The 72,089-nt window shown below is 35.3% G+C and overlaps 2 long non-coding RNA genes across 3 annotated transcripts; one reads left to right on the forward strand and one right to left on the reverse strand.

Annotated features, from left to right (window-relative positions):
* The first annotated feature begins 9,298 nt into the window (after positions 1-9,298).
* LOC135149382 (uncharacterized) lies at positions 9,299-13,913 on the forward strand. Its single transcript, XR_010287841.1, has 3 exons — positions 9,299-9,781; positions 12,827-13,574; positions 13,793-13,913. It is a non-coding gene; the product is annotated as an uncharacterized LOC135149382 (long non-coding RNA).
* Positions 13,914-52,503: 38,590 nt separating this feature from the next.
* Positions 52,504-54,911, reverse strand: LOC108202180 (uncharacterized). Of its 2 annotated transcripts, XR_010287321.1 has the most exons (5): positions 54,649-54,911; positions 54,230-54,526; positions 53,559-53,679; positions 52,920-53,096; positions 52,504-52,839 (listed from the first exon to the last, which is right to left on the reverse strand). It is a non-coding gene; the product is annotated as an uncharacterized LOC108202180 (long non-coding RNA). The 2 variants fall into 2 exon arrangements; XR_010287320.1 differs by lacking the exon at positions 53,559-53,679 and having other exon boundaries at positions 54,649-54,910.
* Positions 54,912-72,089: the final 17,178 nt, after the last annotated feature.

A 72,089-nucleotide genomic window follows, 5' to 3' on the forward strand; every position in this document is an offset into this window, starting at 1 on the left:
GAATAAATCTCATTTTAGGAAGTAGCACTTCTTACCGATTTTTCTTATAAAATCAATATATGTTAATATCCGTATGGTTGGATCATTGATAAAATTATTTGACAAAAATTATTTTATTAATTAGGAATGAATGGCATTTTAAGGAGTAGTCAAATTTTGCAAGGATAAATTTGACTGCCAGCGGTCAAATTTATAAATTTGACCGAAATTAGTCAATTATTATTCGAAATTTTTCCACCCCTTCAAGCGGGAAATTTTGCCGCCCAAAGTTAAATTTGACCGACTTCAGTTTTGACCCAAGGCAGTAAAAAATAATGACGTCAGCCCTAATTTTTTTTGGAGGGAACTTCCCCTCCTATTTTTTGAGGGACCCACATACTAAATATGACCGAATAAATTTGACCGGTGCTAAATTTGACCGGTTTTGGTCAAATATGAAAGCGGCCAAAAATAGTCGGTCAATTTTAACCTTGACTTGATATCATACGAATTTGACTGCTAGCGGTCTAAAATAAGCCGGTCAAAAATAATCGGTCAAAAATACCCGGATATTCTTGTAGTGTATATGCTGCATATAAATTTGTGTTAATTATGTTTTATTTTTATCAGTATGTTATGTATCAAGATAATTCCCTCAAATATATTTTCAAATTGTAAATTGCGTGTTTTTATCCGAGGTCTGATTTATTCACAAATAAGTTACCAATAACAACATGACATCTAATGATTTGAGAAGGTTTTTTTTTTGAATTTCTAGCATTTCTCTGATTTTAATTAAAGTCCATTAGTAAGAGTGGAGCATACTCGTCTCGAGAATGCATTCTAGGTCCTCCGCCAAAAGATACAAAAGTGAGTGGAGCAATCCCATTTCCTCCAAATCTCAACGGACCAAAAGAGAATATTGCGGGTAATATCATACTAACCAGGACCTGACTAGTTTGTTCTCATTCGGTGGCCTTCCTCTCCCCGGGGAAAACTTTACATTCTAGCATTTATTCTTTGGTTTCGCAGAATAAGAAGATTGAAAATGAGTGATATGGGAAGAATTAGTAATGGGGAAGTGTACAATTCTTGATGATCTCTGTTGCATTCATATCTGGATACATAATTTTCTTGATTTATCAACTGAAACATGCACTGGGATTCAGCTAAGCAAATGGCGACATAAAAGCTGATCCAACTAGCCACTAAATGAGTTGAACACAAATGTAAAGGTGTTTTATTACATACTGTACAGTAATAAATTTTACGCAAATGGTGATATAAAAGCTGATCCAACTAGCCACTAAATGAGGTGAACACAAATGTAAAGGTGTTTTATTACATACTGTATAGTAATAAATTTTACAGAGATCAGAACTCAATCTGCATGAGCCCCTGGGTCGTAAAATAAATACAAATATCAAATCACAGGGAACCACTACATAATAAGTTTGTCGAAGTATAGGGCTAGTTATGTTTGGTGAGGAATGAGGCGAACCCGAAGACCTTCTGTTGGGACAGGGAAGGCATGGAAGACTATTTTTTTTTGGGGATTTAGTTTCTCCAATTTGAATCTGGTTACAACGTTGTACATAAACACTAGTATTTCAAGTCGAGCATACTCTTTCCCTCGACAAATTCTAGGTCCTCCCCCAAAAGGTACAAAAGTTATGGAGCAGGTCCGCTCCCTTGAAATCTTGAAGGATCAAATGTTTCTGGATCCGCAAAGTATTTTGGATTCTTGTGTGTTGTATGCGCCATCCAGAATGTCTACAAACAAGCCATAGTATTAGATTAAATCTGATTCACAAAATTTGGTAGTCAAGTTAGGAGTCTTTTATAAGTTCAGCTGTAATTATATACCTTCCATCCTTTGGGAATGGTAAAACCAGCAAAGGTAAAATCAGTGACTGCGTCTCTTAATGCACCTTGGTTTGAGAATATCATGCATGAAACTACGCTTGAGAGCTGAAACTTCCTTTAAAGAAGTACGTCTCGACAAACTCAGGGAAAAGCAAGGCCTCTTTCATGGACTGTGGCTGTTGACTATAATCTCTAATCTATTTGGTTTATCTCTTGGAAATTCAAATACATGAATGAAGCTGTTCATGCATCTTATTTAATAGCCTTGTATTTTGGGAGGTTCAGAAATCTGTTCAATTTCTATGTATTAATCTGCCTATATAAGCATATCTCTTTTACAAGTAATATATACATTATAATTCATGCCCATCTTCTTCTTATTTAGATCCTCTCAAAACATTCACAAACATATAAAATCACAACAAATTGGTATCAGAGCTTAGGTGAAGGAGAAGCATGGCTGGAGGTACATCACATACACAGACTCCCATCCCACAACTCACAAAGCTCAACTATGACACTTGGAGCATAAAAATGAAGACTTGGTTAAAGGCTGAAGAAACTTGGGAGATGGTCAGAGATGGTTTCACAGAACCTGAAAATCTGGGAGCTTTGTCACAAGCTCAACAAAATAAAGTAAAGGATGAAAGAAAGAGAGACAACCGAGCTCTAAGTGCTTTGCAGAATGCAGTAGAAGATTCAATTTTTGAGAAGATTGCAGGAGCTGAAACATCCAAGGAGGCTTGGGACATCTTGTTTAAGACATTCAAGGGGGCAGACAGGGTGAAGCAAGTGCGTTTACAAACACTCAGAGGTGAAATGGAATCTATGAAAATGAAGGAGACAGAAAGTGTTTCAGATTACATCACAAGGGTGGAAAAGGTAACAAATCAACTAAAGAGCAATGGAGAGGAGATGACTGAAGCAAGAATAGTAGAGAAGATCCTTAGATCTTTGACAGACAAATTTGAAAATATTGTCTGTGCAATTGAGGAGTCAAAAAATCTTTCAGAGATGAAGGTAGATGATTTAGTTGGAAGCCTTGAAGCTCATGAACAGCGGAAGAAGTTAAAGGAAAAGGAGCCAATTGCAGAAGCTTTGCAAGTGAAGGTCGAAGATAAAGAAAAGATGTTGTATACACAACAGTATAAAGGAAATCGAGGATGAGGCCGAGGAGGCAGAAATTTTAATAGCTATGGAAGGGGCAATGGACGCGGCATGTACAGACCAGAACATAAAGCACCAATGGTCCAAAATAATTATCGAGGCCAAGGTGGTCGTGGAAGAGGTAGATCAGGAAGAACAACTCAAGGAAAAGAGTGTTATACATGTGGCAAATTTGGGCACATCTCAAAGGAGTGCTGGCATAATAAGAAGAATGAAGAATGTAAAAATCTGGTGACAAAGCAAGAGGAAGAAATTTTGCTGTTGACCGCAAAGAAAGGAGTGACTCCAGATGACGAGTCAACATGGTACATGGATACAGGTGCAAGTAATCATATGAGTGGGCACCATCATTTGTTTCAAAGTCTAAAAGAAGTAGCATGTGGGAGTGTTTCATTTGGAGATGCATCAAAAGTTCAGGTGATGGGAAAAGGCAGAATAGGCTTTCTACAGAAGAATGGAAAAACTGGAGCAATAGAGGATGTATACTATGTTCCAGATATTAAAGTTAATATTTTAAGTGTTGGACAGTTGTTACAAAAGGGATACGAAATTCATACAAAGGGGCAGCAGATGCAATTAAGAAACAAAATTGGTAGGGTGATCTTAAGTTCTGAGATGGAAAGCAATAGAATGTTCAAGGTGAACATGGAATATTCACAAGAAAAGTGTTTACAAATTAAAGAAGGCGAGGCATCTTTGTGGCACAAGAGATTCGGACATCTTAACTATGGAACTTTGAATTTGATGGCAAAAAATCACATGATACATGGACTACCTGATATTGTATTTGATAGTGAGTTCTGCGAAAGCTGCACATATGGAAAACAAGGGAGAAACTCTTTCCAAAAGGGAACAACATACAGAACAAGAGAGCCACTCAATCTGGTACATTCAGACATATGTGGACCCATTACACCTGGATCCTTCAGTGGCAAAAGGTACTTTATCACTTTCATAGATGATTTCTCTCGACGTACTTGGGTATATTTTTTGAATAAAAAATCAGAAGCTTTTGAAGTATTTAGAAGATTTAAATTCATGGTAGAGAAAATGTCTGGATGTCATATTAAAGCTTTGAGATCAGATAATGGTGGCGAGTTCACTTCCAAAGAATTCAATTCATTTTGTGAGGAACATGGAATTAGAAGATTCTTGACGGCGCCATATTCTCCTCAGCAAAACGGAATTGCAGAGAGAAAAAATAGAACCATCATGGATATGGTTAGATCTATGTTGAAAAACAAGGAAATGCCAGTGGAGTTTTGGGCAGAGGCAGTGCAATGCGCTGTTTATATTCAAAATAGATGTATACATTCGAGGCTTGGAAATAAAACACCACAAGAAATGTGGAATGGAAGGAAACCAACCGCACAACACATGAAGGTGTTTGGCAGTATAGCTTATATGCATGTACCTGATCAGAAAAGAAGCAAACTTGACGATAAAAGTAAGAAATTGGTGTTCATCGGATATGATCAGAAGACAAAAGGATACAAGCTTTTTGATCCAGATCAAAATAAGGTTGTAGTCAGCAGGGACGTTCTTATAAATGAGGCAGACTTATGGGATTGGAAGAAGACAACAAACACTGCAGAAAATTTGAAATCAGAAAAGGCGTCTGCTTCATTCCAAAGAGGGTCAATCTCTTCCAATACAGAAACAGATGAGACAACAAATTCAGATGCAGTTAGAGAAGAGGATACATCATCTGATGAAGAAGAAGAGAATCAAAAAATGAGAAGTCTGCAAGATATCTATGATGAGACTAATGAAGTGCAGCTAATATGTTTTATGGCGGATGCAGAAAATTTAAGCTTTGAAGAAGCTGTACAAGAAGAAAGTTGGAAAAATGCTATGGATGAAGAGATTAAAGCAATAGAAAGGAACATGACTTGGGAGCTTGTTGATTTGCCAGAAGGTCACAAACCTTTAGATGTGAAGTGGGTTTATAAAAAGAAGAAGAATGGAGCAATAAAAAAACATAAGGCATGTTTAGTAGTGAAAGGCTACAAACAAAAGGCAGGGATAGATTATGACGAAGTATTTGCTCCCGTAGCAAGGATGGAAAGCATCAGACTACTTATTTCACAAGCTGCTCAATATAATTGGCCTATTTACCAGATGGACGTAAAATCGGCGTTTCTAAACGGAATTCTTGAAGAGCAGGTGTACGTCAAACAACCACCAGGTTATAAAAAAGCTGGAGAAGAAAGGAAAGTCCTAAAGTTAAAGAAAGCACTATACGGCTTAAAACAAGCGCCACGGACTTGGAATTTCAGAATAGATGGATACCTCAAGAGAAAGGGATTTAAACAATGTCCTTATGAGCATTCAGTTTATGTAAAGAAGGTTGAAGGTAAAATTTTAATTGTTGCTTTATACGTCGATGACTTGATTTTTATGGGTAATTGTCAAAAGCTTATTGATGAGTTCAAAAAGGATATGACACTTGAATTTGAGATGACAGACCTTGGTCTGTTAAAATATTTTTTGGGTTTGGAGATAAAACAGACTGCATCAGGCATATTTTTGTCTCAAGAAAGGTATGCAGATGATATTCTAAGGAAATTCAGGATGGAGAATTGTAAACCAGTTTCTACACCAATAAGTGGTCATATCTTGAGTTCCGGATATCAGATTTAGACGATCTTACAGGCCACTTGAAGCCCTTGAGATTAAGTGGTCCAAGAAGCAATGTCCAAATGGAAAAGCCCGAAAACAGAGGAGCAAATGCAGTTACGAATTTTGAGAGAGAATCCTTGTTGGTTTTGGAGTTCTATTTTGTATATTGATTTTAAATATTAGAAAGACTTTGATTGTAGAAATAGGATCAAATTTTATTATTAGAGGATTATTATTAATATAGAAGATTACCATTAGAATAGAGGGGAGATACTTACGCTACTTTTACAGAGGGTTACGTTTTTCTTCCTCATCTCTTCACACTTTGTTCTAGGCATTACTTTCTCCATTAATATAAGTTTGAGGTATTCCCTTTTCATCTCTTGTTTTACTTGTTAATGTTTTATATGGCTCTCTTTATTATTTTTGTTGCTTTTAATTCTGCTACTATGTGTGAGTAGTTTCATTCTAGGACAGAAGGGAAGCCATGTTTGCACTATTATAATGCTTTATTTTCATTAATGTTTTAATGGGTAATGTGTAATTTTAGTCTATATGTCTTGATGTATCTATGTTATTGGCCAATATCATAGATTGACTGCATGCAAATAGGAGTACAAGATCGAGAGATGTACTTACTAGAGGCACACATAAGATTAGCGGGACTGAAATTGAGTGCGAGGGTATCAATGGATTCCTCAGAGCGTTAATGATTGAGAGAAATTTAACAACCGCTCTAATTACATGACTCATTGAATTGTTATATGCAGATTTATAGTTTTGGTGTAAACATGCGGTGGACCTGAATTGTCCTAGACTTTAGTTAATTTATATAAATCAATTTTACATTTCATTCTTTAGTTAGTAAAAATCTTCAATATTCATTTGTCTTGTGGAACAATTTGTAATAATCAGATTAAGGTTCTTGAAACTTGTCTCCCTGTGGATTCGACCCGTACTTGCTAGTATCTGTTTACAACAGGCACCGTGCACTTGGGGTAGATATTATTTTACACATCAGTAATGCACATATAAAGGCTAAATTGAACTGTCTATACAAAGATGCGACTAAACCCAGATTTGAAACATACTTCAAATACACGTGAAACTCGGATATTCCCCGTTATTGGTCAACAACAACGTAAATACTAATTAATGGCTCAATTTTTCAACATTACCAGTTTCACAAGGCCACAATGTGGACATGGGACTCCATTGCCTCATATCACTCACCAGACATGTAGATTAAAAACAAAAATCATATGTCACAATCACCTAGGCAGTAACTTTTGCAAACCTTTCCCTCATTACTACAATTTTGTTAAAACAAACATTGATCACACAACAAAAGAAGGAACCTATGGACTGATGATGGAGGATGTTGCTATAAAACATAATGGTTAAGGATTGTGAATTAGAATAAAGATTGTCCCCGTAAGTTCAATATTCAATACATAAACAACTAGAGAAGTAGTAAAGGTCAGAGAAAAATAAACATTCTCAACGGAAGTGTGGAATTTTGCACACAAAAGATCAAGATTTATGCCATCATGTGCTAGCACGATATTATATAGCTTCATAATGTTGAGTGGATTCAAACCAAGTCCCACATTGGAAAGATAAAGAAGATTTTTCTTGAATATAAGCAGCCACAAAATCCATTAGTACGAGGCCTTTTGGGAGGAGCCCGAAAACAAATCCGTGCGGGTTTGGCCACAGCCCTAGTTGGTTCAAGCAATTATAATCCCGCACAAACTACATTATTTTCCCGAAAATTAGAGGATTATAATTCCATTCAATTATATTGCAATCTCTATTCAATACATTTCTATTGGTGTGCCATAAAAACGGCTTGTTTATATGCATTTAATAGTCTTCTCTATATTTATGTAAAGGATGTTCTTCAGAGGATGACGTGGCATTTCTCAAGCCTCCCCATCTAATTTTCCTATTATTCTAGCGCTTCCATATTTTATTCAGTTTTACATGTAACTAAAATTAAGTAACTCTTTATTTTTCAATCTTATTGATTGTGATCAGGTACAACTTTTTGCTTTCTAGGCCATAATATATATATATATATATATATATATATATATATATATATATATATATATATATATATATATATATATAGAGTTTTACTCCAATAGAAACCTCCTTATCCTAGAAACTAAAAACCAAACTGAAATATCACTAAATCCTAAAGCAAATACCACTGAATTTTTAAACAACCCCATCTCCACCTCCATCTTCATCAAACCCACCTCCATCTTCACCAACCCCACCTCCACTACCACCACCTCCGTCGTCGCCTCCTTCATAACCACTACCACCTCTATGCCGCCCACCCCCTCCATAACCACCACCTCCATCTCCATCTCCACCTCCACCTCCATTATTTCTTTAACAACACAACCTCCACACCTCCATCTTCACCAGGCCCATCTTAATCGCCGCTTCAACCTCCTTCAGATTCGTTCATACTTCTTTCTCCACCTCGACTCAACTTCAAAGGCGGAGCCGCCACTATTCCGGCAACGCTCCAACCCCCTACTTCAAGCCGCCCAAACCTCCGCTACAATCATCTTTCCTCCATCTCCACCTTCACCTCCACCATCTCCACCACTATCACCACCATCTGAATCGAAAACATGAACAGATCTGGAGATTCTAAGCTGGTTAATATCTGGAGATTGAGTTTTCACTAAATTCTGCAGCACAGATCACTAAATCCTAAAGAGATAATCACTAAATTGTACTGAGAATATCACTAACTTGTATTGGTTTCTAGTTTTTATTTTAAAATTGGTTTCTATTTGATCATGAGCCTATATATATATATATATATATATATATATATACTCCCTCCGTCCCTCCCATTTCTTATCGAATGGGTTGGGCACGGAGGTTAAGAAATATGAATAAAGTAGTGGAAAAGAGAAAGAAAAGTGGGTGAAGTGGTGGGACCCATTGATTTTTAATGTATAAAAAGAAAATAGTGGAGTAAAAGTAGTGTGAAAAGGAAAGAAAAGTGGAGAAGTGGTGGGACCCATTGACTATTTTTGGTAAGTTTTAAAATGTAAAGAATTGGATGGGACACCCAAAAAGGAAAGTGTAAAGAAATGGAAGGGACGGAGGGAGTATATATATATATATATATATAGACACACACACACACACACACTACAAACTTCTCTTAGAATAAAAACTAAAAACCAAAATAAAAAACTTATAAATCACATTGAAACATATCAAATATTGTACAGAAATTGAGTGTTGGGAGATGAAGCAAAATAGAGTGAAGTCGGATTTCAAAAAAAAAAAGTTAACCGATTGACGGGAAAAATCAAATTAAAAACGGTGGGATTCTGTGAAATCATGTGTGAGAGGGTACAGGTTTATGGAGTGTGGTGAATTATAGGGGGGCCATTAGATTATATTGATCTAATGGCTTATATTAGTTTGTAGTTTGTATTTTACTTTTGGTCTGTATTTGAACACTAGCTTGTATATCTATTTCAAGTATGAACCTTAATGAGGCTTGCGCTTTAGCGTGTTCGTGTGTACTTTTGACATGAATCCAACTGCATTCTCGAGTTTGTATCAATTAGATAAGGATGCACCACTTCTCTTTCCTGTTTTAATCTTCAAACTCATTACATAGACACTAGACTTGCTGCCTATGTCAATGTGCCCTTCTTATAGTATCAGACTTCTTTTATGCAGTCACAGTCATTCCATACGTCTTTTATCTGAACTTAATTGCATAAGTTCTGGAAATCTGTAGCTTTGTATTCTTGTAAATTTTTGAATCACGTATATTTTTGCATTAGGACAGGGACATTCTCAAGCCTTTTTAGCGCATCAGATCAAGCTTCGAAACTAGAATTTATGCAAAACAAAAATATAGAAGGAACAGTATTTCAAAGGTATGTGAATTCTTGTCTGCCAAGTAATATTTTTTTCTTTAAGTATTTTCATATTTGCAAGAGAATTGTCTGGCTGTATCTTATATGCATATAGTGTGATAAGTGGCTATGTACTGAAGCTATGAATCAATTGTTTGTTTACATGTGTTTGAAGATTTTCTCCAAATTCGCTCAGAAAGCCAAGGACTGATTGTTCAGCAATGCAAAACCAAAAGGTGAGTCATGCAAATTCGCAAGTGATTAAGTTATCTTATGATCATTTGGCTTTAACTTGGTGGGTTCCCCTATCCTCTTGTCAAGTAAGTGGTACTTCATTTTTTTAATCCTGTAATATGTATAGTTGCATCACCTCAGTTTATGTATGTATTATATAACCACCCATCTTAGCAACATTAAATTAGCCTATTAATGCTTTATGTGGGCTTATTCTCAACAGTTTTTGATTGAAAGAGTTAAGCTGCCTTGACTAAATGACAACGCTTTTTTATATATTCCGTATATGGATTCATGAGCGACGTTTGTAGCCATAGATAACTTTTTCTGTTAGTATAGTTTTTGTTTCGACATATTTGAATTTTATGACAATATATATGACTTATCTAACATCATACATTCTATTATAGTATGGCATATCACCAGAAAAGTTTCAAGGCAATGCAGATCTACATAGTTTCTTCGAGATACTCTCAACTAATGCTGATCAAAATATTTTTCTCTATATTTTTCTCAAGTAATTTAAATATGGGATTTTCTATGGTATGCCCAAGGGCACACAATAGTCCCTAACTCCAATAAAAATAGCCCCTTTCGATTGGTGGATGAATAATAAATGATAATGGGCCCCCTGCATTCACATCAACTCCACCAATCAGAATAAACCATTTTTATAGAATTCAATGATTATTGTGTGCCCTTGGGCACACATTAGAAAGACCGTTTAAATATTTGTTTATATTCAAGGCCACACAATAGCTTAATTAGGTGAATTTGAGATCCATGAAGATTTGTTTTTTTTATTCACCAACTAATTATGAGGTAGAATATATATGGCCATTACGAGTGCTTCTGTTAGGTATAAGATTATAGCTTTTCATAAAATTTAAAGTTCTTTATATACTGTGCAAATTAATGTGAATGAGATTTAATGATGTGGTACAAAGGTCGAAACCGTGATAAAACCTATCCACCCATAGGGAAGACACACAAATAAATCTCAACAAATATTTTATATTAGTCCAAGTATTGGGCTTCCAGAGCCTTCTATATTGCTTCTGAGTAGTTTCTTTGGGCTTCTTGGCATGCTAGCAGCTGTGGCCGAAAGGGGTTAGGGATGCTAGATCCCCCTCAACTCGAAAAAACAATATATTTTTTTTAGCCCCGCTGAATTATTGATGTCAATATACTCCCTCCGTCCCATAATAAACGTATCCTTTTTTAAGTTTTTTCACGCATTTCCAAACTTATATAAAACATACTTGTAGATATTATTTTTTCGTGTTTTTTTGTTTTGTATAAAAATAGGATGTTCAAATTTTAATACAAAATAAAAAATACGAGAAAATAATGTCTACAAGTATATATGCTTTTTATAAGATTGGAAATGCGTGAAAAAAATTTGAAAAAAAAAAGAGGACGTTTATTATGGGACGGAGGGTGTAATTTTTTTTAGCCCCCGCTTAATTATAAATATCATAGAGAGGAACTTACTTTCAAAATTTCAAGGTATGATATTTTAATTGATTCTTTGATAAATTGTTATTCTTTATTTTTTTTTTTAATCTGCTGTGATTTTGTATAAAGAGATTGTTAATTGGGGGTTCCGGATTTTTCAACAATTAGCTAGAGTTTGAACTTTGAACAATTGAGTGGTACATAATTGGATGAACCGCTATTTGATGTATATAATGTGGGGTTCCGCTCTTTGATGAACATAATTTGATGTTAGGGCTTGTGATGGTTAAACCGAGCACATTGGTTCATTATTCTTGAAGAAAACGAATACACCTTTAACTTAAGCGATATAAGAAAGGAAGATAACTTGACACTCTCTTGATTGAAATTGTTTTAGAAACGTAATTTATTAAAACATAATAAGAAAAGAAAGGAGTTGGGTAGATGATAAAGATGAAAGAATCGGATTCGCGAGGATTCGTACCCGATTCACGAGAACTATCGTATTATGTACCCGATCACATACCTCGTACCCGAACACTGGTGAACCATACAACACTATACCCCCTAAATTTTAGTACTGGTTCCGCCACTGGCTAGCAGTACTTTATCATGGCTTTAAACTAATCCAGAGGTACCTCCCTTCCACTGGCACACCGTTCACAATGTCGAAAGACTCATACCTGACATATAGTTTCACAAGAGTTTCCTTTGTTTGGTAAAAAGCAGGCAAAGACGGTGGAAGAACCCAATTTAGATGTACCCAACCTAAGAAACCTAATTCAAACAAAAACTTTATCACAAACTTAAATTTAACCTCCGAAGTTCCGGTGGCAATATGGTTGTAAAACCATTAAACCAATCCAAACAAAACCATGTGAATTTGGATCAATATGAAATCACATTTAGGGAAATGAATTTGGTTGGTTTCTAGTGTCACATTTCTCATAGAATATGGATCTAACTACATTTGTCTCTCTCTTTTAAGTTTCTTAATGAATCACTATTGTGTTTTTTTTCCTTCATCTTTTTGCTTATCGTTTTACTGAAATTATTATTTTATCAAATTTAAATTACGATTTTCTATATTTAAATTTTAGTTTCACTAAACATGTTATTGTTATATTTACTATTTATTTTATTGTCACTTTAGTGTATTCATTTTTATTCATTATATAATACTTATTTTTACTTTTTAAACTAGTTTACCCATAATTTAAACTAAAACCATAACCACATTTATTAACATATGGTTTGAAAATGATTTTGGTTCATTTATCCAAACCGGATCCATCTTATGAGAACCAAAACCAAACCAATTACACATTTTGCCACCTCTCTCTCTCTCTATATATATATAAGTTACATACCTTTTGTTTTCCAGACCATTATATATATCAGTTACATACATTTTGCTTTACCGGTCATAATATATATATATATATATATATAACACATTTCAAGTATGAAAAGCGCATTAGAATGCAAGTCCTCGTGAAAAAGTGAATGACTTCGTTATTATTGATATGGATGGATGATCATAGGCTCATCATATGTTCCTCAACTATTCTTGTGCTTGTCTTCATCAGGTGTTCGAGTACTTTGCATCGTAATTCGTACAGATCCCCTGATGGTAAAGTGTTTACGACACCAGCTGACCGTGAGAGTGGAAAGGGATTCAATGGTCGAAGATACTGTTTGAGCTAGGTTGGACATGATGATTTGGATTTACCTCAGACTTCAAAGTCCCGACTTGGAATCCAAAAGTGAAGATTGTGTGTTTATAGTTGTAACCAATTAGAAATTTACAAATTGATTTTTTCTTAACCTATCAATCATGGTTCACGTATGAAAAGGGGTTCGTCTCCTAATTAGAATTATTCATTAAGTATTTTTATTAAAATCATTTGAACCTACTTCTTTGATAACTATTTTCACATTTATGTGTTATCTTTCTAAACAAAAGTTCTTCATATGCAATTGTTGGATTAGAGTGCTTTGCAGTGGTTTTTGGTGCCATATGCAGAGCAATCCGATGTGCTATGATTCTCTATTTTAAGATGTTGTCGTCCGCAAAGGGAGGCATGGTCTTATATGCAAAATCTGTTATGCTGCAATAGTATGTGTTGTGTTAAAATGGATTTTGCTGGTATGTGTTTAGTGCCTCGGCTGGGATCACGTTCTGGTTTGCAGACGTGGCTGGAATTTGCTGTCAGATTTTCCGCGATCCTATGGTTACGTTATTATTTCTGGTGAACAGATCTGCTGTCTTTTGGATCTTTTTGTGATGCAAATGGTGCTTCAAAATTTTGATCAGGCCTGGGGGATGGCTGTGAGGTTAGTGCATATTTATGTATATTTATTTCCTTATTTTTAGAATTATACGAGATGTCGCTCTCATTTATTCAAAAAATAAGTCAATTAAATTAAACCATAGCTAAATGTTTATTCACTCTCATGCTGAGAAAGCAACCTGCTGGAAACATCTGCATCAGAGTCTTTGGACTTGATCATGAAATAGTTAGTGGAAGGTAATGGTTCATTGCATGATGCAGAATCTGAAATTGCTTCTCTTAAAGAAAAAGTGGGATTACTGGAAATGTCAATAGGATCACAGAGAGATGATCTTCAGATTTCATAGCGTAGTCTTAATATCGCCAAGGAACAAATTTGAGAGATGATCTCTCAACTGTGAGCGTGATACTTTGAAGTATGAAAAAATCCAAGCTTTAAACAATGAGATGTTTAAAGAGATTCATCTAATGGATTGCATTAATAAATCCGAAGAAGAATGCTCTTAATGACAAAAGAAGTTAGCAGGTTGGTTAATGCACTTAAAGAAGCCAAGGATGAAGTATTTGCTACAAAGGAAGAAGAAGCTCGGCTCAAGAATACCCTAGAGGAAGCTGAATCTGAGATGCACTACTTAAAGGAAGTTACTGGGGAAGCAAAAGCTGAAAGCATGAAACTGCAGGAAAGTTTAACAGACAAAGAAAACGAACTACGGAGTGTTATTCAGGAGAATAATGAGCTTCAGAATACAGAATCAGCATCTCTACTAAAGGTCAAGGAATTGTCAAAGTTGAATAGCTCATGGCTCTCCATCTAATTTTCCTATTTTTCTGGCGCTTCTATGTTTTATTGATTTTTTCTTGTGATTAAATTAATTAACTCTTTATTTTCCCAGCTTATGAATTGTTATCAGCTACCGACCTTTTGCTTTTCGTGCCATAATATATATATATATATATGTATATATATATATATATATATATATATATATATATGATGCCATATATTTATTTCAAGTATGAAAAGTGCATTAGGCTCATTTCGTTGGAGCCGGAGTCGAGACAGGCTTCCGAGAAGTTTTGTATGATCGTGGGTGAAAAAAGCTTCTTGGTTAGAATGAGTTTAATTGTCAAAGATTTAAGTTAGACATGTGTTTCTTTTAGTAAGTGCTGAAGATTAGAGTTTGAGAGGAAGCTATATTTTCTTATATTCTAAAAACAAATACAAAATAAAAGGATTCAGAAATTATAGATCATACAAATCTTTTAAAATATTTTATATTTTCTCACTCGTGCGTAGCGCGTTTTTTCGACTAGTTGAGTAATATTGAGAAAATGATGTTGGATTGTGCATCACTTACTATTGTTCTCATATTCTATATTCTCTCCTGAGCATGACCCTAACAACAATACAACAAATTCAATGCAAAAAATTCAAAATTTTAGAATACCAGCAAAACTTCTTCTGACTTTAAAAAGCTCAAGATATGGAAAACAATTAAATAATTATTTCCCAAATACATCTTTTGGAAAGCAGAATTAAATTCAAAGGGCAATTAAGCCAGCTGTCAGAATTCAAACGACAATTAAACCAGATGTTCATGCATACAATTAAATAAATAACCTTACGCTTGAAAATCTAGTTGGTGATCAAACGTCAAGAACTGTCAAATACAGAGCCAGAAAACACAGGTTCCTCGAAAAATCAATAGCCAACTGACAAAGGTAAGAAAAAAGTCTTAGATGCACCCGTCCATGAGACTTATGAAATTAAGGACCATACAGTAGATAGTCTCCAATGAAACCGCCAGCAAGATCAGTGGCCCTAGGTCCAAAAGCTTTCTCAATTTCTGCCATCTTCTTCCTGCGAAGACTCTGCAAATCTTGCAATTTTGTTTTGGAATAATCAACACGAGCCTGCAGATCTTGTACATTAATTTTGGCACCAGCCCGCAGATCTTGTATATTTATTTTGGCATCGTCAACATGTGCTTGCAGGTGTTGTACTTCAGTTTTGGCCCCTTCAATACAACAGTCAATTCCATGAAGCTCGGGAATCAAGGGCTGAGAAAAGCAGAGATGTTCAATATAGTTCAAGCAGTTCACCATCCAACTTATGTCGAATCCGTGATTCTGCAAGTAAGCACATATATCCCTGTACCCATCAATCATCTCACAATCAACCTCAGTCAGAGATACTTTAGTCAAGTTATCAAGGGAGGTGCACAATAGGTTCAGATTCATTGCACTCAACATCTTGTTTTTTGTAGTAAAGTGCTCAAAGGTTTCCGGATACGTATGCATTATGCGATCAAGCAGGCATACAAACTCCGGGTTTACCTCGTGGCCCCGCCATAACCCAGAATCTTTATCCCCCTGGGAAGAGCTTGCCTGATCTTTTTTCGTCCGTTCTCGTGGAGAATCACAGCGTCTAATCCTGTCAGAATCTATTACTGGGTCTTCCATAACATGCTCTTCAGTGTTAACACTCAGATTTTGATGCTCCACCTCATTGACTGGAGCTGCCAAATGATCTTGTAGCAGAACATTTTGTTCGGTCATGGAAATTGCTACTCTTTCACAAAGCATGTTCTGTAAACAACCAAAAGATCAATTTATCTCAAGGCTCTCAACTGAAATAGAGATGGTTATTATATGTACATTTAGTTTTAACTAAAACCCTATAACTAGAGATTAGTACATTAAACGTTATAGCCATTGCTGCTGTGCATGATATATGTGATGTGTTTACAGATATTAGTTTAAACTAAAAAAAGGTAAATCAACGTGTGACCTCAAATTTTTTGTCACCTTATTTTTGGGTCTTCTTCGTTTTTCTCAATTAGTTCATCGAACAATATCGACTTAGATCAAATCCAAAATGTTCTAAGAAGTGCTGTATAAATATATTAAAAAATAGTGTCCAATTGATTTAGGACATTATCTTGGTATATGATTGTGTTATATAATTAAAATAACAATATATTTGTAGTATTATTGGAGCAAAGGGTAAAGACGAGAGGAGAGAGATATGTTGAATGCAGGGAAACTGATGTTTTATTAATAAAAATTATTTAGGACATGCATATATAGTGGTGCCTTGAGAATAATGCACATGTTGTATGTCCCATATTTTAGGGAATCACAAGGCCATTAGTGGAGCACTGATTTGTTACAAATCCCTTAAATTTTGACTTGGTACATTATTTTCGAATATTGTTGAACTTGCTCTTAAACATATAAATGCCTACATTTAAGATCTAAATCATCAGATTTAGAATTATAATTCAGTCTTTCTTTTGATTTGGACAACACCATTGAGCAAGTTGACATGTCTCCAATAGTTGCTTTATAATAAATATACTAGTTGTTTTATAATATAGAAAAAGTAAACTAGCTTATACACTCAAATTTCTAGTTCCCATGTCTAATCTAGCAAATAATCCTTAACACCCGCCAAACCCAGCCCTTCAAGTAAGGACAACATTAGTTTGAGTTTTAATTTAAATTGCCCATACATTTAGTTTTAATCTAATTTAGTCAATTATGTATCAAAGTTCACACTAATATAAGATCTATTCAAAGAATTTAATGATTTTTTGGATCATGGGAATCAATCTCTGTTTATTAGAGTCTCATTCCCAATATCAATAACTGGGTTAAAATCCCATAATCGAGACAACACCTTGGTGTTTATTTGTGAAAATAGTAGAGTCTAACTTGACAATCGGCCAAAATACATTAAAAAAAAAGGATGTATATTTTTGGTTGCAAACTAACAAATGCTAGCCTCTAATATAATTCTAATCTATTGATCTAGATCTCGGATCCTTAACAACCCAAATAGACAAGTGTTCTTAGAAATCGAAGTTATGTAATTCATCTCCTAAACAACCAACTTTCACAAAATATATTTTGCAGGTAGCAGATTGATATGCACCCTGGGATACAAATTTTTCATATACGAATTTTTAGAAAAAATAAATATAATGAATTCTCAAATACTATGTATTTATCAAGTGTATAATATGCAAAGCACAAAAATAATCGATGTGTCCATATCGAGTTCTATAAAATGAGGGAGGTATTTCCACAGAAACTAAATGATATTCAACCGGTATTTTAAAGCAATATACAGTGGCATAAGATAAAGATAATGTCTGAATAAACCAAATATAAATAGATTTTCAACTACATTATATTAGTTTAGAAGCAAATAAATATTATTAGTTATGAAGAATTATGACATTCAATTGACTAACATTAGGAACTCAATTAAATATTCTATATTTCAATAAATGGGTTCTATAATTATATGTAGTAATCATCCTTTGGATGTTTAGATGTATTACCACGATTCTCAGCTTGATTTCTTTTGATTTAAAATAAATATAAACTTTGATGCAGATAATAAGAAATATTAAAAAGATAGTAATACTAACTTATGCAAATTGCTTATATCATTCAAATACTTTCACAATGTTGAGGGCATATGGCAGTGCATCCTCACGTTAACAAGTTGCTACCTCTTCAATTATTGATGTGTACAAATACAAAAAAGAAAGTAGACTAGATTCTCAACTCATATCTACCTTGTCTACCTTCACCTTCCCCTTCCCTTGCCGTGTTTAAAAATTTGTTTTAATTTCATATCCATTTGCATGTATTTATAATAGAAGAAACTTTATTTCTATATCCTCAAGTTGTTCCTATAGCACAAATGCTACTACTAAAAAGACACGAATAATGAAAATATATACACAAACAACGGTTCGAAGATAGGGAACAAGGAATTCTAAAAAAATCTAGTGAAAATGAGGCAAACAAGGCCTCAAAGACAAGGAATAAAATATTTTGCGAAATGAAATGCGTGGAAGGAAGGTATTTAATCTTTGTCTTTGCCAAACCAAAACAGAGAACACAACCATCTATGTTATGAAGAATATAAGTTAACATAGTTGACATGTAGTGATTACTGTAAATTCAGAGTGGTCGATCAGTCTATGAGGGCGCAAGCCCACAGTGATGGAATAGGCACAAAATGGCACCAAATAGCAAAGTGAATTCTTCACATGTAGTAATGTATCAATTTATGTTAAGATGTAAGTATGATATATGTACACTGATATCAGCATCATGATGACAACACTAGGGTTCACAATAGAATACTTGGGGACCAAGTAGCTAGGTTATTTCTCTATGAGATCGACGACAACGTCTTCCCTCTTTGTAAGACTACAAATATATCAAATACACATCTCCAATGCATATTACTACCGTGTTATTCTCTTATTTCTCATTTCTAAACATTATCCCTCATTTGATCATGCAGCAAGAGTGAAGATGTATTATCCTCACCTATTATATGTTGTCCTAATTTGTACTATCACACTTCTACATCTTCATGTAACATATAATGAGTTTGTAGTATTCCTTATATCGTGGTCCACACAGTAATGGGTAATATAGGTAATTTGATATGAGCAGTGGTAGTCTACTTTGCCTAAGAGTTAAAAGCAGAAGGTTGTTATTCTGAATTCCCAGATTTAGCTGCTTACCTCTCTATCAAAGTTTAATACAGCCTTAATTCCTCGTACCTTCTCTCCAGTATTGTTGCTTTATTTGCTTTTTATCATTTATTCTTCATGGTATCTGAGTTGCAGATACTGTGAGCTGACTGGAGAGTGTTGAGAACAATGGCTAAATCTCTAAGTTACTTTGTTTAAAATCTCTGATAGAGGTCGGAGTTAACTTTTTTATACCTTGAATTCTCAATTTCAATGGCCACTAGTAGTAAATTCACATTCACAAATCTGTAGAACACTTACTCTTACACCCTTCGTATGGCCCTCTCTTGATTTCAGTAATCAAACTCCAAGGTGCAGGAGACTACAGATCTTGGAATAATCATTTGAGATATAATTATCCTCCAAACAAAAATTGGGTTTGTTAGATGGATCAGTTGTTGAAAGCACAGAGCATCAGGCTAAAGAAGCTCAATGGGATACATACAACAATATAGTAATCTCGTGATCCACAACGTCTTAGAAAACACAATATAGTAATCTCGTGATCCACAACGTCTTAGAAAGCACAGATCATCACTACAAGGTTTTTCATAAACTCTTATAGTGAGAGATGGAAACAACTTGAAAAACATTTCTCTTTAACAAACATTTCAAGAAAATACAAACTTACAATAAAGCTATATGCTTTAACAATATATATATATATATATATATATATATATATATATATATATATATTATACACACACACACAATGAGTATCAATGACTATTTTACTTAATTAAGTGGTCTATCAGAAGAAGTCAATTCAAATGAGTAATTTACCTGTTCTGAAAAATGTTACACCTAAATTAACTACATTCTTGCAAGTGAAAGCTGTTACCAATCTCATATAAAAAATTTGACCTTTCCGATTCTTGAAAGGTCTGAACAAAGTTTATGGTCCATAACATAGTCAACTTTTAATGTTTAACCCACTACCATCTATAGAAGTGACGTTTTCTGCCTTCTAATAAGAGGAATCTCAACGAGATGTTCTGAATACCATGTTAACTAGTGAAAATGATTATTCAGCCACTTATAATCGAGGGCCTCATCAACACAATGACAAACATGTGGTCCTATATATGGAGGCTAGAATCATCCCTGTGATGAGTGTTCGTTAGTTGTGGGATTCTCGAAATGGGATCAGTGGTACATGCCACCTGCCCAAAGAAAGCAAACACCAGCAGCAAAGTGGAATGACACCAAGATTAAATCTGGAGAGATGGCAAATGTAATTCAGATTATGAAGCTGAAGTAATGGTGACCTCACAAATTTTTAGCTACTCAAACAATACCTTAACCTTCCATAGATGATGATTTAGATTACAGTTAATCTGGAATGGTGCTTAGTGGTATATCTCGCAGCACCACTAATGAGTAGATCATGGACTCCAATACTACACATCACATGACCTTCTCCTTGCATCACATGATAAATTTCAAATGTCCTCCTGCTAGATATACCATTAATCTACCTACATGTGACACTAATCTCATTACTCACATCGGTGATATTCTCTTGCATAATGGCCTCCAGTTGCTAAATGTCCTAATGTTCCATACTTTACTCATAAATTGCTTTTTATACATAAGTTAGCTAAAGACAACATGTTTGACGTTATGTTTTACCCAACAAGATGCATGATTCTTGACTTTAAACCAAAAAATCCCAAAAGGATAGGTGAGCTCCAGGAAGGTTTATACTACTTATACACCTATTTCAAGAATATATAACCAAATACAACTATACATAAGTGCCTATCTGCTAACTCACCACCCATTGCTTCTAAATACTCGAAAATTGATTTTTTTTCAACCTTTGGAACGTAAGGTGTTGCCATTCTTCACAATATTTCATATGTCAAAACATATATCAAATACCAAACCCAAATCTGTGCTACATGTCCGATGTCGAAATTCACCAAACTACCATTCACTTTGAGAGATTCTCATCTAACTGAACAATTTGCACTCATAGACACTGACATTTGGGGACGTTACAAGATTATCACAAAAACAAAATTTTGGTACTTGTTGGGTCATCATCACCTCTCAGCCCATACCACACAACTTCAGCTATTTTATTTCCTCCCTCACTCAAGTTGTAGATCGCACATCTTTCCAAGTGGCAGAAAACACCAAAATTGGGTCAGTGAAATGAATACGAAGCTTAATGCCTTATAGACCAATAATACATGGAAAGTGATTACATTTCCTGTCGATAAAAAGGTCATATGTTGGAAATGGCCTTTTAAAACCAAATACAACCTGATGGCACCACTGAGAGGTATAAAATACTTGGCGACAAACAGGTGCATGGTGTGGATTTTTGGGAAAATTTTGCTCATGTGGAAAAAAGATCCACAGTGAGAGCTATGTATGTTGTTATTGCTATGATTGATTGCCTCGTTTATCAAATGGATGTCACCAATGCATTTCTGCATGGTGACTTAGAAGAAATAATCTACATGAAGTTGCCAAAAGGATATATATAGAGGTGTAAGTATCCAATTTTCTTTTGATCAACGGAAGTATCATCCTTAAGCTAACTATCATATTGTAGTCTGATAACTATGTTTAATACAGGCAGACTAGCTTTCTCTCCAACATCACGTCCATAACTGTTACACTAATTATTCTCTAAATACACCAGAGTCCTGCTTAAGGAGTATGGTATGCAAAATAAATCACCCCTCAAGTACCTATGGACCTATATTTGAAGTCAATTCCGGATAACGGAGATACCCTACCAAACCCTTGCAATTATTGAAGACTTTTCGAGAAGTTCATATATTCAGTAGTCACTAAGACTGACATCTCATTTCCAGTACATATCCTTACCCAGTAACTGCAATGCCATTCGTCAAAATATATGCAAGCAATGGACAAAGTTCTTAAGTACTTCAAAGGTAATCCAGCACCAAGGTATACCCCTGGCCTCATTTTTTGTTGTTCAACTCGTTGCCTATAATGATAGTGATTCGGAAAGTTGCCTTCTACTAGGAAATAAACTACTAGTTTTTGCACTATTCTTGGATATTCAACAATTTCATGGAAGACAAAGAAACAATAGGTTATTGCTAGATCAAGCACAATGTTGTTATACCCGACATGCATCTTTTATGTGTAAATTTAATATAGCCTCAGATCCATCTATATACATTGCAATTTGGTATCAAAGCGGATTATATTTATATGGAGAAAGTAGTAGTGGAGTGAATATAGAAATAGATAAGCCTAAGTTTTTCAAATAAAACTGTAGCCTATTTTGTTCTTCACATACTTCACTTTCTAAAAAAGAAACCAATTATATACGAGTGTTAAGGATAAACATGCCACTCACCTGGAAGAATCCAATCTACTCTTCATTCCAAGTCTAATTGTAGTACTGGTTTCCATATTCAATCTCAGCTTTCATGTTGGCTTTCTGGTATATATATCTGGTTTCATGGACTTCCCATCATTATGCAAAGAATCTGGTTTAAAAGAATCTGATTTCTACTATACTCAACTCTGACTGGTACCCTTTTTCCTGTCTTAATTAAACATGCCGAAAACCAAGAAAAATATCAATAAATGCTGACTAAATATAGGGTGATGAAATTTTTTGATGGATTGTCTAATGAGTATGACTCAACAAAGGAACAACTCAGTGGACAAATTTAATTTCCTACTATAGAGGATGTATATGGTCTCTTTCGGTTAGAGGAAAGTCATAATCAGAGTGCGTCCCCAACGGTCCCTTCTTATAGATCCGCACTTTTAACCAAAAATGTTTAGCAAGCAACCTGAGCTAGAAAAAGCTAAACAAATTCCGGTTATTAATTCACATCGGTGAAAGACCTATTGCTCTATATGACTATTGCAACAAGCTATACCACACTATCAAAAAATTTCTTTACCTTGCACCATCACGTAAAAATCAGGAGATGAGGTGGATGCAACTGAAGTGGCTATCAAGGTGCAAAGAGGCATAGGAAGAGGTATTTTTTAATACTGATCAAATTGTATCATTATGAGTCTTCACCTTCCTCATTGACAATGAAAAACTTACAGACTATAACAAGCTTCAGAACTCAACACTTTCCGCCAACTACTATCTGAACTAAACACCACTCCGCAAACACGCACGGCCAATCGGCTCATACAGGTACTTCTTGTCATACTACCTCCGATAAATGTCCCAATACATGAATTATTGATTCTGGAGCATCTACACGTATGACGAGAAATTCTGATACTAGTTCATGGACATGGCATTTCTGATTAATATCCGTTATCATTACTGTTATCTAGTGTGGTACATGTTTCGTCCTTAATTGTTCTGTCCTTGTCTGTAAACTTATTGTTCCCCGCGTTGCTGGAAATCTTAACTAACTATTTAGTAACTTTTTTTCCCTTCTCGTTGTGTGCTCAGGATATAGCGACAAGCAATAGACAAGGTCTTGGTAGTGGTAAAGTGGCATATGGACTTTTTATGTTAAGGAAGGGAATTTTGTTTCGCCTCCAGCAAGTTATTAGGTGTCATCTAAATTTAATCATATTTTAGAGTTTTTGTATCAATGGCATAGAAGTGTTAGGCCTTCCATCTTTTGGTATATCCCATCTCTTCTCTAATTTAGCATCAAAATGTAAGAGGGAGGAACTGTTTTGTAAACCATGTGAACTGGCCAAACATAAAAGTCCATCCTACCCATCTAGAAATAAAAGAAAATATAAACTCATTTCTACTATTCATATGATATTTGGGGTCCATTTTAGCATCCTACACATGATGGATGTAGGTGGTCAGTTGTCGTTGCTGATTGTAATCCTCACTTCACTTGAGTTTACCTTCTTAGTCATAAAATTGAAGTAATCAGGTAATATCAATCTTTTCATCACATGATACAAACATATATAGTTTAGCCTTCGCTGAAATTATTTAAAACGATAATGGTTCTGACTATTACGTAACTTTTATATCTTATTTGGACACATGGTATAATTCCTCAAACCACATTGTTAATACGTCTCAACAAAATGGGGTCACTAAAATGATTCCGACTAGACGTAACTTTTATATCTTATTTGGACACATGGTATAATTCCTCAAACCACATGCGTTAATACCTCTCAACAAAATGAGGCCACTAAAAGGAAAATTTGTCACTTTAAACAGGGGCACAGTCTCTTATCTTAATTATGCATATTCCCAAATATCTTTATGGCGAAGCTGCTGCATATTTAATTAATCAACCATATTCATATCTTTTACAATTTAAAGCACCATTGTCCTTTATTTCTTCACCTTCCTCTCATAAATTGCCTTTTCAATTATTTCGGCGGAGTATGTTTTGTTCATAATCATACCCTTTCTCGGAACAAACTTGACTCTCGTGCTTTGCGTTGTGTTTTCATTGGTTATTCATTAAATCAAAAGGAATATAAGTTTTATCATCCTTTTTGACATTTTGTCGGTCATCACATCATTTTTTAGGAGTCTATTTCTTATTTCTCTTCAGACTCTTCTCTGCTTCAAGAGGAGATAAACTGACACAATCTAGATAGTAAAGCGATAGAGAAGTCACTTCCACTAGAGTCACTTTCATTAATCAATGTCCCTAATCCAAACACTATCCCAAATAAATCCCCCCACCACCACATTTGAATTGTGGTTTGGATGATCTAGGTAGATTCAATGGGCTAGATTTGATTACATATTATGGACAGAGAAATGATGATATCACCAATTTACCACAATGAGAGAGATCTAAACTCGAGGCAGATTCCACAAATCTTATAATTGAGCTTGATAAGGTAACACTCCTGATCCCACTATTAATCTCCCTATTTCTATTTGAAAGTGTGTTCGCCCATGTGCTAGCCATCCTCTCTCAAAATTTAGTTTCTATGGTGCATTATCTCCTTCACTTGCTTTTGTGTCACCCTTGTCTATCATTTCCATTCGACATACCTGGAGGATGCATTATGTGATCCAAAATAAAAAGATGCCATGGTAGTAGGGATGAATTCATTTGTTCATTATGGCACCTGAAATTTAATTTATCCTCCGACAAAAAAGGAAGATAGTAGGATGCAGATGGAGTGGTGTTCACTATGAAACCAAAACCTCATGGGTTGATTAATATATACAAAAGAAGACTTGTGGAAGAATGATTGTAATGCATAATGTAACTCGTAATGTAAATACAATAACTCAACACAACAAAAGAACATGAAACAATACATAAGTATGATACAACAATTAATAGGTTGGAGATCCGATACAAACATACACAGACAATCAAGAAATCTGATATAAACATCCGTCCACGGAAAGAAATTTATTAATATGTTCAAGCCTCAATGAAGAATAAAGTTCAAGTAAGGATTGCTTGACGATCAAGTTTCAAGAACCAGAAGATTGCAGTATCTTGATTATTCGTAATCAATTTTACCGAAGGAACATCAAAATCAGAATGACTGATTAAGTAAGTAAAGAATACGTAAGATCGCTTCAGTACTAGTCGTTCGTGAACCAGACCAGTGCACAGGGCTTCAATACGTACGAAGTTGTTTCGGCGGATTCGAACAACTGAGAATTGATTAAGTCACATTTGAGTTGTTCTCGAGTCAAAGGAAAGTCAAACCAGAAAGCGGCGCCAAAGATTTGAATTCAGAAATTATATATATATATATATATAGACACACACACACACACACACACACATATATATATATATATATATATATATATTATTACTTGGCGCCACTAGCTTGGTTTTAATTAACTCAATAAATAACCAAGTAATAAACTATATATGGGCGCCACTTCAAGGAGAGTTGATAAAATGTCTAGGTCAAGTTAGCAAGTGGTGCCACACAGTGTGTCTGGCGCCACTTGAAGTGAATATCAAGTCAATAGAGTGACAACATCCAAGCACAAGAAAAATAGGGCGCCACTCAACAACTTGAGGTGATTTTGGCTAAGTAAAGTTCCAAGTGGCGCCAACCTCATAGTATACCACTATGAGGCGACACTTGAAGCTTTGTGTGGATAATTCTAATGCAAACTCTCTCTACTTCACTAAGGAGGCGCCACTTGAAGCACATGCACTTTATCTACATCTTGGAAGGCGCCACTTGCATATACTAGTGTATTAGTTATATATATGTATAACTAAGTGGCGCCAGTATGATCACTATAGGCACCACTTGAGTTTGCATGTATATATTCTAAGGCAACTTGATCATATACTACATATATGGGAGATATATGGTGCCACTTGGCGTCATACACAATTAACTAGCGCTAGTTCAAGTGACTTAGCCATCCTTGGTTAATTGCTAGTGAACCTCGATCACTTGGTTTGTTAACCACTCTTGGTTAAAGCTACAGAACCGGGATCACTACTCAGAACCAGGATCACTACTCAGAACTGGGATCACTCAGCTAACCATAGATAGATGTTAAAGCCTATAAATAGAGCTTTGTAGTTTCATTTGAAACTAACTACACACTTTGTAAAGTACACACACTATACATATACGAGAGCAAAGATGGAATATCTGTGATTACGAGTGTTTGTGTTAAGTGTGATTTGTAGTCTCTGTAGCCGGCCTTTGTGTTGGAATTCGTAGCACCCGAGGATTATTTCTAATACAAGAATATTCTGCAAACTTGCTAGAGTTGTTTTACGATTGATATACGAACTGAACTGAACTATTCCGCAATTATTTAAAACAGCGAATTGGTATAAGGCTTATTCAGCCCCCCCCCCCAACGTTTGATTTGACCTAACAATGGTATACTGTCAATCTTACAGGATTGATCATCAAGAAACTTGTGCTCTAGTAGAAGATATGACTTGAGATTCAAGTCATGATATCATGTGCAACAAATCTTGCATGAGAACTTCAACATTTGGATGAAAAAAATGCACTCTTACATGGACCTCAAAGAAGAGATGTACATGGACATTCCACATGATTTTTGGTTTTTTTGCCTCTGCTACATTTGGCAAAGTATGTAAGTTTAAGAATATTATGTATGGACATTAACCGTCTCCAAGGGTTTGGTTAGGCAAATTTAAAAGAACACTAAATAAATTTAGCAAAAAACAATAGCACGATGTTCATGAAAAGAGGAGGTGAAGAGATTATAGTATTGATTGTTTATGTAGATGAGAGCTATTCATAACTTTTGTGTTTTGGCAAAATGACAGTTTGATGCCTAATATATTTACAAGCAAACACATAGAACCTTAACATTTAAACAAACAGTTATATTTAATGGATTTTTGATGTGACATCAACAGTGTTAGATTGAATGAATTCTATACCAAAATACCATAGGTTGAAAGAAATATATGTATCTAATAATAATATATGAAGGTATAATATCTCTAACAAGAAACAAACAAAAAGTGCACTAAATTGTCGAGAAAAATAAAAATAAATTCATTAAGTACCCAAGGAAATTTTTTGAGTATGGTGGATCGTGCAAATCCGATAATTGAGCCTGATAACCGTAATACTCTTAATCCCACCTTTAATATTCTTATTGCCATTCGAAATGGTGTTCGCTCATGTGCTAATCATTCTATCTTGAACTTTACATCTTGTAGTGCATTATATCCTTCCTCGCTTTCTTTTCTGTCATCCTTGTCTATGGTTTCTATTCCACATACCTGGCATGATATTTTATGTGATCTTAAAAGGAAAGATGCCCTCGTAGAGGAGATGAATTGATCGGCTCATAATGGTACCAAGAGTTGACTTATCTTCCGACTAAAAGGAAGATAATAAGATGTAGATGGAAGGGTATTCACTATGAAACAAAAACCTAATGGTTTGATTGATGGATACCAAGGAAGATACCAATGAATTTCCAAGGGTTTGATTTGGCAAATTTCAAAGAGCGCTAAATAAATTTGGCTACAAAAAGAGTAATTTGGATTGCACAATATTCATGAAAAGAAAAGGTGAAGAGATCACAATATTGATTGTTTATGTACATGCGAGCTATTCATCATTTTTATGTTTCGGACCCTAATATATTGACAATCACATAGAACCTTAACATTTAAACAAACACTTATTTTTAATGGATTCTTAATCTGAGATCAACATCTTTAGATTAAACGGATTTTATTCTAAAATAGCATAGGTTGAAAGAAATATACATAAACAAACAAACAAAATGCGCTGAATTGTTAAAAATATAAAAATAAAATCATGAAATACCTGAGGCAGTGTTGTGATTATGGTGGATCTTGGAGAACCACCAAGTAACTAGCTCTTAAGAGCACTAGACATATTTGATTGTTTATATGTCTTTGGAACCTTTATATACTTCATGTTACAGAACGGAGATGGAAGCCATACAAGAAGGCTGGAAATCTCATCCAGTGCCTATAAAAGAAAAACAATCCCACAAATTGAGCACAATAAAGACAACTCAAAATCTTAATTGAAATCCACGACAAAGTACCTATGAATTAAATTGTTAAATATATATATATATATATATATATATATATATATATATATATATATATATATATATATATATGACATCAAGTTACAGGATTAAATAAGCAAACATATAAAGAAATTTCCATATTATTGAAATATACGTATATGAAGTTACCTTAATGCTCTCCAAGTCAAAAGTAAGAGTTTTTGCACTACCAAGTCCTGGAAACATATTTGTTAACCGCTTATAAATATCTTTCTTAGAGGATTGCAGGCCCTGAAACCAACCCTGTAACCTTATATTTACAGTCTCCAGCTCAGGAACTCCAAATGTTGTTGCAAAGATACCAAAAGAAGTGAAATTGTAGATTTTTGGTGCAAAAACTATAATGTAACAGAACCACTATCATAGCGGCTGGAGCTGGTCCTAATATTCAGGTTCAACAAAGGACGAGGACAAGATATGACATGGTCTTGTAGAAATAGTGAAGATATGGTAAGATTCTGTAGATTGATAAGTGTAGAGATCATGTCACTCATATCATATGGAAGATTTACATCGAGCAGATCCAAAGTAATTAAAGATGGGAGATCCCAGACCTTTTTATAAGGCAATGTGCACTTGGACAAGCGGAGGTTTGTTAAATGAGGGTTACTCAAAGAGAAAGATGATATTGACAAGTCCCAATTTTCAAGACCCATATATTTCAAGGAGGGCAAGCATGTAAACCATGAATCTGAAATTTGGTTACCAGTAGTAAAATCAAAATCTGGGTATTTCAAGAAGAGAGTTGTTAGGCAAGGTAAATCCCAGCAACCCGATTCCATAGCAAATTCTTCAAGTCAGACTCGTAATGTAAGTTTTTTCAGCGAATTAGAATTAAAGGTAGATAGCTTAAACGGTTGATGTTTATGCAATAAACCAAAATCCAGAGATTGCACATTGTGGGAGATTGCATACTCAACAACATTTGCAATTAAACATCGACGGAGTCCTTTATTGTAAACACAAAAGTTCAATTCGATAAGATCGGATTGACGGTTTCGGTTAGATAGAACATGGCGGATAAACTTGGTATTGTTTTTAGATGAAGAGTATCTGTACTCACCGAAATTAAGAAAAGGGAGAGTAATCCATAAAGACTTCCATCGATTGGAAAGGACGCTCGTTTGAACTGCTTCCTTAGCATCGGTAAATGAAAGAATGTGATGAATAAGCTCGTCAGGCAAACTACTGATTCTATCTTCTTCATCTCCATAAATTCTCAATTTCTTCTTCACTTGAGAACCCATTCAGATCTACTACTAAGATAGATTGTTTGTTTCTTTTGCAATCCCTAACCCCCTTTAGAGACCGTAACCCCCTTTAGAGAGTGTAAAGTTTGGCTTCACTCAATGTTATATCCCATTGGAATAAGTATAACATTGAAATCTGCGCCTCAAACTCTTGAAGTATGCAGTTAAAATATTAGATTTAGCAATTAATATTATAATTATTATATATTTGATTTTGTGTAATTATCAATCTAATTTTTCATAGACTACATTTGAATAGAGATAAAATAAAAATAGTAAATAATTAATAATCTAAATGAACTAATCATATATAGTAATCCAATTTGTTTGAGTTAAGATACATATTTACGTAAACATTAAAATTTGTTGTAGTCTCTGTGATAGTAATGAAAATTGGTAAACTAAAAATTGCCGTGAATATATGTTATAAAAGTAATTATGTTCTTTTATATACATTAATCTATCATAAAAAAGATTTGGTAAAAACAATTTTTTTTGAAAAAGACAATTTACAATTCACCATCTGTCTTCTTGCAATTCCAAACTTACACTCTTTTGCTCAATAATTTAGGATTGCAAGGATGATTAATCACATTTTATTAGAGAAATTCATATATTTGTAGAACGACATTTTTTTAACTCTCTAGATAGACATGTTAGTGTCTATGTGGAAAGTGAAGGGACGAAGATTATTAAATGAGAAAAGGTAACTTCAAAATGTATAACTTACACAAAATATGAAAGGTGTGGTTGTGTTGCCTCTTTTGGAAGATTTTGCACATGTGAGATTGTATCTTTGGTAACAATATTGTCTCCGACTTGTTGAGGACTATATTAACAATCATTAGAGATTGTGAAGTTTGTCAATGATAAGAGTAATAATGATGCTCCACCAAAGCCTCCTACAAAGAAAATGAAGGAAAAAGCATTGCAAAAGGTAATGTGTAAAAAAGTTCTAGCTTGTAAATTTAACTTATAAAATCATGTCTATTGAAAAAATAAGAGCAGTCATTAAGCAAAGATTATAAATGTGATGAACTTAAAATACAAGTGGTTTCATATGATATAGTTTTCTTGGCATTAACCCATGGTAAATAAATAAAGCCTACAAATTTGTTTTTTTTGAATTCAAGCCAAACCAAGTTATGTTACATATGTTGGATTATCATAAAATTTAGACTATTATGAATATGTAATTTAGAAGTGCATAATTATGAACACATAATTATGAAATCCACCACAATCACATAGAATTTTTTGATTGACACATAAAATTTAGAAGTTCATAAGTTACATCAATATTTATATATGAAATCCACCACAATCACATAGAATTTTGTGATTGACACATAATTTTTTTGAAAATTAGATTACTTGTATTGTTCATCAATTAAAAAGATTTGCAAGTCCAACATACATGAAAATTCCTACCATACTCCATAGACAAGAACCAGCAAAATATTATCCCACCACAAAATTAAGTAAGCTAAATAAGAGAAAAAAAAAGAATATAGATAAGAACAATAATAAATTAATCAAGTACGCGAAACAAGTGTTCTCAAGTAGTTGTGAACCAAGCAAGTAACTTTTAAGAGCACTAGATATGCATGATTTATATCTACTAGAGATAAAGATGGATGGAGGTACTTGCAACAATGTCAGTGCCTGCAAAATAATCAAGCAACATTCAAAAGGAAACACAAAACATCAATTGAATGAACCTTTATAAGCATGGGTAATTGAAAATGCTATGAAATATATATAATGCTCATTCCATTTTATTTTCCCAAATTATCTGATTTTGTTTAAGGAAAGATCATTAGAGGAGAAAATGACAAGTGACATTGTTACTTTATGTAAGGAAAGTCATAAATTGCAATGTCTATCCACCATGGGCACCACATAAAATTTAAAGGAGCATCGACTATAGTAGCTAAAGTTAAATTCGGTCAAGCTGACAGTTAACTTCAACCAAAAAAATAACTATTAAAGGTTAAAACCACAATAGATGCTTATAATGTATGTTACGTAGAAAGATTCATTTATGCATCAGGAGATCATCACAATGAAGCGACAAGGAACAATGCAGTTGACGGAAACTGATGGCAGCATCAGAATTTGATGGAACCTCATCAGTATACGGATCCTTGATCAATATCGAGTACTATCAGTATTTGGCAATTGAGTTTGATAAGGGAAGAATGAAGATTAATACGATATAGCATATTTATATAGATATACTTCTGTTTGAGTAAATCAAGTTAGTAATTGTAGAAGCTGTGTACTATATAAACACAGATAATTAGGTCTTACGGAGATACAAAATATTTTGTGTAACCTAGCAGCTCTTGAGAACGTTGTTTTTCTTGAGAGAGTATCGTAACAGTTCTTATATCAATCTATAAGAGCTGAGTTGATTTGAATCCTTTTGGTTGTTAATTGTAGCTTATTCGACATTCAATTGAACAACAGATAAAATTCTGCTTAAGTCTATTGATCAAATCAAGGCCTAACAAGTGGTATCAGAGCAGGCTGGTTAAATACTACCAGTAAAGATCGAATTATGTCAACAACCAAACAAAAATCACTCAAAATTCCAGTCCCTAACAATTTTGATTATCCGACCTAGAAAGTCAAGATGATATTGTATCTTGAACCCGCAGATCCTGACTTCATCAATAGGATTACTGATGGTCCTCATTTCTCAAAGAAATTGGTCCCTCAACAAGGAATGATACCAGCACTATGTGGACAAGGTAAAAGCAGATATGACACGAGAGCTTCAAGTCCTCAAAGATATGACATGAGTAATTGCATGTAAAACCTCTATAGGGATATAGGACACAGTGGAAGTTCAATGTCAAGGAACAGAAGCGATTAAAAAGAATCGAAGAGCACTTCTTGTTCAAGAATATGAGAGATATGAGAGATCATACTGACTCATATAATCGATTTCTCACCTTATTGAACAATTTATCTCTTGTTGGAAAAGAATATGAAGGTGAAAATTCCAACACAAAATTTCTCAGATCGTTACTTGAAGAATGGGATACTCAGAGCTCTATCATAAGGCATCAGTATGACCTAAGTACTGTTTCTCTGGATGAAGTATATGGATTGCTAAGAACTCATGATTTGAAGAATCAATAGTGAAAAGCTAGGAAGGCAAATAGAGAGAAGTCATTAACACTAAAAGCTAAGACAAGAAACGAAAAGAGCAGCTATGCTGAAAAGCCTAGAAATCAAATCAGGAACCATGTATCAGTTACGAATATCAAATCAGTTGCCGATGACACTTTTGAAGATGATGAAAATGATAGTTGTAATGAAGCAAAGATACAGGAGATAATGGCCTGTATAGCTAATGGACTAAGGAAGGTAAGATTTGGGAGAGATAAGAGAAAGGTAAAGAACAAAGAAGACTCTTCTGGATCAATGAATGATACAAGTGGAAGCAAAGTTGATTGGTCAAAGATAAAGTCTTTCAACTGTGAGAGGTCAGGACACTTTTCAAAAGATTTCACAAAGCCTAAAGCGGATGGAGGTAAAGGAAAGGCACTTTTCACTTCAACCAAAGAGTGGATGGAATCTTCTTCTGAATCTAAAGAAGAAGAAGTGAACTATGCACTGGCGGCAAGTTTTGAAAAAACTAAATCCACAAATGACTCCACTACTGATAAAGTACAAGAACCAATTTACAACTTTGATGTCGATAATACATATATATTAAAATCTTTCTTGAAATCATTGCATGTTAGCTTTAAAACTCAAACACTAGAGAATACCAGACTAAGAAGTGAGATTGAAGAATGCAAAAAAAGAAAAATGACTTCTTCGAGGGAGAAATAGTGGTGTTGAATAACTCGAAAAATGACTGCAAAATTGCTAAAAACTCTGAATCCATGTTTAGACTCAAATATGAACAAATGGAAAAAGAGTTAGCCAGTGAGAAACAGAGGATTAAAAACTGGGTTAGCAAAGGAAAGAGACTGTATAAAACTACATCGACTAGATCGGGATTAGAAGGTCTAGGATATAAATTTGAAAATGACAAAGATGATAATAAAAAGAAAGATCTAAAAGGCATTTTTGTTAAAACTAGTTCTGATAAACCTGTTGAGATATCAAACACTATTTCTACTAACTTTGTTTGTGATAGAAAAGTTATTTCTCACGAAAAGGAGAAAACTAAGAAGGTTTTCATAAAGAAAACAGATAAAAGAAATAATGATGTCAAAAGGACAATTGCTGATACTCAAAAGAAGATGACAGGTAAAAATATTGGATTGATGACAAAAGGTCAATTCAGGAAGAAGCTAGGTGAAGTCATGTTCGCACAAAATCACACAATCGTACGTGGTCACAAGTAATATAGAATCAATTTAAGTTCATTCCCATAGAGATTGGTGTAGTTCTGAATATGCACTTATGCAACAATGTATGGTTATTATTCACTGATAAGACAAGTATCAAATTGATGGTTGTTTATCTAACTTACTAAATAAAATCGAATTACTGGTACTAAGAATTTATAACTAAGAGATCGACTCCGAATTACTAATGGGAATTAAAACATGCGATCCTAACTTCATTAACTACTTCATTCAGAGTTATGCCTTGATTCATTATATGTGATGGTTGATAACTAATCTAATAACACGAAACTAATATAAGCTATCTTTCGATATACATATACCTTACCACGCCACATCCACAATTAAGATAGAAGCTGAGCAGACACCAATTATGTTTAGACCTTATATGTCTATAAGATTTGGAAGCATAACGACTGAAGAACAAATTATCTATTGAGATTACATAGGGCAAGGTAAGATGGTTAAAATTACACCATAAATCATGTTTGTCGAAACATGAACATATGCTTGCATGGAAAGTTCTAAATCCCTATATCCACTTTCGCATTCAATAGAGATTAACAAACAACTTAGATGTTAGCTACGCATCCAAGAAGAATAAGCACAACCATACGAGGAAATCAGTTATTCATCATACAAATAGTTAAAGGCAAATCAACTAATGAAATCCATATATAGATAAATCCGTTAGAATCCCATGACAACGATTAGTTCAAGGGCGCAGCCCCGCTGCTCAAGGGCGCAGGCGCACTGGTAGGCTGCCCCCAGGGGCAGCCTTGTTGCTCTAGGGCACAGCGCTCTTGCACACTTTTTCGCTTCATTTCTCGCCTTCCAACCATCGTATAAGCATTGAAAACTCTGTCCTACCTCCATCTAGGTGCTCTACACAAATCAAAACAAAAACACATCAAGAACACCACATACTTGAGGCCAAACCATCAATTTAAGCTACAGTGAAGCATTCCAAGTGGATATAAAATCCACTTATCACACCCCCAAACTTAAACCGATGCTTGTCCTCCAGCATAAACAGACCTACACAACTACTAATGTTATGCATGAATGCAACTAAATGAATATATCTAATTGAATCATGAAAGTATCAACCTCGTCAACATGCAATCCTCAGAATATGCAACATTCTCGGCATTCATCTATCTCACATATTAGCTATGCTCTCTTTCACTGTAAGTACGGACTGCATCGTGTGTGCTTAACATACTCTCTAGTGAAACAAAACAGAGACTAACAAACTTCAACAGGGTCCTAACCATGAGCCGTTAATCAGAATAAGGCTTAAACACTTCATTACATTAGAGTTAACTACGGCTTAGTGTTAGGCCCGGAAGCGATTGTAGAATGAGGGGTTGAATACAATCGTCACAAAATAATCACGGAATAAATCTGATTTGGATATAACTTGTTAAATCAGATTTTAATTAATTAACATAACAATGTTTGAAGTCGTTATATAATTAAATTGGTTCAGTTTTAATGTCCACTAATGTTTGTAGAATAAATTCGACAGGGTATATTCTAGATTAGTGGTTAAAACAAACGAGTGATCAAAGCATAGAAAAATGTGGATGTAACAATAGCAAGTTTAGCACAACTTGAAAGCTTTACAATGCTTGAACTCACTTTGAAATGTAGAATGGTGGCCATATTTATAGGCAACACCATTGAACTAACAAGATAACTAAAGGTATGACAAATACAAGCAAGACATGACAAAGAAAAGCAAGGTATGACAATCTAGTAGCTTTGCCATGACAAAACAAAAAAGGGAAAGACAATATAAAGCAATCTAGGACAATTTAATATCTAGTTAAGACAAAGCAAAGAAGGAAAAGACAAACCAAATTAAGGTAGGACAATTGGAGACAAGACATGGCAAGCATTTCATTCGAATGGACAAGGAGGGTCTTTGTCTTTGCTTCATTCGAATGAAGCGCACAAAGACAAGGCTTGTCTTCGTACCATTCGAATAAACCAAGGAAGACTTGCTTGGTCTTTGTCTTGGAGTGTGTTGGCTTGTCTTTGCAAAGAGAAGAGTTGTCTTGACCATGTGTTTAAGAAACAAGGTAGGACAAAGCTTTTCAATGTCTTGGACTGTCTTTAAAGAAGTTAGACAAAGCATTTCTTTGTCTAACTAGAAATAGTAGTGCTTAAAGTGATTTGTTTAGTAAATAATAAATAGAATTTAATCCACTTAATTAAATTAATTGAGTATAATCATTAGTTAAATTAATTAAAGTGTGAATCAATTTACCAAATAAAATACACAACTAATATAATTATTTGAGAAGTGAATATATATAATCTATTTAATATTTAATCACTTTCCTTCTTTAGCAGAGCTTCTGTCTTCTTTAAAACTTTAATATCTTCGTTTTGAATTGTCATTCGATTGAACACTACAACAAAACTGTCATCAGACAACACTGATCAGACAACGGACACTGAAAAAAGTGTTGGCCGAAAACAAGAGACAACAGTTTATTTTCATCATCGAATAACTATTGTCTAATACCTACAACCTACAACCGTTAAAAAATTATTGTCTACAAAATTTAATCAGACAACGGTATCTTAACTGTGATGGTCCATGAATCCGGGGGCCTGGATTCTGACGTCACCACCCAAAAACCATTTTTTTTAAAACACTTTGAAAACCTGTATTTTTTTTTGTTTTGAAAAAAATAATGAAATCAAAGAATTTAAAACTTGAAATTCTAAATAAAAGATTTGAAAGAGAACATTTCAACCCCCTAAAACAACAGGATCGCATCCACGTTACAGTATTGAAATTTAGAATCAACCACTATTATTACACAACATCTCTTACCAGATCAGATCATCTTCAATAAGAAGAATCACTGTCAATCTATTACAGCTATGACTTACAACTGAATCTCAGTAGCACAGCTCTAGCTAGCACCAACCTTATCAATCTCCCTGAATACTCCTCATCTATTGGATTCCATAACTCCGACTCCTCGCCTAGCATTAGCCTTATTCACGATCACAATCTAGCCACTCATCATTCAGCCTTTCTGAAATGGTTAAAAGAGAATAGCAAGGGTGAGCAACAATGCCCAACAATTAATATTAAACAATGAAATTATGAAAAATAAAGAAGGAGTTCACAAGCTCAAAATACTTCATCAACAGATTCAATATGAGATCACAAGATCAGGGTATTGTATAGAGGGATTCACAATACCTTGCAACAATGGAAGACTCAGGAATTCAATCATTCAAAAGAATTATTGAATTGGACTATCACATTTTAATTAAAACCAAGGTTAGGCTGCTGATCAGTCATGCCTAACGCAGGCCCCGCCATGCTCTATCGCTGGATCAAGGCACTCATTGGCCTAACATGACCACTCATCTGGTCTGACCACTCATCTGGTCCACATATTTTTATAAAAACAATAATCTAATTCTATAATTCAATTCAAAAAGCCAATGTAAATCAACAGAACAGAATCATAATCATCATCAATAACTGAATAATTCCAAATCAAACTTTTGATAATCAACTTTTCATAAACAATAGTCCATCCTCTCATAGATCATAGTTCAGGAAATCCCTAACTATTCATTATCCTCCATTATCGGCTAAGTTTACTGGATTTAGCCTTCTAAACCAGCATGACAATGGCGGGTTGAATAATCAAGAAGATCCCAACTCATTCTAAGTCCTAACTATCACTGAGCAACACATGCTTCAATGACAATCTGAACTTCGAATTAATTTATAAAAACTGAGAGTTTCTGAATTTTGAGGTTTAGAAAGAATGGATCAGAATACTTGCACTTTTAATTATAGAAAAGAGAGGTATAAATACTTGAAACATATACCAAAGGAATGGATCAGAACATTTGCAATATATCCAAAAGTAGGGTGGAGGATACTTGCCTTAAATCTGACTCCCAACTCATAGCTCAATCTCATCTTTCAACTCTCACAATCTATGCATATCATAATCTCTAGACCTTCTCTGGCTATTTTCTATCCGCAATACAGCTTCGCTTCCTCGATTAGTTCCTTATTTGCTTTGCAACACCATTTGACTTTCTGAACATCTGCGAGCGTACACGTCTCGTCCAAATCCTTAACGAGAATAAGATAATACTAAAATCACTAAACAATCTATCGTATATACATATCACGTATATCGATACCCACTTATATAACCCTTTAAACTTATCAGATATCACTTAACATATAATCATGCTTTGACCATAACATATTACAATCAATAATCATATAAATCCTATCGAAAATCCGACAACATCTTGTCTATTTACAAGACTATCCACCTGTTATCCTATTCTGACCAACAACCAATCAATCAACTCCAAACCTTGTCATTCATATATCCTTACCCAATATCAGTCATACAAATCATTTATCATGAATAAACACGTATATCACGTAATCATCAATTTATGACAAATAATTCACATATAATCACATTATGTATACTTAACAACATATAATCACATTCTCGACTCAATCATATTATCATATCATATTAAAAATAGACTTCACGAGCTTTAAGCCCTTTTTCGTTTCGTCTAAATCTGACTTACGGATCAAAAGTTATGCTCAAAACTGTTTTCTAACTCTTCTATCGGCACATAACACATCAAACAGATAGCAGACAACATATTTCATATAAGTTCTCCAATCCCGATTGACGTCAAATCAAGTCTTGGGTTAAAAATGATTTTTCGGGAATTTTCTGGAATTTTTAAACATTTTTCGGAATTAAAAACGAGTAAAAGAATCAATTTTTTGGATAAATAATCAAGTCCAGATACTCAAAATGGGACTTAAAACCATTCATAAACAATTGAAGAGCCTTGAAAATAATTTATGAAAAATATTTCAAAGCTTGAAACTATTTTTCAAAAATTTTAAATCCAAAAAGAATAATTAAATCAAATTAATTAATCAATTAAAATCAATTAATAAATAATTAAATCAATTAATCAATTAATATTTAAATTAATTGATCAATTAAAATAATTATTTACTAATTAAAATTAATTAATAAACTAATTTAGATTTATTTTTGAATAAAGAAACAATTAAAAACTATTTTTGGAATTAAAATAAATAAATAAAAACAAATTTTGAAAATTAAAATCAAAAGGTTTAAAGTGTAACTTTTGGAAAGTTTTAAGGCAGGGTCAAAAGTGTAAGTTTCGGAAGTTTGGTGTGAATTTGTAAAACCTGAAAGAACGGTGGCAAATACTCACCATCTATAAAAGTCAGGGGGCCGAACTGCATTTTGGCAGTCGCCGCCCCTGCATTCGCCGGAGGTGGCGATTCCGGCCACTTCTGGCCTCCAATTGCTCCAAATCAACCCCACACACCATCAGGGACTTAAATATGTCCTCAGAACCATCAAAATAACCGTCATTTAGCCGGAAAAATTAAAGAAACCGAGGGTCGCCGCCGGCGACATTCGTTTCTCCGGCGAGAACGATTTAAAGCTCCCACACAGAAGCTGGCCACATGTACAAAATCCCCTCGACTCGCTCCACATGATGGTGCTATCAACAAACCCCCAGAATCCATGAATTAAAAACCCCCAAAATCGAATTGAAAAGCTTCAACCAATTTCCAGAAATTAATTCAAAAACATCCATCAACAATCAAACTGCTTTTTCTATATGTTATTGGTCTCAAAATCAGACATATAATATATGAACACGAATGGCAGGAGATGCTCTACAACATGAAATCATCAAAACAATCAAACAAGATCGTTTACGAAAATTCATCATTTAAACCATAATAATTCGAATTTTTGAAAATTAATAGTAATTTACCTATTGAATCTGCACACAAACGAATGAGTAAAATTGATTTTACGCGTCGATAGCTTCATTGTGACTATTCATAAACCTCCATCGGATTCCACCAACGCCTTCAAATCCTCGTTTGATTACGAAGAACACGAAGAACACAGTTCGGTTTCTCTCGGTATTCGTGAAATGAAACTGGTGAAATAATTTTACGGGTGAAAATAGGCTATAGAAAGGTCTATTTATATTTACGAATAATTGGTACCCCTTTGGATCCTTTATGATATTACAATACGATAGTTAATAGCTTTCTATTAATAAAGCGGGTCCAATCGGTATCGGTTTTCGAGATAATTATCAAAACGGGGCTTTTTAAGTCAATGATTGGTCTCCGGGTCCCATTTGCACGTATTCCGATAAAAAGTAATATATTAATCAAAATATCTAGCTTTCACGTATATCGAGACAACTACATGATTATCGATAATTAAAATACCCGAAAAACTCCGCCGGACCGACTCCGGGAAAAACCGTACTCCGGATCGAAAAAGTCAAAACACGAAAAATGTCTGAAATATTCAAATTAGGCTAAAGGCAAGTTTTGTTGAAACTTTCGGGAAGTAAAATCGCACACCGTTACAAGTCGACGATTAACGAGTAATCAAATACAAATATACGCAATTAAATCCATAAATCAATTATAAAATCATATAGCAATCCATAAATCAATATGAAAATTTCTGAATAAACTATATTTTATCCCGAGCATATAGAAATTGAAATCTCGCGCATACGAATACATATGAGCAGTCAATTAAATAAACCAGGTAACACATAATTCACAAAAATTCATATAATATTCACAAATAATCATAACTAATTAACAAACAATTCCACCAACACCACTTAGTCACATAACACATATATTCACATGATATTCGTCTAGAATTTTCAAAATAATATATAAAACCCAATTTTGAAGATATAATCATATATCAATAACACAATAACCCAAGGTTTAATATAAAATTTTGAAACCTCATTAAACTGGAATAATATATAAATCTTATTCATTCCTTTTTATAGAAATCACTTTAATAATAATAATTAGATTTTAAAAAAAATCTGGGTCATTACATTAACTGTGGTATTGTGTAATGATGCACGATAGACAACTGTTTTCGGTGCTAATGTGTGAAGAAACCTCAGACAATATTCCGAGAAACCGTTGTTGTAATGGGACAAGTGTTTTTTATGTTGTGTTGTCTATGAAAAGTCATACAATGGTTTCAAATAGTGTTGTGTGACTGGGAAGCGAACGTACAAGTGTTTTTGTTAGCATTATATCATGGCCTTATAGACAAGCCTCTACTAACTAATAAAATGTTTGTTAGGAATATGTGATGCTTGATGATACAAAGTGTTTTATTCTTACTTATAATAAAACTGCATGTAGCTGATAAAATGCTAGTGTGCTAAGGCAGTAGCAATTGATCAGATTCACCCATCAACGGATGATGTGGTACTGTAACAAAGCTGGAGCAACTTAGCGATTGATGTGATAATAATGTATACTTTTAGATTAGCAGTTGATCTATCAATGGATGTATAGATAGGGTGACATAATTGTAAATATGTGAAGTCATGTGATCTATCCAAGTGAAGTGAAGATCGATCGCTAGTCATGAAGTATCAATGGCTAAATTGAAGAGCTTATCAATCGCTGCATCAACACATCAATTGATAGTCAAGGAAGGCTATCAATCGATAATTCAAGAAAGTTATCAATCGCTAGTTCAAAGATATTATCGATTGATAATATTATCAATTAATAATATTACCAATTGATAACTAGCAATTGGCAGCTACAAGTCAAGTAAAAGACAAGAAGCACATGGGTTGATGTGACAGATGTTGCACCAGTTTTGGAAGCTAAACCAAAAGCAGTTTAGTCAAATATTGAGAACCTCGAAGCCTACCATTTCTGGCAAAGCAACAAGAATCTCAAGTTGCCAAATGTTTTATCAAGTCCAAGAAATTCTATATTTGTAATAGCTAGAAACTAAGTAGGAAAATACTTTTACAGACTAGTTTTGTTTGTAGCAGTATATATTCACTTTGTAATTTACATGTCAAAGTATCAAAACACTGAGAACTGAAGAGCAAAGCAGTAGAGATAGTGGGCAAGAAATTGTAAGCTTCTGATCTTCATTCTTTTGTAAGCAGCCAAGTAATCTTACTTGGAAGGTTCTTAATATAAAAACCTCTCAGGTGGATCAAACAATCCACCTAAAATTTTTAAGATCCTTGTTCTTTAAATTTCTGTTTTAGTTTTAATTTTCTCTTGTAAGCTTGAATATAATCTGTTAAGCATAAATTAGTTGGAATTTTTGTAGATTGTATTCAACCCCCCCTTCTACAATCTAACTTATTGTTTGCATTGTCTGTATAACAATTGGTATCAGAGATGGTCTTCTAACATACAAGAAGTTCAAGATCCTAAAGACAATCAACAATGGGAAGAAGAGATGAAGGAGTCAAGATCCCAATGCTGGTCAAAGAACACTACTTTCACTCGAAAGTGAAAATGAGGATGCATCTTCTTTCCTTAGATCCTAGCGATATCAACTGTATTGAGAAAGGACCACATGTTCCAGTTAAAATCAACACTGCCCTGGGACTTGATGGAAGGGAAGCTGAAGATATTGAAGTGCCCAAAAATCCATCTGAGTTTACTGAAGAAGATGAGAAAGAAGTGCACAAGGACAACAAGGCCATGAACATTCAGTTTAATGGTATTGATGATGACATGTTTGACAGTGTCATCAATTGTCCCACTGCTAAAGAAGTATGTGACACTATTCAAGCTCTATGTGAAGGCACTAATCAAGTCAGGGAAAACAAGATGTAGCTGTTTGTTCAACAATATGAGAGCTTCCACTCCAAATCTCGAGAATCTCTAAATAATCTATTTAACAAATTTCAAAACTGTTAAATGGATTAAAATTGTATGGACGAATCTACATGGTCAAGGACTCAAATCTCAAATTTCTGAGAGCCTTGCCTAGAGATTGGAAGCCCATGACTGTTGCTTTATGACAAGCTCAAAATTTTAATGAATACTCACTTGACAAACTTTATGGTATTCTTAAAACTTATGAGCTTGAAATACAGCAAGATGAAGAACTGGAGAAGAACTCCAAAAAGGAGAAAATTATGGCTCTTGTAGTTGCTAGTAAAGCCTCAAGCAGCAATGCTTGTGAAGGAAAGAACAAAGGAAAAATCATTAAAGAAAATGAGGAATCTTCAACTCAAGATGAACTAGATGATCTTGATGAACACCTAGCCTTTCCTGCCAGAAAATTCTCTAAACTTAAGTTCAAAAGAAATGCTGTCAGCTCTAGACCCTTCAATAGAGGAAAGCAATCCAAACCATCTGGTGTGGTTGATAGATCAAAGTTCAAATGTTTTAACTGTGGTCTACCTCGGCATTTTTCCAATGAATGCAGAAGACCCTCTGCTAAGAAGAAAGGATCTTCTTCTGAAAGTGTAGATTACAGAAGAAAATATTTTGATCTACTCAAGCAGAATAAGGAAAAGGCATTCATAACTGAAGATAGTGACTGGGCTGCTGATGAAGGTGACTCTGACAATGAGGAGCATGTCAATCTGGCCTTGATGGCAATTAGAGATGAAGCTAATTCTTCCACCACCAGCAATGGACTGGAGATTCTACCCTGCTCAGCAAGTTTGAGGAAAGAGCTGGCCCTAGTATTACCTTTGGAGATGACAGCAAAGGATTTACTCTGGGATATGGCTTGATTTCAAAAGGGAATGTCATCATTGACAATGTTGCATTAGTTAAAGGTCTTAAGCACAATTTGCTTAGCATCAGTCAACTATGTGACAGAGGACATCAAGTTTGGTTCTCAACAGAAGCCTGTGTTATTTCTGACAAAAAGATAACAAAGTGGTGCTAACTGGAAACAGGAAGGGAAATGTCTACATAGATGACTTCAATTCTACCAATACAGATTCACTCACTTGCTTGTTCAGCAAAGCAAGTCTGGATGACAGTTGGTTATGGCACAAGAAACTTTCTCATTTAAATTTCAAGACCAGGAATGATTTTGTGAGAAAATATCTTGTTAGAGGACTGCCAAAATTGGAATTCTCCGAGGATGGCCTCTGTGATGCGTGTCAAATTGGAAAGCAAAGAAAGTCCCCTTTCAAAAGCAAATTGAAATCCTCAATTGATAGACCTCTACAGCTTCTGCATATGGATTTGTTTAGACCAGTCAACATCATGTCAATGTGAAAGAAGAAATATTGTCTTGTGATTGTGGATGATTTTACAAGATTTACTTGGACTTATTCCCTTTATTCCAAGGATGAAGCAAGTGAAATCATCATCAATCACATTAAGATAGTTGACAACATTGATCCAAAAAGGAAAGTTTCAAGGATCAGAAGTGACAATGGGACTGAGTTCAAAAATTCCATAATGAAAGACTTCTGTGAAGAAAAAGGAATTCACAATGAGTTCTCAGCTGCAAGAACCCCTCAACAAAATGGTGTGGTTGAAAGGAAGAACAGAATTCTTATTGAAGCTTCTAGAACAATGCTTAAAGAATCAAAGTTGCCTACATATTTTTGGGCTGAAGCTGTTAACACAGCATGTTATACTCAAAATATTTCTCTGATAAATCAAGCACAAGTAATGACACCCTAACAATTGTTTAAAGGAAAGAAGCCAACTCTGAACTTCCTACATGTCTTTGGATGCAAGTGTTTTGTACGGAAAAATCAAGGTGAAAATCTTGGAAAATTTGAAGCAAAGGCAGATGAAGGAATTTTTGTTGGATATGCAGCTGGAAAGGCTTATAGAGTCTACAAACTAAGATTAAACATTGTTATGGAATCTGTCCATGTGATGTTTGATGACAAGAAAATTCAAGGCCTGGATGATTAAGGATTTCATGATGTTCTTCAATTTGAAAATGAGACTGAAGGTGTGGTAGAGCTGGAAAGTGATGATGATTATTATGCTGAATATATTGGTGGAAACATTCCATCAATTGCTAATAATACATCAACTGCTAGAACAGTAGTTGATATATCTCCTATCTCATCAATGGCTAATGTTCCATCAACTTCTAGTCCATCAATTGCTAGTAGTTCAAGGTCCACACATTTAGGGGGAGCTTCTCAAAATGAACATGACTTCACAAATGAAGCCAGTTCATCCAGATCAAATCTTCCTCCTCAGAGAAAATGGACAAGTGCAGTTGCTGGTGTCAAAATAAGAAGAGGCACCATGGATGAATGTCTGTATAGCAGTTTTCTATCACAAGAAGAACCTAAAAAGGGTGAAGAAGCTCTTCTTGATCCTGACTGGATTTTAGCTATGCAAGAGAAGCTAAACCAATTTGAAAGAAATAAAGTATGGAAGCTGGTGCCTAAACCAAAAGACAGAGCTATTGTTGGTACAAAATGGGTATTCGGAAACAAGATGGGTGAAAATGGTGTTGTAACAAGGAATAAAAAAAGACTGGTTGCTAAAGGCTACTCTCAAGAAGGAATAGACTATGATGAAACATTTGCTCCAGTAGCCAAACTATGATGAAACATTTGCTCCAGTAGCCAGACTATGATGAAACATTTGCTCCAGTAGCCAGACTTGAAGCAAAGCAGCTCTCGCAAAATTCTCCTGGGGAAGAAGACTTGAGCAAATGAAGAGTGTGGATGAAAATAAAAAAATAATAAGAAATGGCTGACTACCTATGTATTTATAGGCAAAAACCGTCGTTGCCACGTGTCGCGACCTGATTGCCTCAGCAATACAAAATACAACTGCCATCATTGCCTAAAAAGACGCACCATTTTGAATTTCAAAGCGAGGCGTTACAAAAACCCTTTCAAATTCTAGCGTGTCTCTAATGCCTCGCATCCCATCTAACCCGGATCCAGCTTCCCCAACCTGGACTGAGAAGCCTGGGCATGACTTCACATCCTGACCAAGGCAACTCGGGTAGGAAGCAAACACAAAGTCCCCATCCCTTACCCGGATACACCCGGTTAAGGAAGCAAAAACAAAATCCTTAGCCTTTACCCGGGATTACCCGGATAGGGGGGAAAAACATAAAACTTCATCCCTCACCCAGACCTACCCGGGTAGGGGATAAGGGCAAAACTCCACCCCTTACCGGGACTGAAAGGCATATGTTCAGCCTATTTGTATTTAAAGAGGTACAACTCAACTCAGATAAGAAAGCTCCGTAAATAGCAAGTCATCGGAATCCGTACGAAGAACGTCAAATGATTTATAGGAATTATATGTCAGATAAATTCCAGGATGCTGCTGCACACCACTGAAAGAAGTTCATTAATATGTTCAAGCCTCAGTGCACAAATAATCTTTTGTGGCACGTCCAGGAGTTCAGAAGATATAAAGTTTCTATACTTTATTTTATCAGAAGATTCCATTTAATGAAGATGTACTTACAAGACAAAGACTCGACGAACAAACCAAATTCTTAATGTTTATTTGACAGAGAATATTTGATTTAACTAGATACAGATGAACCAGACAGTACATCTGTGTATCAGTTATTCAAATTAAATATTTGAAGTCAAGCAGAAGTGGTAGTTCGTTCGTTCGACAGATCAAGACGAAGTTATTAAAGTTTAAAGAAGACAGGAAGCTGTTCCACTGAAGAATAGGTGATTAAATATTTAATCGATTAATATTTCACTTCTTAAATAATTATATTAATTATGTAATTTATTTATTAAATTAATTCACTCTCGAATTAATTTAATTTATGAATATATATAATTAACTTAATTAAGTGGATAATTTTCTATTTAATATAAATTACAAATTACACCTAAACCAACTCAGCAAGACAATTTGATATTGTCTTACCGAATGGAGTCCATCTGCCAAGACAAATAAATGTCTTTCATTTATTAAAGCCACCCGAAAGACAATCTCAATTGTCTAACCAAGTGGCAGTGCAACCAATGCAAGACAAACGTTTTTGTCTTACCGAATGGTGATGATTCCAGCAAGACAATTAGATTGTCTGACCGAAGATTTGAAGCAACAGCCAAGACAATATTCTTTTGTCTTACCGAAGAAATCAAGAAGTCAGCAAGACAATTATTTGTCTGACCGAATGCATGATCTAGCTGCAAGACAATTTCAGTGGATGCTTGCAAGACAATCTTGATTGTCTGGCCGAAAGACTTCTGCCAAGACAATCCTTGATTGTCTGGCCGAAAGACTTCTGCCAAGACAATCCTTGATTGTCTGGCCGAATGGATGCCTGCAAGACAATTCTAATTGTCCTACCGAAGTTAAATTGTCTTGCCCTTCTTATGGATTGTCTTTCTGCTGTGTAAATGGCTTTGTAAGACATTTAAATTGTCTTTCCTTTCTAGATTGTCTTGTCTTTGCATTGTCTTACAAGTACAATGCTTTGCCTATAAATATGACATTGCATTCTTCATTTTTAGTGTTCATCACTTTGATATTCAAAGCATTTGTAAAGCTTTCAAGTTGTTCGTAACTTGCTTGATCGTTATATCCACAGTTTTCTGTGCTTTGATAACCCGGTTGTTTTAGTCACTAAATCTAGAATATACCCTGTTGAATTTATTCTACGAACTTTAGTGGTCATTAAAACTGAACCATATTAATTATATAACGACTTCAAACATTGTTATATTAATTAATTATAATCTGATTAACAAGTTATATTCAATCAGATTCACTTCCGCCATTATTTTGTAACGATTGTATTCAACCCCCCCCCCTTCTACAATCGTATCTGGACCTAACAATTGGCATCAGAGCGGTTGATACCATTTTTCCGTATCAGATCCTATACACACTCTGTAACGTTCAAATATTTTTTATTCGAATTAATTTTATTCCAAAAATTAATTTTGATTAAAAATATTTTTCTTTCAGTAATCCAAATCTCATTCAAACACTATTCACTTTAAACCTTTAAAAATGAGTACACAAAAGATTAGTAGCATTAAAATCCCACCGTTCAGCAAAGAACACTTCGGCCTATGGAAGAGGCACATGTTACTATTCCTCCGCACTGCGAACAGGAAATACATCGGGATTTTGAACAAGGGTGTTTCAACTCCGATGAAGCTTATAATAGCACACCAAGAGGATGGTGTGTTAATGCCTCATAAAACTGTTCCGAAAGAACTTTCTGAGTACACGGATGAAGAGAGTGAACAGATGAACCTTGATGACACTCTTCAACTGATCTTAGTTGAATCCCTAGATCCTGTCATGTACAATGCTGTTGTTAATTGTACGAATGCGAAGCAAATCTGGGATACGCTAGAGAGCATTAATGAAGGCTCAGAAGAAGTAAGAGAGAACAAGAAAGAAATACTGATGGCTCAGTATGAACAGTTTGGTTCCAATCCCGGAGAAGGGATTTCAGATGTTTTCATCAGACTTAATAATCTGATTAACAACTTAAATCTGAATGGAAAATACTACGACAATAAAGAGGTCAACATGAAGTTTCTCGTAACCCTTCCTGAACATCTGGAACACAGGATCACTGCAATCAGGGAAAGCAGAGATCTGAATGAGATATCTCTGGAAAGACTCTACGGAGTTCTGAAGACTTATGAACTGGAACAAGCTCAGACAAAGCAGAGATATGGATGGGGTAAAACACAGAACCACTCAAGAGCTCTAGTTGTTGAATCACCTACACCGGAAGAAAAGAAGGATGTTGTTGTTCCTTCTAAAACCACTTAGGAGTTTGTTGTACCTGAGATGGGTCAGACTGCTTCTTCCAGTGGTGATGATGAGTTCTATACAATGGAAGAGCTAGAACTGTTAGAAGATCAATCTCTATCATTGTTTGCCAAGAAGTTTGGAAACATGAGATTCCGGAAGAACCCTTCCTATAAATACAAACCTACTGCTAGTAAGTTTCAGAAGGGAGGTTATTCATCTTCTACAAGCAAAGGAGGATACAAGACTGGGATGGTGGATAGAAGTAAATTTAAATGTTTCAACTGTGGTGAACCTGGACACTTTGCAACTGAGTGCAAGCAACCCAAGGTTCAAGGAAAGAGAAAGGATTCCTACGATGAGCTGAAACAGAAGTATGATGCCTTAGTGAGAAATAATCAGGGAACTTCTGGAGGTCATAACTTCAAAAGCAAATCTTATCTAGCAGAAGGCAAAAGCTGGGATGATACAGATAGTGATGAAGAGGAGCAGCTAGGGAATGTTGCTTTCATGGCTAATACTGGATCATCTTCACCTCCTCCTGCTGGAAGCTTTCAGGTAGATCCTACATGCCCTAAACTGTTTATGCAATTAGGACTTGAAAGAGATGATGCTATTAAGAAGTTGAAAGCTGCCAATCTTAAAATTGATACGTTAGTCTTAGATATTCATGCTTATAAGATGAATGAGATGAATGTATTGAAACCTAAAATTGAACAACTGACTATGGATTTAGGGTTACAAGTAGCTAAAGTCAGAGTTCTAGAAAAAGGTGAGATTGCTTTAAGACTTCAGCTAGACGAAGAGAAAGTGAAATGTAAGGCCTTTCAAGATGCCTCCACTATAGTTAAAGAGCTTAATGATAAACAAGAGATCAAGAGAACTGTTGGAATAGGCTTTGACTATAACAAATCTGTAGGAAAGGCTAGTAACATTATTCCCTTTAAGAAGAGTGCTGAGGAGAGAGGAATTCCTTTTGTTTTGAAAAATTCCCCTCATCCTTTGTTTAAATCCTCAGTAGCTGAACCTCTGTTAGAAACTCCTATTGTCATTAAATATGAACTCAAACAGGAAGACCTTAAAATGAAAGAGAGTAATGAGATGAGAGATGAGATTCTGACAAACCTGAAATCAATCAAAGTGAAAGGCAATGTTAGGTTGCCTAAAGCTGGTTTAGGTGTCAACTCAGAAAGAACTAAGTTCAACAAGCCTAATAACTTTGTGAATAGTAAGAACAGAAACAATAGATGCCATTCTACTGAGAACTTTAAAACTGTTAACAATGTTAGAGTAGAATCTGTTGATGTTCCTGCTATTGTGACTGATATTCCTGTTTCTCCTGTATTTGATGCATGCCATAAATATTATGGTGTTGATGATTGTATGCTATGTGCTTTCAATACTATGTCTGCTTATTTTAAGAATTTGCATGCTAAAAATGAAAACACATCACCAAGACAACACACAAACAAGAAGTATGCTAGGGCAAAGACTGCTAGTCCTCCTCATGTTAGGAAGGAGACTTATGTTCCAAAGCCTAAAACTAAGGTTTATAAGGCTGTTGTTAAGGAAGTAAGTTCAGTCAAGTCTGAACCAAGTATCAGTCCAAGAGGCTCTGTTGTTACACCTGACATAAATCAGTTCTTTAAGTTTGCTGGACCCAATCAAGTGTGGGTCCCAAAGAATGTTTAATCAAGTTGTCTTTTGCAGGGTGCCAGTGGAGTTGTTCGAGTTGTTTGGGTGCTTGACAGTGGAGCGTCAAGGCACATGACTGGCAATAGATCCCTGCTGACAGAAGTTAGAGAGGCAACTGGACCTACAGTAACTTTTGCTGATAATAGCAAGGGTCGTACTGTTGGATATGGCAAGTATAAAGTTGGAAGGATCATCATAGAAGAAATTGCACTAGTTGAAGGACTACAACATAATCTCCTTAGTGTCAGCCAGTTTTGTGACAAGGGTTATTATGTTCACTTTGAAAAGGAAATATGTATAATCAAACATACCAAGGATAAACGTCCTTCACTATGTGGCATCAGGAAAGGCAACATATTTGTAGCTGATCTATCTACTGGACCAGGAAATGAATATCACTGCTTCTATGCAAAAACATCTTCTGAAGATAGTCAGTTATGGCATAAGAAACTCTCACACCTCAATTTCAAAACTTTAAACTCTCTGGTCAAGAGAGATTTGGTGAGAGGTTTGCCTTCCCTGGAATTTACATCTGATGATCTCTGTGAAGCTTGTCAGAAAGGAAAAGCAAAGAGAGCATCTCACAAAAGCAAGACCATCAATAGTATCACTGAACCATTGCACCTGTTGCACATGGATTTATTTGGCCCAATGAATATTACTTCAATTGATGGAGGAAGATATGCTTTGGTCATTGTGGATGACTTCTCAAAGTTTACTTGGGTTTACTTCCTAGCTTCCAAGGATGAAACTCCCCTGACAGTAATTGATCATATCAAGTTGGTTGAGTTGGAAAAGGGTGTTCCTGTAAAAGCTGTAAGATCAGATAATGGAACTGAGTTCAAGAGTCAAACCTTAATCAACTTTTACTCTAACAAGGGAATCAACAGACAATACTCAGCACCAAGAACTCCTCAACAAAATGGATTCGTCGAAAGAAAGAATCGTACACTGATTGAAGCTGCTAGAACAATGATTGCTGAAGCAAAGCTTCCTCTGTACTTTTGGGCTGAAGCTGTGAGCACTGCCTGCTACACCCAGAACAGAAATTTGATCAATAAGGATCACATGAAAACTCCCTTTCAACTGTATAACAACAAGAAACCATATGTCAAACATCTTCATGTCTTTGGAGCCAAGTGCTTTGTTCTTAAAGATGGTGAAGAGAACTTAAGTAAGTTTGAGCCAAAGGCATATGAAGCAATCTTTGTTGGTTATACCAAAATTGCTTATAGAGTTTTTGTTATTGACACTCTATCAGTGAAAGTTAGTGTCAATGTTACATTTGATGACACTAAACTTCCAAGTCTACAATCTGCTGATCCATCTGAGTCTCTGAAGTTTGACAACTATCCAGACTCTGATTCAGATGATGAAATACCACCTGAGGTTGCAACAGGAGATGACAACAATGATGGTAATGATCCAGGCAATGCACTACCAGAAAAAAGGCCTACGACATCGGTTTTTAGCCGATGTCTATCTAAAAACCGAGCGATGTCTTCGCATGTGATGTTAAAGGTACCCATGCATAGACATCGGCTAAAACCCGATGTCTAAAGTGGGTTTACACAACGCTTCTGGGTGTACCTGATGTCTAAGATCCCATTTTCGTTATAATAATAACTACTTCAAGATCAATATTAGGTGTATTAGGCCTAGTAAAACATATCATACACAAGTAATTTACAGGCTTTAACATCATTAGTTAGAAAAAAAACGATGTCTATTTATTTATTTAAAATCAGTCTTTTTTTAATATGATGTCAAAAAATTAATAAGACATCAGGTATATGTGTACAGATTATGTTTACCTGATGTGTATAGAATTTTTAGACATCGGTTATGTTCCCTTAAAGCGTTGTAATTCAAGGTTTTTAGCATCAGTTTTTATATACAAGCTAGTGATGTCTATTATGAATGGAATTAAAATAACCACCCCTGTTTTTGCTTGATACCAGAATATACCAAATCAAAATGCAAACAAGCCATATACATATATGTATATACAACCAAGAGATCACAAAAACAATCATATATATCCGCTTCTCGAATTCCAAATCCAAAAAACTAGGTACCTAACTACCAAATACAATCCATGCAATAGTTTTCATCCAACCAAGCACAATTTCTCCGAATACATTACAGTTCAAACACAATTGGTAACCCAATAACCAGCTCATTAGCAGGCTGAAACTTCATGACGTTCGCGGTTCAACAAATTGTGACAAAGCTTTCTCCTCAGCGCCAAGCCGAAACTCATGGTATTCGTAGACAACACAGCTTTTATCAAATGAAAATCTACATATTATAGAGCAGAAAGCTAGATTAAGTAAAGTGCCAGCAGTACATAGGTGTGTTGCACCAGATGCTAGATTTACCTGATGCTTCGGTCTTCTTATATCACATATGCAACAAAAAATCTGACAGGCTAGTTTAAAGGAAAGTAAGAAACATATAGTTATAATTTCATGGCAGTGATAGTAATCAATACCATTCTGTTATATAGAAACTGTGATATAGCATTCAGATTCCCTGTAATCCACATCTAGACCATTCTGCAAGACCAAACAATATATGCATTTTCGACATTAGTAATGAGTACAGGGATTACACATATGAATTGCAGCTAGTCTGCTCCGGCTATATATATGAGTAGCACACACACACACAATGCAGTAAGTCTATTCACGCAAGTCATGCTTAAAGCGTCAAGGAGACCAGAATAGCATGATATTAGTGAAAACTCAAGTAAAATTATGGACTTCGCCCAAAAACAATTAGCGGCTATCTTCTTTTTCTTTTTTTGTCATTTATGACATAACAAAGCTATATAAATCAGGAGACAACTCTTTACCATGAAAATTAAAGAAGGGAATATAATACTCACTTGCCTCTGCTTACAAACAATTCACTAGTCCACCTGGAAAAGACTTTGATACATGACACAAACATTACATAAAACAGAACTCCTGACAATTTTATGACCTGAAAGTTATGCACCTCTATATAAAATATACCTGTTAGTAACTATTATTGCATAGGATGTGTTTGTATTGGATTTCAACTCTAGCTAAGTTGCAAGCTGCTTTTATATTCCTTTTGGCTCCTACTTCAAAGCATCTGACTGTATCTGAATTCCTACACAGTATGTTGCTAAGATTTATTTATTTGTACTCTGAATCAGTAGTATCAGAACGTGTAAGACCTTTACTATAGGTGAAATATATATGTAAGTGAAATGTGTATATTTTATTACAAACAATAAGCTATATATGTGTGGAGGCAGCGTGGTAGTCGCAGACTGTATTTCTTGCGAGAGGGGTGTTCTGACGTATTAACTTTAAATACAAAGAAGCTGTATTTCATGGCATGTTTAGAGCTTATTCTGATATAATTCTTAAAAATATTAGAGCGTTATTGCAGGGTGACTGCATGGACTTCAGAGGGCTGGTAATTATGAACATTTTAATCAACTCATTCTATTAATAACCTATGACACTTATGGTTGAAACGATCAATGATAATCAACAAAGAACAACAGGAAGCCTCACGTTAAAAGTATATCGCACATGGTCTAATAAATTAAGAGTCCAGTCTCTGCACATTAATGTATGATAGATAGCGACAAGGATAGACTGGACAGAAATTAGGGAAAGGGGGAAGCATTTAGTCTGTAAAGTAGTTTTACCTGCTTATTTGAGGATCAAACCCAAACGCATAGTATACAATTATAGATACACAAACATATATAATCTTTTCAAATATCCAATTTCCACAAAACAAATACAATTTAACTCACAAAGACCCTCGAAAATTAAGTTTTAGCTTAGGAAGATACATCTAATTCTATAACCTCAAGACAGATATGCACTGAAGAAAAGCTTATAACAAAGCTATACACAAACAAAATAAAACAAACCTCTTCAAGCTCACTGTAAACTCTTCAAGTTCAGTGGAACCTCTTCAAGCCTCCAAACCTCCAGATCTGTTTAATAATGAAAACCCCCAAAATTAGTGAAAACAAACTCAATCGAAATAAACCTAATTACAAAAAAATTAGGTGCTTCAGGGTGAGAAATTAGGTGATTCTCGAAGCACCAAAAGTACCAATTTGATGCTTCATCCAATTTGGGGTTCAATTGAAACCCTAATTTGATGCAGCGGAGATGTGAGAGACACTAGAGATATGTGAGAGATGAGGCGGAGGAGCGAGGGAGTGAGAGGTGGGAAGTGTCGGGAGGGAAGAGGGAGAGGGAGATGTGTCGGGAGGGAGGAGGGAGACTGAATGTTTCGGGAGGTAGGCTGAATATTTTGCTTAAGTGTGAGAAAGAGGGGCGGGGAATTTTTTTGGTTAAGTGTGGGAAATGAACGGAATAAAAGTAATTAGTTGTTGTTTCAGTTTTTTAAAAATATAATTTAACAACGGGTGAAAATTTAACCGATTTCTAAGAAAAAATGACAACAGTCATGTCCTGAACCGATGTCTTCTATACAATTCTCTATTTTTAAAAATAACTATTGACATCGGTTATTTTCTCAACCGATGTCTAAATTTCATGATAACATCGATTAAAAAAAATTGATGTCTTAAATTACATTAACATCGGTCGTTTGAGCAACTGATGTCTAAGCACCGATGTCGTAGGCAGTAATTCTAGTAGTGATGGTGGAGGAAATGGTGGAAACACTGGAGATTCCACTAATGCTAGTGGTGGATCATCAAGTCAACCTGGCAACAACTCAGGGGGAGCTGATGGATCAACTAGTCACACATTTCATCTCAATGATAATACTGCTGAATCATCAAGGACACATCTTCCAAGGGAAAGGATTTGGAGCAGAGATCATCCCTTTGATTTAATTATTGGTGATCCTGATGTTGGTGTCAAGACTAGAAGTGCTACGACAAATGAATGCCTATTCTCTGGGTTTCTATCTCAACTAGAACCAAATAAAATAGAAGAAGCACTTGCTGATCCTGATTGGGTTCTTGCCATGCAAGAAGAACTCAATCAATTTGAGAGACAAGAAGTCTGGGCCCTGGTTCCAAGACCAAAAGGAAAATCTACCATTGGAGCTAGATGGGTCTTCCGTAACAAGTTAGATGGTTATGGCATTGTTGTGAGAAACAAAGCCAGACTAGTTGCAAAAGGTTATTCACAAGAAGAAGGAATTGATTACGATGAAACCTATGCTCCAGTTGCTCGTCTTGAAGCCATCAGAATATTTCTTGCATTTGCTGCACACTCCAACTTCAAGGTTTATCAAATGGATGTGAAAAGTGCATTTCTGAATGGAAAGCTAGAAGAAAAAGTATATCTGGAACAACCCCCTTGGCTTTGAAAATCCAGAGTTTGCTGATTTTGTATACTTCCTATTCAAAGCTGTCTATGGACTCAAGCAGTCACCAAGGACATGGTATGACACTCTCTTTGAGTTTTTAATTGAAAACAGTTTTACTAGAGGTGTCATAGACAAAACTCTCTTTTACAAATTGCATGATAAGGATATGATATTTGTGCAAATATATGTTGATGATATTATATTTGGTTCTACTAACGACAACTTGTGCAAGAGATTTGCTAAGTTGATGCAGAGTAACTATGAGATGAGTATGATGGGTGAGCTGTGCTACTTCCTTGGTCTTCAAGTAAGCCAAAAGGAAGATGGAATATTCATTTGCCAATATAAATATGTCAAAGATCTTCTTCGAAAGTACAATCTAGAAGACTCTTCACCGGCAAAGACACCCATGGCCACTGCCACAAAGCTTGACCAGGATAAATCTGGTAAGAAAGTTGATATCACAAGCTATCGAGGTATGATTGGCTCTTTACTTTATCTTACTGCAAGTAGACCAGATATCATGTTTGCAACATGTTTGTGTGCTAGGTTCCAAGCTGATCCTAAAGAATCACATCTTATAGCCGTCAAAAGAATCTTTAGATATATTAAGGGTACACCTGGTTTAGGTATTTGGTACCCTAAGAATACTGGTTTTGACTTAACCGGCTATACCGATTCTGATTATGCAGGATGCAGAATTGATAGGAAGAGTACGTCTGGAAGCTGTCAATTTCTAGGACGTCGGTTGGTTTCCTGGTATAGCAAGAAGCAGCACTCCGTGTCTACTTCTACTGCTGAAGCTGAGTATATAGCTGCTGGAAGCTGCTGTGCTCAGATCTTGTGGATCAAGAATCAACTGAATGATTATGGTGTTGTAGTAAACAAAATTTCCATATTTTGTGATAATACAAGTGCCATAGCCATTTCCAACAATCCGGTTCAACATTCAAGAACCAAGCACATTGATATCAGGTATCATTTCATTCGAGAACATGTCATGAATGGTACAGTGGTGTTATATTTTGTACCCACGACTGAGCAAATTGCTGACATCTTCACTAAACCACTGGATGAATCCACTTTCTCTAAGATGGTTTGTGAATTAGGGATGTTAAATATGACATAGTTCTCTTGTATATATTTTTCATATGCATTATATATTTTTATATGTTTTTTGTAAATTTTCTGTGTGATTATATCTTCATTATTAGATGTTATATGAATTTCTGTATATTATCTGATGATATTCTGAGTAATTATGCATGCTTGTACATTAATCTGTAATTTTCTAAGTGTTCTTATACTCCCCTGTAATATTCTCTAGGCATTTAGATAATTATTTGTATTTATTTTGTATTTTACAAAGTTAATTAAGCATAAATATTTGAGTTTAAGTTAATTCATTTTCTTGAATTAAAGTTAAATTCATAAGTATTTATATTTAATTAAAATTAGAATTTACAAAATATTTGTGTAATATATAGTATTGTTTTTATAGATTTTTGATTTTAAGTGCAAAAAGGTCTTATCTTTAAAAATTAATCAAAAATCATATTTGTATTTAATAATATTTTCTGTTTTTAACAGTTTTCGGCAAGACAATTTAATTGTCTTGCGACTGTGTCTTTTCTGGCTTCTCGGTAAGACATTCCGTTTGTCTTATCAAGCCTTGACTCGGCGCGACAATTCGATATTGTCTTGCCCGAGTCAAGATGTCACCTCGGCAAGACAATTCAAATTGTCGCTCCGAGCGTTGCATTTCCCCTTCGTTAGATTTTCGGTAAGACAATCTATTTGTCTTGCTAGGTGTTAGTATATATACTCCCTCGACTTACAAGACAATACAATCCCATTGTCTTGCCTAAACTCATCTTCCCCATTTCACTGCATATACACGCACGCTATACACACACAATCTCAACTATCGTTTTTCAAGTTTTTGAGTTAATAAACTTGCTGAGTTACGTTTATTCAAGCTATTTTGCTTGCTGGTGTGTTCGATTTCGATCGAATCTAGTCGAACCTCTGCCTATTTTTTTACCTGAGTTTGTGCGATTCGTGGTGGTTTATCGGACGAATTTGTTTAATTTAGAAGCCTAATCTGTTGTGGACTGCTGCAATCGATCCCTCAGCATTGTATTGGAACGGATTTGATTCGATTTGGAATTAGGGTTCTTGACTGATTAGGGCCGTGTTTGGATTGGTGTTATTTGAAATTGGGGTTTTCGAAATTAAGGGGTTGTTTGGTGTGTTGCTGAGTTTTTGAGACTTAAAGAATTGTTTTAGTGCCATTTAAATTAATTAACTTTTAATTCGATATTATTCTAATATTTCGAATTATTAATTAATTAATCAAGTTTAATTATTAGTTGAAATTTGCGAGACATTTGAGAATTCACATTTTATTTGAAAAATTCTCGCTTAATTCAATTTTTAATTTTTAAAAATGGCCGGAGAGTTTGTGATTGCTGAGACTAACTATCGTGCCAGCCTTAACCCTGATGATTGCTCTGATAGATTCCGGACTTGGGTCAGATTTCTTTCGAGACAGAGTCTAGTCAGTACTGCACTCACAGCAGATATTCCGATTAAAGTGCAACCTCTATTCGACTACTACTCTAATGCTGTCAATTCTACGACCCTGGAGAACTACAAGATTATAGGGGATCTACCTAACGGAAGAAGGATTGTTATCACTGTTGATGATGTTAACAGAATCCTAGGATTTCCAAGGGATAATTTTGAGCAAGATCCCTCAGATGATGAACTCAGACAATTCTTTCAGGATATTCACTATCAAGCTCAGATTTTTCTCCCTAAGATGTCTAAGGGAAATCTGAAGGCTGAATGGGATGTGTTCTTTGACACCCTTGCAAAGGTGTTTGCTCCCACTAACAGAAAGAATTTTGGCAATATATCTTCCATGCTGCAAATCTTTGGATTCAGCATAGCTTATAACCGACGGATCAACTTTGGGAAGATATTGCTGAGGGAGATTATCAGAAAGATGGGGTCTGTTTCACAATGATCAATTCATCAGAATGAGAAAGTTGAATGCTTCTATCCAAGATTTCTGATGTTATTTCTGAATGATAAGATGAATGAAGCTGATAGGAACATGTACGTCGATTCTCCTGTTGTTCCTATTCAGAGAACTTGTGCTAAGATCCAGACCAGGCTGGTAAACAATAAAAAGCATGACAATGTGCCACTGGTGGTGACTCCTTTCATGCTAGAGCAATTCAGTGCTCCATTTCAACCTATTCAAGTTCCTGCACCACTACAACAGCAACAATATCAATCTCAACAACAACAACAAGCTCATCCAGATAATCAACAAGAACAACTGCAACAACAATCACCTCCACAAAACCCTCAACCACTTCAACTCCTTCAAGACTATCAATCATCCAGCCAATCCTCAAATTACTCTCCCTACAACCCTCCTTACAATTTACCACATCAATCACCTCACCAATCATCATACAATTCTCCTCACCAATCTCAACACCAATCCCCTCCACATTACAACTTCTTCCCAGACCAACAAGCCTCCATATTTCCCTCTCAATCTGAACCAACACCTTCACCTACACATACACATACCATTCCTCAACCACAATCTACCTCTCAGCCACTGCCTGCTGATTCTGCTATCAATCCAGGCCTACAGGACTTCAGGGCTGATTTACAGGTAGCTCAGGTACTTTCTAATCTCACTGATACCTTTAATATTGATATTGCAGATTTTGATTGTGATATTGGATTTGATTTCCAGACTCCCAGCATTGAACCTGAAAACACCCAGGTTCATATCCAAGCTGACGTTTCCATTTCAACCACTGATTCTTCATCAAACACTTCCAACAACACTACTTCAACCCCTGTTGTTAGAAAGGTTGCCCGGAAACGGAGTGGGAGTGCAATTTTGAGAGATCCCGCAGCTCTGTCTCATAAGAAGCAAAGGGTGGCAGAACCAGAGACAACTACAGCTGCATCCATTTCCTCCCAAAAGGATTTGGGCACTGAAACGGTAAATATACAGTCTCTAGATTCATTCTCTCCACAGAATGCATTTATTGAAATTGGCCGTCCGACCGCGGTATCCTGTAAAGAGTCAAGCACACAACTAGCACTCACGCTAGTAAACACTGAACCTGTGTCTTTTGATTCTTCACTTAGAGAGAGCACAGAATTTCAAAATATGTTATATGAAAAATTTTCTGATCACTCTTTCTTTTTGGATCAGGATCTACTTGGCAACCTGCAAGTACATCAGCCTTCACAGGCATCTAAAGGACAATTTGTTCCTTCACTTCCTACAGTTCCATCTCAGGGAACTATGGTTGTATATACAGGTTCTGGTGACGGTGTGAAAACTACGAGTGAAATCAGGCAAACACCGAGCGAAACACATGCACGAGAGGATAGTGAAAAATCTTTGAGTGTTCGTGAGGTGAGTGCACACACCAACATAGATCTGTTACAGGAACAAATGGCTGCTCTGAAAGCTGAGATTGAAAGGTTGAATGCTGAGAATGCCAGATTCAGAAGTGGAGAGCTGATGACTCTGCAAGAGAAAGTTGTTGATCCTTCCTTTACTTCTCTGAAACAGGAATTAGATGATCATGTAAAGGGCATTCACTCTAGGATGGACAAATTTGATAAGACTCAGGAGCTCTGTCTGACAAAGCTTGACAACTTGGAGCAAACTCTGGCTCAAGTTGTTCAACACTTAAAGATTAATCCGTCAACATCACAGTCTACTCCAGAGGATCCCTCAACTAAGGGGGAGAAGGATAAGGATGATAAGGATGACAAAGATGATCACAGCAATGTTGATGCGGCTGATAGGAGCAAAAAGGATGGAGATACTGATAGGAGTGATAAGGGTAGAGATGGAGCAAGTGGAAAGGATTCTTCTGCAGCTGAAAAGACTGAAGGCAAAATGCCTGAATCTGAGAACATCTTCACTAATCAGGATTATGACAACATTCCTGAAGATGTTGATGATGATGATGCATTTGATTCTGCTTATTTTGAAGCTGAGGAAGAAGGTCGTTTCGAGGAAAGCTTTCTTTTCAATGAAGATCAGTCTGTGGACCCTGAGCACATGGAAAAGGTCAGAATGTTTAGAGCTCAACATGAAGCTAGCAAAGCAAAGCTTCAGGAACTACAGAAACTGGTGGATGAGAAGAGGACAACTGATGAGTTGGTCAAGCTGGAGAAACAGAAGATATGGGATGCTAAGTGCAAGGAGAAGAGAGAGGATATCTCCAGAAAAGTTGGTGAAAGCTGGGATATTGCTAGGCAAATCTTCTCTGGACCTCAAAGGGAACCTTTCAATGATGGTAAGTTCAAATCTTTCATCTATGACCTGAGAGAGGCTAACTCTAATGAGGATATGTTTATGCGTGCTCTTGCTCTCGAGTTAGAATACATAACTATTGGTGTCAAGAATCTTCTCAATGAATGGGAGATCATTATTTCTACTCAGAGAAACGGAACATTCAGGGTTTCAATTGATTTATTCAAGTTTCTATCTCTAACTGAAATCTGGGTGATTCGTAACAAGATCAGACGCAGCTCAAATCTGAATGAACTCGTTCGTGACAAACTTATGGATTGTGCAATTCATAACAGTCCACAAGTTGTCAGAAATCCCTACTGTGTTAAGTTCATTCACGAGAGAAAGTTTGGAACCTTCTACCTGGACTACCAACATCTTCTTAAGTATGATGTTAATCAGATGGTTCTTGTTTCAACTATTCTACGTACCAAGGGCTTCGCTACGAAGGCCAAAGCTGATGCTGATACTGAGATTGTGAACTACTGCACAAGGAGGAACATTCAACAATACTTCAGAAAGATGAAGTATATCAACCAATCTCAGCCAGCAGATTTCATCGAAGACCCTGTGGACATAGAAGTTCAATATCATCTTTCATTGGCTCGTGAAAGAAAGAAGCATGGAGAATCCACTGCAGCTGAAGAGCCTACTCAGAATGAGCCTTCTACTCCAATTATTCACTGTTCAGATGCTGAAGAAGGAGAAGTCACTCGTTCTGAGTAAATAGATTGATTAGGATATTTGTTAGATATGTTCAAAGAACATCCTTTTGTAATCTATTTATGATCATGGTTTAATGTTTAATGCAAAGCCATAAACTTTTGCTATTTACATTCCTTTGTTCAAATCTTTGTCTTATTTGTTAGTTGAGTTATCCTCTAGGAAGCTGTTCCACTGAAGAATAGGTGATTAAATATTTAATAGATTATTATTTCACTTCTTAAATAATTATATTAATTATGTAATTTATTTATTAAATTAATTCACTCTCGAAGTAATTTAATTTATGAATATATATAATTAACTTAATTAAGTGGATAATTTTCTATTTAATATAAATTACAAATTACACCTAAACCAACTCAGCAAGACAATTTGATATTGTCTTACCGAATGGAGTCCATCTGCCAAGACAAATAAATGTCTTTCATTTATTAAAGCCACCCGAAAGACAATCTCAATTGTCTAACCAAGTGGCAGTGCAACCAATGCAAGACAAACGTTTTTGTCTTACCGAATGGTGATGATTCCAGCAAGACAATTAGATTGTCTGACCGAAGATTTGAAGCAACAGCCAAGACAATATTCTTTTGTCTTACCGAAGAAATCAAGAAGTCAGCAAGACAATTATTTGTCTGACCGAATGCATGATCTAGCTGCAAGACAATTTCAGTGGATGCTTGCAAGACAATCTTGATTGTCTGGCCGAAAGACTTCTGCCAAGACAATCCTTGATTGTCTGGCCGAAAGACTTCTGCCAAGACAATCCTTATTGTCTGGCCGAATGGATGCCTGCAAGACAATTCTAATTGTCCTACCGAAGTTAAATTGTCTTGCCCTTCTTATGGATTGTCTTTCTGCTGTGTAAATGGCTTTGTAAGACATTTAAATTGTCTTTCCTTTCTAGATTGTCTTGTCTTTGCATTGTCTTACAAGTACAATGCTTTGCCTATAAATATGGCATTGCATTCTTCATTTTTAGTGTTCATCACTTTGATATTCAAAGCATTTGTAAAGCTTTCAAGCTGTTCGTAACTTGCTTGATCGTTATATCCACAGTTTTCTGTGCTTTGATAACCCGGTTGTTTTAATCACTAAATCTAGAATATACCCTGTCGAATTTATTCTACGAACTTTAGTGGTCATTAAAACTGAACCATATTAATTATATAACGACTTCAAACATTGTTATATTAATTAATTATAATCTGATTAACAAGTTATATTCAATCAGATTAATTAATCTGATTAATTACAATCGTATCTGGACCTAACAGGGATGTTAGGTCCAAAGTATCGTAGAAGGGGGGGTTGAATACGATACTCACTACAATTTAAAATTCTTTCGAATCTTGCGGATAAACAAATTGCAGTTCTGTAATGGGTTTCGTGTTCCGGATATTTATTGGGTCGGTTTATGAGGATATGAAAATATTAAACCAACACACAATATTTTCCAAGGTATATCTGTATATTGATAAATACCTCGAAGGGTGCTACAAATCCAAACCCGAAGGTTGGCTACAATGACCACTACTCTCAATATTACAAACTCTAACCGCTACGGATATTTCTATTACAAAGCTAGACTAGAGTGTATATATAGTGGGAGTAGCCGTGCAGAGCACTTGGCCATTTCATCCCGAAGGATGATGTAAATTGTGAGAACCACAATCACATATTTATAGGCTTTCATAAACTAACCATGGTTAACGAGTTCGTCCTGGACGACTTGAGTTCGTCCTGGACGGATTCGATTTATCAGAAATAAATCTAACTCCAATAGGCACAAGAGATGGCGCCACTTTCATATACACAGATATATAAGTATATGTATATGAAAGTTGCGCTCCACATGCATACCTTCTCCACTGTGGTCAAACTTGGCGCCTCGGTCAAAGTTGGCGCCAGTACAGTGTTCAACAGTGTATGTGACTTGGTGTTTTTCAGTGGTGCAAAGTTGCGCCAAGGGGAGTTGAGTAGAGGCGCAACATTTGACCGAGTCAAATGTTGCGCTTCTTCATTGTTGATTAGAGGAGCAACATTTGACCAGGTCAAATGTTGTTCCAATATAGTGCATCCCTTGTAGAGTTGTGACTTAGAAATTATTCTAAGTCACAAAGGGTTAGTGCCAAGAGTTGTTAGTAGAGGAGCAACATTTGACCGGTCAAATGTTGCGCCCGGGTCAAATGTTGCGCCTGGGTCAAATGTTGCGCCCGGGTCAAACCTTGCGCCTTGGTCAAATGTTGCGCCATAGAGTGTGCAAGAGGTATATGGTGACTTAGAGAAATTCTAAGGCAAATATGAACTTGCTCCACCATTGTAATGCTTCCCCTGTTATCTCTCATCTCTTGGGGACGAACTTTGACTTTGGTCAAAGGTTGCGCCTCAAGAGTGCTATGTCTTCACTGTGATGTACTTAGAGAATTTTCTAAGTGAGGAAGAGCTGTTGACTTCGGTCAAATGTTGTTCCTCACATAGTAAGAGCTTTCCTTGTTATCACTCCTTTGACTGAGATTGACTTGAGTTTGCTCCATCCATATATTTATATTATATTCATAATATTATATAAATATATGTATAAATAAAGATACATATATAAATGTATATAAATAATATTTATATAAACATATAGTAATATATATATATACATATATTTAAATATATTCTCATATATTTAAATATATATAATATACATAAAATTATATGTAAATATAAATATAAATATATATAGGGATATATATATAATTATCTATAGATATAAATATACACATATTTATGCACATAATATAATATATATATATACACTTAAATATATAAATGTTTATGTAAAATATAAATACATATACTATATACATATATATTTATTTAAATATATATACATATAAATATACATATACATATGTTTAAAAACATATATACATATATATTATATATATTATATTTAATTAAATATACATATATACATATATAATTATATTTGTACATATACAAATATATAAGTGCACACATATATAAAATGTCACTTCCTGATATGGCTTTCTGTGGAAGCTTTGACATATGGCATTTGAGCAGTAAGCTTTGGCATAGCTGGCATTTGGCTTGACTTGGCTTTGGAACAAATGACTTGATATGACTGGATCAATTCTTCGATCGATAAATACTTTGCAAAGCTCCGTACGTGCTGACGCTTAGTGCACTGGTCTGGTTCACAAGCGACTAACACTGAAGTTGAACATTGTACCGTCTTTGTCAGCAACCATTGATCAGTCGGTTCCGGGTTAGTTTATGCTTCAGTTTGTTGATTATAAATAACCAACCAAGATATATAGAAATATCTTGCTTCAGGGGTTGCACTGAAATCTTTCGAGTACTTGGACAACATCTTCATTGCTTCCACAATCTTGAATACTTCACTCTTTATTCTTCACTGAGGCATGAACATATTAATGAACTTCTTCCAGTGAACTTATTCCTTCAAGACTGTAGATGGCTTCTTCAACCTTTGTCTTCGTATCTTCCGATTCCGGTGCAGGCGTAGTGTTATTTACTTGTCCTGTTCTATTGTTGAGTTATCATCCCTATGTAACAGATAGGGTTGTCTTTACATTTAGACTTACAATCTCCCCCTATTTGTTTGTTAATCATAACAAGCAAATCCTCTGGAGGATAACTCAACTAACACTAGAAAAAGTAAAGTCCTGGACTAGTAAATAATGCTACAAAGTTTCTGGATCATATAATACATTTCCAGATTTCATGAATAGAAATAACAGATGTGCATATCACCTTCATTTCTCTGGTTTTTGCTTACCTGCCAGATAATCCTCATAGTCTGTCTTGAAGAGAATTCAAAACATTCCATTATGCAAAGAACAATCAGCAGCTTCAATGAATTCTTCAGTGGTAATGAATAAGTTCCTGTCTACCACTTACTGAAGAATAGATGTATCACCTTATACTTCTCCTCCTGTTACCTTGATCAGGTTCCCCTTAGTGATAAGTAGTTGTCTCCCCTTAGATGAAAGATCAATCCTCCTCCTCAGTTGAAAGAAGAATCTCCCCCTCAGTAGTACACAACTAAAGAGTAGTTTAATCCCCTTTAGTTGTAGACAACTAAAGAAAGCTAACTTACTTTTTCTTCCCCCTTTCATATATTCTCCCCCTAAATATATTCTCCCCCTTAGTTGTGGAATCCTCCGAGGATATGTGGTATCAAATATGGTCAAGGAACGTGTCCAATACATCCTGTACCAAAAGATAATATCCCCGTAGAGAACTAAACAACGCTAAAGCTGGGGTCGAAGAAAGAGTTCAGAAGAAGGGTTTACTTTAATTGGGTTGGTCCCTATGCTGAAAGAATAGGTTCCAAACGGAAAAGTAATGAGTAAAACTAACATTCCAGTAACAACATCCACTTTGTCTTTAGGTATAAATTTGGTAATTAGTAGGTGTCTCACTAAAATGTTCTGCAGGTGTATCACTCAACACTCAATTTTCTCTCGGTTTTTGGGTAAGGGTGTCACTCACGAGTTCTGTAAGTGTATCCCTCCACACAAATACTGAGCTTCCATAATGCTGAGTACCTGCAAGAAAATCACCTTAGCCACCCTTAAAGGGGGTCACCGGTGGTGCAATGGGAGTTCGTAATTCCCAATCCCTGCAGACTCATCAGATAAATCCGAATCATGGTCCACAAGTTGCCAACCACTAAGTGGCTTATCCAATTAAGGATCCAGAGTTGTTTTCTCTGGGAGGTTAGACAAAGGCTTAATTATGGCAAAGGCCTAAGTCCTCCTCAATGTCTGTGAAGACAATTGATTCAAGAGAATCATCAACCATAAGTTCACACCGTGAAATGGAATGAACCGTAGTTGCTTCCGTCAATTCTTTCGACAACTTGTGAGCTTTCAATACCAATTATTATTATATGTACCTCACAAGTGTTTCACTCTTCTCAATTTCCTATGTGTTTGCACTCACTCATGCTCACATATTTCTCATTCAGATATCTAACTGGTTCTTCTCAGAATCTCACCAAGTGTTTAACTCTCAGTGTTTGGCTCACAGTGTTTCTCTCAGCACTCAAAGTATGGTCTTCTGTACCTGCATGAGAAAATCACCATAGCCCCTTCAAGAGAGGTCACTGGCGGTGCAATGGGGTTTCGTAAATCCCCGATCCTCAACCGACTCATCAATAAATTGACTCATAGTCAGAGAGTTGCCGATCTCCTATAAATAGGAAATCCATTCCGATTGGATCCAGATCTGTTCTTATCTGGGGAGGGAGACGAGAATCCTGAAGATTTGGCAATTGAGATCCTCGTTTCCTCCTTACACCTGTAAAGGCATCAACCATCTTATCTACCGTAAAATGGTAAATGAAGAAGTTGCTTCTGGAACAAAACCTTTAACCTTAATGTGCACTCTCTTGTATTGTGTCCATAAGATTTTCTGTTTAGGCTCTTCATCAGAGTGATTACTGATGATGTGCTTGACTCAATACAAGATGCTCTGGCTGACGAGCGAATTTCAATGGACTCATCCTGTTGAGAGAATGATTCCAGAGACTGTTTTATTGCCTTTTCAGCTCTATATTCTTTTGAGAGAATACAGATGAGCAACAGTTACCTCAAGTTCAAAAACACCTTTTCTTCTTGAGAGGTAGAGCTGTGGGTACACTATCCCTCACATCCTTATTTGCTGCAACAAGTACAGTTTCTCCCTCATTGACCTCTAGTCTAATAAGTTCCTTATCACTCCAGGGGGAAAGTTGGGATGTGTTCTGAATTTGGTTTTATAGTCTGGGATAAAGATTGTTGGTTTTCAACCTTATGACTATTTAGGAAAGCCAAGAAGCTGATTAAGTTCCAAAGAACAGAAAGAGATATAAATGCATTTTAGAAAATCTATGATTTTGAATGAAAGCAATTGCATTTAATCTTTTTAGGAAAAATGAATCAGTTGTGATTGTAAAAATGATTTTCATAAAGAATGACAATCACAATCGATGAAAGAATCAAAGTTTTCCATTAAAAACTGGTTTGAGTACGAGAGTCTGAATCTATGCATAAAAGGTTTAAATGAACTTGTCTTTGAAAAAGACACAGACTCCTGTTTCTCACTACAATTTAAAAAGGAAACAAGAAAATTTATGCGCTACAGTGTATAAAGCACTCGCCACACTTATTAGTGAAAAGGCCTCATACTAGCACATCGTCAAAACAGACGCTGCAAGTGACAAAGATCACCAAGTACACAAATACAAGATAATCAATGTCTCATCCTATGACGCTACATGTATAGATGCAAAATATTCTAAGAGATATTTATGAAATAGAGTAGTGGATACCAATTATTGAAATCAATTGATAAGAAAATTTCTTTGAAGAAACTCACCACTCCAGAACATAAATATGAGACAGAATAAAGATTATGTTGTCTCCCTTGTACTCAGAATATTAAACACCTAAAATATATTAGCACTAGTGGTTTTAAGAAATATGCAACAATATTTCACCAGTGCCAACACATCACAATCAATTCACAAATAAAACATCAATAAAGCATCAAAGAAAGATACCAATTAACTATTTCAAAAATGAACTAATCATGCTTCTTTTATTCTATCAAAGTCAATCATGAAACAAATAAGCATATAATTGTCATGGATCACAATTTAACTAAGATAAAATAAAAATTACTTACGCAATATCATATAATTATCAGATCAGCATATAACAACTAAAATCATGACAATCATACAAAGATATTCGCAAGCCCGAGGGAAAGTTGAGGAAAAGTTCACGAGTCCTATACAAATAATCACTAAACACACGTGAACGCACACAACTCCTCGCAGAAAAATATTAACAATTAATATTAGTGATCTACATATAAGCATGCAATAATATCACTAACACTAAAAGTATCACAACTATATGCAGTTAGACATGAAATAAAATATCAATTAATAAATCATCAAATATCCAACACAAATAGTTATGCTTCAAGTATATGCACTAATATAAATGGATTCAGCCTAGAGAGAATCTAAGTAACTCCACAAATACTAGTATATCATGACTAAATTCTAACTAGATTCTAACCACATACCAATTACTGATACAAGTCACAAGTCTAGAAACAAATAAGTCATGCTTCAGATTTTATACCTATAAAAATGAATTCAACCTAGAAAATAATCCTAAGTATGTTCACAAATACAGATATATCACGACTAGATTATGACAAAGTTTCTCTACTAGATACCAATTGTTAAAGAGGTATAGATCAAGAAAAATAACATAATTAAGTCATGCTTCATGTCATCTCTAATCATTTAAATCATGAACAAATAAGTCACTTAATTGTCATGCAACATAATTTAAATAATTGAAATAACAAACGCTCATGCTAAAACATATAATCACCATCTAAGCATGCAAAGCAATAAACATGGCAATCACATAGAATAGCAAAAAGCACGAGGTACTGGATTTTAAATAAATTCACAAGTCCTATGTATAGACAATTTAATACTCATGAATTCATTCAAGAAATACGATAGACATGCTCATGAAAGAAGTAATACCTTATAGTATGTGATCTACTTGCAGTTAAGTAAAGTGATAAGTTGAATACCTCTGAGACTTGACATTTCAGTTGATGTACCTTTCTTGTACTGATCAAGTCCAGTGGTTGTTGGCATAAGTCTTGACATGTATAGAATCTTCCAAAATGCGCATATTCAAAAGATCCTTGACTTCCTTTTATTGCCATCATTCTTTAGGCTAACTAGTAGACCATAAAGAATTGCAACTTTCCAACAAACTCATCATATCACTAATCTGCATTCACTTAGCAATTATCTTGCACAAGTGACGTTAGTCCACATATAATATAATCATGGTATCACAGCACGGATATTTGTCTTGTGTGTGCCTTGTATCATGAGAGGTAAGAATTTGGATACCAAAAATGACTCTAGCAAAGAGATATTAAAATAATATGCTAGTCAGAAGTCATACCATGTCCGTGACGATCATCAGGTGTTGGAGAGTAACTCATAGAGAGCTGGTGAAGAAAGAGAATACAAATTCCATTGGATCTGCAACTGCAAAGTCCTTGAAATGTTGCATGAAGCTTCATCTTCTAGCTCACTGTAATATCTTGAACCCGAGTCTCGTCAATGGTGCTTTAGTTCAATCATGAAGGTCGTTGAGTTCCCTAAGATGTAGAGTTCTGAACTTGAAGATTCTGTTTCCATAATCTTCATAACCTTCTCCTTTGTAATAACTCTAAGCAACCAAATTGGCTTGTCCCTCGTAACAGAGCCAAAAACATCCAGTTGGAATCTAAATACCCAACAAATACTAAGTACTGAATTGTTATTAGGTCAGGGTATCAGACTCCGCATAATCTGCTTTCAAACTGACTGAGATCATCTTGCTGTGCAATCACTCAATCTGGATCCCATTAAGAGCTTTTGAATCTTCCCCAAGTTTCACTTCAGATTGAAACCCAAAGAAATAACATCCTTTCACCATAGCTCTCCTAGTCTTCACTTCACCATTAGGAACATTTAAGAACTAGAACCCAAGAATGATATAGACTCAAACCCTTTGTCTAAGCAGATACGTTCTTGATATGTCCTGTTCATCTTCAATGTGGTGTTGAGTTTGACTAGTGGATCCACCAAATGCTCCCCCTAAGCTGTTGCTGGGATTTCTTTAATAATCCTTATCCTTGCAAAGAGGTTCTGCTTGGATCTGAATCATTATTAAACCAATAATATCACCTTTAACAGCTTGGAGCAAAGTGTCGTTCAATCTCTTGTCCAGACTTACAATCACCTTCTGTTGATTAATCACAATCACCCTGTAGACTGTAGACTCCATAGAGTAGCCGAGGAAAATATTCTTTGAGCTTCAAATGCAAGACTTGCAAAGAGGCATTTTCCACCAAACACATACCAAGAGTTAGTGTTTGCTTCTGATTGGCCACTGACAAGAATGGTGTCTTTCTGGATTTATCAATGATCAGGGTTCATCTTGATCAACCTTCATTTGTGACATCTTGTCCTTCGAACACATATGAACAAACAAAAGAGTCTAGAGTAGTCAATGATCATCGCAAAAAGATATCTGGATTTGTTGTAGATATACCATTAACTGATCCGTAGAAATCCATATGTATCATCTGAAGCGGCTCAGTAATGTTGATCATATCTTTGCTTCTTTGTGATGCTCCTTCGACTTCCCTATTGACATACCTCATAAGCTTCATCCATATAGAATCCCAGATGAGGTAGTCCTCTCACCAATTCTCTTCTTACGAATAAAAAGAGCTCCTTGTTTTGACATACAAGTGTGAGAGCTTCAGATGCTATAGCTAACACTTATCTGATGAAGCTTTACTATCGAAACAGCTCACTCCATCTTCAGTTGAAGTTCCATATTAGCCACGAGCAAATTCACATCCTTCCTGATTTAAGATAAAACACTATTCCATGAACTGACATAATGTCCTTTGTCAGAGAACCGTCTGATACTAGGAATGTGTGTTTTGACTCCTTGCAAGAAAGATATGCTTCCATGATGACATTCCAGGAAAACAGGCATGTCCCGTAAGAGAATCTTTGTTGTCATCTTTCAAAGATTATTGACGGAACTGCTCACATGATCACATTTGCTAATAGGTTACTTTTGGTGAATATATGATTTCAGCTACTCAGCAAACAGAGTGCACCAAAAATCATATGGAACATATGTAACCTGCAATCACAAATGGAAAGAGTTCTATGGTCCCCAATCATAACTGGGTCCGGATGGATTAGAGATTTTTCTTTAACAATGGTAACAACAAAAGCAACCTTAACATGCTAATTCTTATCTAGACATTGCCCTAATGTGATTCTCAAACATGCTTTTCTAAAATCAATGCAAGTACAAAGACATGCATTCATGACATGAAAATAAGCAGACATGATGTTGAATACACATGGCAAACAATCAAAGATAAGACAAGAGCAAGACAGGCAGTTATGCAATTCAGAAGATTCAGTACTCTCTACTTAAACCAATTAACACAAGTGCAACAGGTAGCAAGTAGAATTACAGATATTCAATAA

The sequence above is a fragment of the Daucus carota genome, chromosome 9 (genome assembly GCF_001625215.2).
Source record: "Daucus carota subsp. sativus chromosome 9, DH1 v3.0, whole genome shotgun sequence".
NCBI lineage: Eukaryota > Viridiplantae > Streptophyta > Magnoliopsida > Apiales > Apiaceae > Daucus > Daucus carota.